This window comes from Diabrotica virgifera, chromosome 7 (assembly GCF_917563875.1).
Source record: "Diabrotica virgifera virgifera chromosome 7, PGI_DIABVI_V3a".
NCBI classification, from domain to species: Eukaryota; Metazoa; Arthropoda; class Insecta; order Coleoptera; family Chrysomelidae; genus Diabrotica; species Diabrotica virgifera.
This window is the reverse complement of record NC_065449.1, coordinates 63,179,840-63,251,928: the sequence shown is the minus strand read 5'-3', so window position 1 is coordinate 63,251,928 and position 72,089 is coordinate 63,179,840. Positions and strand designations below refer to the sequence as shown.

Sequence of the window (72,089 nt, the reverse complement as noted above, 5' to 3'; positions counted from 1 at the left end):
CTATTACCGAACCCTTATAGAACAAAATAGTTTCAAACGCAGCTTTATTCGAACTTTTTGCAATATAGCGTTGTGTTTAGCAATATAAACATAACCTTGAACTTTGTTGTCCATAACGGTTTTTGAGATTTCGTGTAGAAAGCAGGCTTTTTTTGTAGAAACATTAAAATATATACGTATTTTAATTGTGACATAACAGTACCTAATATAAAAATATGTATAAAATCGTGGAAACGGTAGAAAGAGGTTCTAAACAATTGACGGTGGTTCCCCAGGCATTTGTCACAGGGGTTCTTTTATCTAATAAAATGCTATCGCGTAAAAGGTTTTCGTAAATTTTTTTACTTTTCCTTCGAAACGCTCCACTTTTTTTAACCTTTTTCCATTTATTTAAAAATGAATAAGACATTTTAAAGCAAGATAAAGTAAGTCACAACCACAACCTACGACATAAACGTTTAATAATCTAAAACATTATGGCGTGGCGTCGTTGTTATGGTAGTTCTATAGTGTGTTCTTAAAGGACAAAATAGTTGTATTGACGCCTATTTATTCTATAAAGGCTTTATAATACCTGAATTAATATAGTTTGTGACTGCGTTAAAGAGGCGCAAGTTTACCTTATCCGATAACGGCTTTCATATTAGTAATTTACTCTCCGCAGCAGAATTGTATCAGTAGGGACCCTTTGTACAATAATTCTATAAGAAAACTACATGAGACATTACAGGACAGTTGTATAAGAGTTTTACTAGACATAATATAGTTCCAATAAGATATTCTTGTGCACCGATTTTAGAGCAATTTAATTGTATAAGCACATTGGTTGTAAAATTGTGTTATCCTGCAACACATATAGAACTATATTGGAACATATTCTGTAAATGCTCTATAATTATGCTGCAAAAACGTTCTTACAATAGGTTTATACAACAAATTAGTTGCTGAGAGCAAAATAGTGTAATATGCGTCTACTATACAACCGTTTACTCTACTACAAACAACTATAGAACATTTACAGAACATAAATATCCTATAACTCTAAATTTAAAGAACTATTTTGCTAGCTGGGTCATGCACTGACGCTATATTTATAATGAGGCAAGTTCAAGAGAAATCGTTGGAATACAACAAACCGGCATATTTATGTTTCGTGGACCCATTAACACGTTCGGTGCCCATGACGCATGAGTAGCGTCACGAAGGTTGTACCAAAGGTACCGATGACGCATAAGTTGCGTCAGTAGTACTGTGTAACTAAATGAACGATTTAAGTATGTTGGTACTAGCCAAGTGGCGCTTGTTCAAGATGGGCACCGAACGTGTTATGGTAGCACACCTTAGGTGGATAGGGCATGTAATCAGACGAGAGGAAGATGTCATAGTCAGAAAAGTTTTTGACTAAAGAGGGCCGATAGGACAACGAGAAAATGAAATAAATCAGCTATTAACCAATACATTAGCAAAGGCGGGAAAAGAGGTAGCACAAACAAGAATAAAAAAGGAAAACTATATATCCCAGGAAACAAAAAACCTCATGAGCAAAAGAAAAACATTAATAGAACAAGATAAGAGAAATACAGTAGATTACAAAGAGGTAAACAAAGCTATCAGAAGGAACATCAAGGAAAGTCAAAGGAGAGTACAGGAAGAAAAAATAGAAAAAACCATTGAACAAAATAAAAATATGAAGTGCTTAAAACCACAGCTTGGAAGCATACAGATTAATAGTATAAAGAACAAAGAAGGCATAGAGACCAATAATATAGAAGAAATTATACAAATAACACAAGAATATTATAAAAACCTCTACAATACAAAACAGAAACCAACACAAGAAATCCTTAAGCAACTACAAATAAAAATAAAAATGTCAATTCCGACTTACAACCAGAAATGAGTTGAAAAAGAGCACTCAAGGAGATGAAGAATAATAAATCGCCAGGAAAAGACGGGATAGCTGTAGAAATGCTAAAAAATGGTGGGAAAACAAGTAGAGAAGTTTTGTACACACTTATGAATAAAATATTAATGACAAAACAAATACCCAACACTTGGAACGAAGCAGTAACATTGTTACTATTTAAGAAAGGAGATAAAAAGGATCTAAAGAATTACAGACCCATAACTTTAACTAAATGTGATGTACAAACTATTAACCAAGATATTAACAAACAGATAACTAAATTAGATGGATACCAGGCAAGAGGGCTGCAAGAGGGCTTCCAATACCATATAAGGGCTGCAAAACTTAATGAATAAAATAACTGAAACCAGTAGAACATATGGACTAGAAATAAACACCAGCAAAACCAAGCTAATGATCATCAGCAAGCAAAACATAACTGGAGTAAATCTGTATGTGAACCAAATGAGAATTGAACGTGTCTCACAATACAACTATTTGGGCACTGTAATCAATGAGTCGAGGGACAATACTCAAGAGATTAAATGTCGCATCGGAAAGGCAAAGAGTGCATTCTTGACTATGAGTTCTGTGTTCAAGAGCCATGACATCACTCTAAAAACAAAAATAAGGCTCCTTAAATGTTACGTGTACTCAGTGCTTTTATACGGAGTAGAAACGTGGACCTTGAAGGCGGAAACTTGATCGAAACTTCAAGCTTTTGAGCTATGGTTGTACAGAAGGATCCTGAAGATACCATGGACAGACAAAGTCACCAATGAAGAAGTACTACGGAGGATGAACACATCCGCAGATTTAGTCAACATCGTGAAGGGCCGTAAGCTGCAGTACTTAGGGCATATAATGAGAAATCAAGGCAGATACGAGCATAGGCGTAACCAGGATGATCCTAAGGGGGGGTTACATCTACCTGAAAGGGGGGGGGGTTACAACTACTGGAAATATCTAAGGGATATGATGTTAAGCGTATAGAGCTGAAAGTACATCCCAATGGGGGGGGGTTACAACCCCCAAAACCCCCCCATGGTTACGCCTATGGATACGAGCTACTCCAATGCATTTTACAAGGTAAAATTGAAGGAAAAAGGGCCCCAGGACGAAGAAGAATATCCTGGCTTGCTAACCTGAGAACATGGTATAGAAAGACCTCAACACAACTATTCCGTATAGCAACTAACAAAGTCATCATAGCCAGAATGATCGCCAACGTTTGGAACGGACAGGCACCCTAAGAAGAAGAAGGCAAGAGAACAAGCCTGATTTAGAAAGAGCTTCAGTACAAGTGACCACCTTTTAACGATGAAGATATTAATCGAAAAATCTAACGAATATCATATCCCGCTATACATGGCATTTATTGACTTCGAAAAAGCATTTGATAGTGTGGAACACTGGCAGTAAAGAATTCCCTACAAAACAGCAGAATAGACTATAGATATACCGACTTAATTACAAATATATATAATAAGGCAACAACAACTATTAAACTAATGAAACAAACGGAGCCTATTAAAATAAACCGAGGAGTAAGACAAGGAGATACCATCTCGCCCAAGCTATTCAACCAAGCGCTAGAAGATGTGTTCAAACAACTGCACTGGAATGGCTTGGGTATAAACATAAACGGGCAATATCTGAATCACTTACGATATGCTGATGATATTGTATTAGTATTAATAGCAGAAAGAAGTGAAGAATTACAATGAATGATGGAAGAACTAGATAGAGAATCGACAAAGATAGGACTGAAGATGAATTACAGTAAAACAAAAACCATGACCAATCAACAAGAAGAACTAGTAATTACAGTGGCACAAACAAGAATAGAACAAGTAAAACAGTATACAGGGTGTAACAAAAATACAGGTCATAAATTTAATTACATATTCTGGGACCAAAAATAGTTCGATTGAACCTAACTTACCTTAGTACAAATGTGCACATAAAAAAAAGGTACGGCCCTTTGAAGTTACAAAATGAAAATCAATTTTTTCCAATATATCGAAAACTATTAGAGATCTTTTATTAAAAATAGACTTGTGGCATTCTTATGGTAGTAGTATCTAAAGACAAAATTATAGTGAAATTTGGACACCCCATACAAATTTTATGGGGGTTTTGTTCCTTTAAACCCCCCCCAAACTTTTGTGTACGTTCCAATTTAATTATTATTGTACTACCGTTAGTTAAACATAATATTTTAAAAACTTTTTTGCCTCTCAGTACTTTTTCGAAAAGTCAGTTTTTATCGAGATATTTTGAATATTGTCAAATCCACCACATATTTGTATATGGCTAAGTACGATTATCGGACTTAGTAATAATATGAAAATTTATTTATGATTTTCATTTTTAGGTATATTTTGAACCATATTAAAAAAGAAGTAATATCTCGATAAAAAGTGCTTTCTCGAAAAAATACAAAGAGGCAAAAAGTTTTAAAAATACTGTGTTTAACTAATGGTACCGCAGTAAAAGTTGGAAATTGGAACATACACAAACATTTGGGGGGTTTAAAGGAACAAAACCCCCATAAAATTTTTATGTAAACATATTAAAAAAGAAGCCGCTACTCGATAAAAACTGCCTTATCGAAAAAATACTAAGAGGCAAAAAAGTTTTAGAAATATTTAATTTAACTAATGGTACCGCAATAAAAATTTAATTGGAACGTACACAAAAGTTTGGTGGGGTTTAAGGGAACAAAACCCCCATAAAATTTTTATGGGGTGCACAAATTTTACTATAATTCTTTTTTTAAGATATTCCGGCCATAAGAATGCCACATGTCCATTTTCAATAAAAAATCTCTAATAGTTTTCGATATATATATTCGAAAAAATCGATTTTCATTTTGTAACTTCAAAGGGCTGTAACTTTTTTTATGTGCATATTTGTACTAAGGTAAATTAAGTCCATTCGAACTATTTTTGGTCTCAAAATATGTGATTTAATTTATGACCTGTATTTTCGTTACACCCTGTATATATCTAGGACAAATCACTAGATTAAATAAAGAAAATCAGACCGAAGAAATAAAGAGAAGAATAAGATTGGCCTGGGCATCATTCGGAAAACTGTCTTATATTCTAAAGAACAGAAAATACCCGCAATACCTAAAAACAAGAGTCTTCAATCAATGTATACTCCCTGTTTTAATATATGGCTCTCAGACATGGACGTTTACAAAAGAGAATATGGAAAAAATAGCAAAGACAGAAAGAGCCATGGAAAGACAAATGCTGAACATTAAACTATCAGATAGGAAAAGAAACGAATCGATCCGTAACAATACAAAAGTGAAAGATGTCTCTACCCAAGTAGCAAAGCTTAAATGGAAGTTCGCCGGACACACCCTAGGGCAGAAGGATGAAAGATGGACTAAGATGATTATATATTGGAGACCGTGGAGCCACAAACGAAAAAGGGGAAGGCCACAGATGCGATGGTCAGATGTCCTGAAGAAACACACTGCGTCAAAATGGATGCAAATTGCCCAAGATAGAGAGGCATGGAAGAAGGAAGAGGATGACTATATCCAAGGATGGATGTTTAGGGCTGATTAGATAGATAGATAGGACAACGGACAAGAGGAAGACCGAGATTTATGCCTGGCTGCACCAATAGATCTTAAGCTTAACAGGTGCCTTAAGTTTAAACATAAATGTAAATCCTTAAAGTATAAGCTGAGCTGGGCTAAGGTGGAGCTTAGGGTCTGTTGGTGCAACCAGGCATTAGGTACCAAGACAACTTAGAGAATGATTTAAAATCTATTGGAGTTAGGCGGCAGAGCATGGAGAAGAGTTGCCAGAGACAGGGACAAATGGAGGATTGTTCTGAAGAAGGCTTTGGCTCATAATGCGCTGTGACGCCACTGATGATGATGATGATGATTATGATAATGATGATGATGATGATGATGATGATGACTTCAAATATTGCATCAAAATTTGTAAGTAAATATTCAGTTCTACTCAAAAGTTGGTACTTCTAGGGCATATTTGCTATAGAGAGAGACATACTTTATTGATACAATGTACCAAAAGGCCATCGACCGAAGTTTTTCAGCCAGGCTATTTGCTATATTTTCTTATTTATTTAAGAATTTTTTAAATTTCTGATCTTTGAAGAATTTTCTAAGAATATTCTAAGAATTTGTATTCTTAAAATATTCTTTATTTGGTAGTTTTAGCTCTTCATTCTTCATATTTAACCTATATTTTTGTAGGTGTTTATTTATGTTATTAACTTACTTTATTATTAATTTACAAATTATGATATTTACTTCTTATATGAGCTAAGTCTGTAAGACTTAGTTCTTACTCCATGGCTAAGTCTGTAAAAGAATTATTTTAAGCTATTTTTTATTTTTTTTTTAATTTTCTTTTCAAGCTATTTTCTTATTTTGTTTAAATCTACTTTAGTTTGTTAGTTCGAATTTTAAAGTGAATATCATTTTACGTGTGATAATGAAAAATCTAATCAATAAACACCTTTTCTCTGAGTGTACTATCCAAGCTTATTAAAAATTGACTATAACAAATGTCTATTTACCCGTACAACACAAATTCTTTATACTTACTATAGGACGCAAATACTGGCAAATATATAAGGCAAAGGGTGTAGAAAATGGACTCGTATTGGAAGTAAAAGCTCCCTTGCCCCTATCACAAATAACTACTTTTATCTGAAGTGAGTCATACCGAAGGGGAATGATTCACCCTACTTTAATAAATAAATTCATCTTCAAACTGCGGCACCCACAGGCACAGATAAAAATTGGTGTTCGAATTTTATACTCCTTTGCATTTATATTTTGATCGAAAGTAATAAGTAAAAGAAAGTTAGATTGATCCTGCCCTGCTGTATTGCTATTGAAAGTTGCTGTACATTTATTATTTTATACAGCATGGTACAACAATCTATAACTAAAAAAGACTAGCTTGGAAAATATGATAAAATTGAAATGTTTGGGTTACATTTTATTACATAAATATATTATATTATATTCAAACAAATAATTTTTTCTCAAAAACATTTTGAAATAAAAGGGCATCCTCAAATGGGGACTTTAGGTATCTGTATGGTATTTTTCAAAAAATACGTTCAAAATAAGCCCGGAAGTGAATAAACTGACTAATTCTAAGCTACAGCCTGTTCTATAGAGTTTTTTTTCACTAGGTCAATACTTTTCGAGTTATTGCGATGTTATAATCCAGCAGAAGCAGAGTCGCTAATGAAAAGTAGGTTCTTATTCGTATCAAATTCCAAATCGAATATTTCAACGTGGAAGTGAAGCTCTTTTCGGAGAAAACTCCTTATAACTTTTTTGAAGTGTTTAAAAGGATCTTTATTTTTGTTTTTTAAAATAGTTTCTAGCATCAAAAGTAAGCAAGTTACGCTCAAAATAAAGGTGGTCCCTTTTTTTGGTAAAAAAATCGTGAAAACTATCCCCTGATTAGCATCCCAAATGAAATTAATCGTTACCGCTTTACAATGTTCTTACTTATGTATTAATGTAGGTATTGTTTATAATGATCTGTAATTTTATCGGTAGAAAATGCTTATTTTTGAAAAAATGGTTTTAATTAAAAAAATTTGAAATTAAAAAAATGTTTTTTTTAAATGACTTAAAAATTATTCCAAAAAAAAATCTCCAGAGTAAAAAATGTGGTTTTGCTTTTATGAATATTTTGCATTTTTTGTTTTTCCGTAGGTAAGACTAAATTTTTGAAGATATGGCTGTTCAAAATTTGCATACACTCGTGATTAGTGACTCGTTTAAGCCTACAAACTGCAGTCCTTTCAAAAATAAGCACTTTAAACCGATGAAACTTACAGATCATATCAACAATACATAGGTAAAGTAACTTGTAAAGCGCCAAAGCGGTAATGATTAATTCCATTTGGAATGCTAATTAGTGGGTGATTTTCACGATTTTTTTTCCAACAAAAAGGGCCAACATTGTTTTGAGCGTAAAGCTTAACTTGCTTAATTTTGATGCTAGAAAATTATACAAAAACCGAAATAAAGTTTTTTTAAACACTTCTAAAAAATTGTGATGAGTTCTCCCAAAAATTGCTTTATTTTTTTGATATTTGACGTTGAAAAATTCGATTTGAAATTTGACGAATGCGAACCTACTTTTCATTACCTTTCCTACAATTCCGCCTAAAGTCCACAGAATTCATTCATACACCACTTTTTCACTTTGTTATAAGCTATATTTTTGCCAAGAATATATTTTTTTAGATAAAATACTCACTTTTTAAGTTATTTGCCAAAAGCTGTCTAAAAACGTGGTGTTTTTGTTGAAAAATGAACATAATCACTCTCAAATAACTCAAAAAGTATTGACTTGTGAAAACACTATATAAAACAAAAGTTGTTTAGAATTAGTTAGTTTGTCCACTTCCGGACTTATTTTGAACGTATACTTTTTCATCCCCTCTAGAAGGTGTGATACTCACCCCCTGGCCAAAAACACACATCTGCACAATATAACTTTTTTTTTGACGTGTTAGCTATGTGTGTGCCAAATTTCATGTCAATCTAAGAGGTTCTTTAAATTTCGGAGCAAAAACCGTGAGTAAATGGACTAATAGTGTTGTAATATATAGGTACCTATGTTTGGCAGGTGCCAAAGGAAATGTTTTCTTTAGTCGTTGTCCTAATCTGGGAAGATTAGGACAATAACTTGTTGAATTAAGGGACGTATTTAAGCAGTAGGTATGTTAAAAAAAATATTACAAAAATCTATTGGTTACCTAATATTGAAAAAACAAAAAATAATTCTATACAATTAACGAGAAACAGTAGGTAGTACATATTAGGTAGATCTTATATCTACCTACTTAAAACTTCAAAAAAATTAAATATCTTGCCTTTTATAAAGGGTGTCCGAAAACTCTCCTGACAAACGAAGACAGGAGATTCCTCAAATAATTTTAAGATAATTTAGCCCAATTAACCTACGAATATGCTTCCTAAGGGAGCTAGAGCTCTTTAAATATGGCACCCTTTAGGTAATTAGTTTTTTTTATCCCTCCAGAACGCTTCTATTTAGAAAAACGAAAACATGTACGCCTATTTACCTTCCAGAGATGGATCGATTCCATCAATTGCGAATTTTAGTACCGGTTATGGACATCCGTTTTGGGCAGGTCAACGGGTATTTTACCACATAACTTTTGTCTCTTTAACTTTTAAGTATTTTCGCACTAGATCATTAAATTGTAAGGTATTCTAGTACTAAAAGGTACTTTTGCTTTTAGTCGGTAGGATACTTTTTTTTCTGTGAATTTGATGGCCTTGGACGAGCCAATTAGCCAGACATTTTGTTATTTAAAAAAAAACAATTTTTTTTCAATTAGAGGAATTTTTTCTGTATTTCTAACTCTAAATACATAACAAACATATTACAATTATTATCTAAATAATACACTGTTTTTGTTGTAAATATTTTTTTTGTAAACTTTTATTATTTCTTTGTATTTTTTTTATAATTTTTTATTTGTTTTTTTTTATATTTTACTATTATTTTTTTATTATTATTTTTTATATTCTTTTTATTATTATGGTTTTTTACTATGCTAAGACATAAACCCGATTCAACATCGCGGAGGTTTACATCTTCTTAGTTTTCTTTTCTTTTCTCTTTTTTTTTCTTGTTCTTTTCTTTTTTCAATTATAATATATACAATAATTACTTAAACCTACAGAGTTTAAAAAAAAATAACAACAAAACAAACATGTTTGTTTTGTTTTAACAAAATTTCTTAAATAGAGGATAAATTTTATTGCTACAATTTATATTTACAGTTTTTGATATGGTCGTAAATTGTTTCTATCGTATTAATATCTTCAGAAAATATCAAATTGTTCAGGTAGACGGGAAGTGGAATTTTTAATATATTAACCCGGCATCTGCCACGTGGGGTGCTACTAGCACCCCATAACATATTTTCATCAAATATTTGGTATTTCAAGTTTGTTAACCGTGCTGTGCGTCATAGTAGCTTTCTATAATATTATATAGCATAGATCTGTCTGAGTTTGAAGTGGTTATTTAGTGTCATTCTGAACTTGTGTAGCTCTAAAGTCGAATCGGGGTGTCATCATTGGGCAGTTTAAGTTTTAAATTTTTTTGTGTTTTTGATAAACAGGTCAGATTTACATTTTTTATTGTAATAACTGATTTAAAATATTAATATAGTCTCCATACTCATTAAATTTTAATTTTTTAGATATGTTACTTCACTACTAACATATTATGTTATAATACCTTTTTAATTTTATTTTTCAAATTTTATAATATATTAGTAGCTAATAAGTTAATAAAACATGTTTTTCTTTATATTCTTATGTAACTCAACACATTATTTTGTTTATAAACAAGTAGATCACAGAAAATTTTAAAGGGGTGCTGTGAGCACCCCACGTGGCAGTTGGCGTCTTGCAAAGCCACGTGGCAGGTGCCGGGTTAAGATTATGATAAAATTTGTTTATATTTACTGATTGATGTGAACATTCGAGGAGAATATGTAGTAGATCACCTTCTTTTCCACACTCACAGTTATATCATAGGATACTTCGTTTTCTAGAAAACTCATTTTGATTATTTCATTCATAGGAAATTCTGACCAATAGAAAGCTACAGAAATAAAGATTACATTATTTCACTAGACTATTTTTAACTGACTATTTCACTAGACTATTTTTAACTGATAAAACGTCATAGCAACGCATCGTTTCCTACTGACAAAACTCCTTAGCGACGTGATTTCTCAGCGACAAAATTATGACAGATCCGTCACGAAAGTGTCTGATAATAACAAATAAATAAAGATTATATTTCGTTGATATGGTGCATTAATTGTCTCGTGAAATAGTCTTGTCGAATATCATTCGAGAGAAAATTATTTACCGGCAAAATTTTCTCCTGGTTTCATTCAAGTTCGTTGCCTTTTGGTAATTTTCGCTTATGAAATTTTGACAAAATCACTCGACTGACCTCTCGTGATTTAAGTCAAAATTTAATTCGCGAAAATTGCCAGGCAACAAACTTTCATACCAGTCGAAAATATTGCCGGCAAAATTTTCTCTCTTGTGATATTATACAGGGTGTCCAGAAACTCTACCGACAAACGAAGACAGGAGATTCCTCAGATAATTTTAAGACAATTTAACCCAATTCACCTAGTCCGAAAATGCTTCCTAAGGGAGCTAGAGCTCTTTGAAGATGGCGTTATGTAATTAGTTTTTCTTAAATACCTCCAGAACGCTTCTATTTAGAAAAACGAAAATTGGTATGCGTATTTACTTTCCAGAAATGAATTGATTCCATCGATTGCGAATTTCTAGTACTGGTCATAGGCGTCCGTTTTGGGTAGGGCATTGGTTATTTTATCGCCTAACTTTTTTATATTTAATTTTTAAGCATTTTTGAGTCTGGATTATTAAATTGTGAGGAAGTCTAGTACTAAAAGGTACTCTTACTTTAAGTCGATAGGATATACCGTTTTCTAGAAAAATCGATTTGAAAATGTTTCGTTCTTTGAATTAAAAAAAAAAGATTAAAAAAAACTATTTAGAAAGATGAAAACTGGTACAATTATTTATATTCCAGAGATTAATCGATTTCATTAATGGCGAATTTCTAGAAACGGTCATAGGCGTCCGTTTTGGGTAGGTCAACAGTTATTTTATAGCATAACTTTATTGTATTTAATTTTTAAGTATTTTTGACACTAGATTATTCAATTATGAGATATTCGAGTACTAAAAGTTACTCTTGCTTTAAGTTGGCAAAATACATCGTTTTTTTTAAGTTTTTTCAATTTTTTTTTCAAATTTCCAAAACTAAAAACTTTCAAATCGATTTTTCTAGAAAACGGTGTGCCCTACCGACTTAAAGTAAGAGTACCTTTTAGTACTAGAATACCTCACAATTTAATAATACAGTATCAAAATTGCTTAAAAGTAGAAGACAAAGAAGTTATGCGATAAAATAACCGTTGCCCTACCCAAAACGGACGCCTATGACCAGTACTAGAAATTCGCAATAGATGGAATCGATTCATTTCTAGAAAGTAAATACGTATACAAATTTTCGTTTTTCTAGATAGAAGCGTTCTGGAGGTATTTAAGAAAAACTAATTACATGGCGCCATCTTCAAAGAGCTCTAGCTCCCTTAGGAAGCATTTTCGGACTAGGTGAATTGGGTTAAATTGTCTTAAAATTATCTGAGGAATCTCCTGTCTTCCTTTGTCGGTAGAGTTTCTGGACACCCTGTATACGACAACACACAACGCCACGTTTCCTACTGACAAAACTCCTTCCTGCTGTCCCACTTCCTGCCCGTGATTTCTCAGTGACAAAATTATGACAGATCCGTCACGAAAGTGTCTGGTAATTCTATTGTTGTCAGTTTGACAAACGTCATTGAGGCATCGCGTAATCAATTTTGGACAGATTATAATGAATCCAGACGAAAAATCAAGATTTGGATGCCAGTGAGGTGAAGAAATAAAAAAATTGGTTTCGGAAAATGTCCTTTTGAACACGTAGAGGTCCAGAAGTTCTATTTGGACCCGATTTTCGGAGTTCCTACGTGTGGGAAATTTTATGCTTGAAAGATTTACTACCATAACGGAACTAGCAAAAATTCTCGAGGATTATGCCTTTAACATGAAAAAAGGCAATGGCGAAGACTATAAAGAGTGGTGTGTAAAGTCAATGTGTAGATAATACTACAGCAAAAATGGTACAAGAAAAATATTTTACGGAGTACGGTATAAAAATCGACCTTTTCACAGATATATCTTTCGTGCAAGATTGGCCAGAGATACCAAGCGGAGGCAGCTTCAAAGTGTTCAGGAAAAAAGAAAACTCAAAAAGGATTATCCACCGAAGAACTATTAAACATCATCCAAAGCTACGACGAGGAAACCCCCGATGGAGCACAAAAAAAGTTTTTTCATCTTTGCTCATTTGAACTTGCTTGGGGAGACAATGAGGCCGTAAACTGCAAGATTCACTTGTTCCGGAAGGCATTTGATGTTATGGGGAGAATTTACGGGCCGAATAATTGAATACAACAGCATTTTTTCCAAAACAAATCAAGGCGGTTCGAAAAGTTTGGCAAGCAGCAAATGGCTGGTAAGAAATTCATCAAACGAAAATGTATGCCCAGTTAGATTATTTTTGAAATTAAGGAAAAAAGGGGACCAAAGATTTTATCAGATAGACTCTTTCTTACCGTTCACCCCAACTGGAAGGATGGATCTTGGTTCAAAAACTGTCCATTTGGAATCAACCCCGTATCTAAGTGGACAAAAATGTCAGCTGAAAAAATTGGAATACACACAAAAAAACATAAAATAACAAACCATTCTCATCGATCTTTAGCAGAGGTCAGCCTTGTTCAAGCAAGGTGTTTCTGAATAGTTAATTAAATAGTTAATTAAATTAACGGGTCACTCAAATCTAAAACCATATCTGCAGCTGGATTTCAGTCACCACCAGAACTTGATCGAAAATCTCAGACCAACAAACTACTAAGTATACATTTTTTGAAATTATGGGAAAAAGACCAAAGATTTTATCAGACAGACTCTTTCTTACCGTTCACCCCAACTGGAAGGATGGATCTTGGTTCAAAAACTGTCCACTTGGAATCAACCCCGTATTTAAGTGGACAAAAATGTCAGCTGAAAAAATTGGAATACACACAAAAAAACATAAAATAACAAACCATTCTCATCGATCTTCAGCTGAGGTCAGCCTTGTTCAAGCAAGGTGTTTCTGAATAGGAGTTAATTAAATTAACGAGTCACTCAAATCTAAAACCATATCTGCAGCTGGATTTCAGTCACCACCAGAACTTGATCGAAAATCTCAGACCAACAAACTACTAGGTATACATAGCTTATAATTGTACATTTAATATTGTTAAAAAATAGTCTTGTCGAATATCACGCGAGAGAAAATTATTTACCGGCAAAATTTTCTTCTGGTTTTATTCAAGTTTGTTGCCTTTTGACAATTTTCGATTATGAAATTTTGACAAAATCACTCGACTAACGTCTCGTTATTTAACTGTCAAAATTTAATTCGCGAAAATTGCCAGGCAACAAACTTTCATACCAGTCGAAAATCACAGTTTTTCGATTTTCGAATTCACAAAATCGCGTCACAGTTTTTCGATTTCTTTCTAACGCATTAAATTCTATGTGAGAGAAAAAAGGCACGTCCGTGCTTACAGACATTTATAACATTTATTCTAGTTGTCGATAGATGGCGCTATAATCGAAAAAAAATTATTTACGAATTATATAATATATCTACGAATTTACGAATATAATCTGTACAATTTATAAGACTATACAAATCAAAGAAAATACCATTTTATAAATGCAATAAACACAATTGATTTGTTTTTATGCCAAACTGCAAATAAAATGTGATAACTGTCAGATTTAACTAAAATGTCATGTTAGAATAAATGTTATAAATGTGTATTATCACGGGCTTACCTTTTTTTCTATCATTTGTGACGCACTGAAAAATGTCCATGAAAAGGACCATATACGATAATTTTTGATTATTTCATTCATAGGAGATTCTGACCAATAGAAAGCTACAGAAATAAAAATTAAACTGATAATTTTTGATAATTTCCCGTCGTCGAGTATATTACGTCAGATGCCCTTCGTTGCTATGAAAAAATACATTCAGTGACATTAATGACAATTAATGTTTTAAAAATTATAAAAGTGATGACTTTCGACCGTCAAATATTTATAACAACTGTGTGTTTAATTGTACTAATTTGTACTTACATAAATAAATTATAATAAAATTTTGGTTTTGAACTGTTTTATTCATGAAATAATCGCAACAAATTGCACTCGATCTCTAAAATTAATATAGAATTTTTGCCCTCGTGACACTTTGACACAATTTCACTCCCCTTCGGGTGGTGAAATTAAAAGTGTCAAAGTGTCACTCGGGAAAAATTCAATAATTTTAAAGCTCTTGTGCAATTACTACTGATAATATCTCGTCGTCAAGCATTACGTCAGATGCCCTTAGTTACTACGCAAAAACGAACATTCAGTGACATTAATGACAATTATTAATGTTTTACAACTTGTCACAGAGAACACCAAGAAACAGGTTTAGCAAATATTCAGCTGAAAATATCAATAAAATATTAGTTAAAATGGTTTAAAAAGAGATTGTTATTCACGAAATAAGCTCAGCGAATTACACTCGATCTCTAAAATTATTATCGACTTGTTGCTCTTGTGACACTTTGACATAATTTCACTCCCTTTTGGGTCGACATAATTTTACACTCCTTTAAAGTGTCACTTGGGAAACAACTCGATAATTTTAGAGCTCTCGTGCAATTACTACTGACAATTTTTGACAATTTTTTCAAATCCAAAAAACAAAAAATTTTCAGTTTGATTTTTCTTGAAAATGGTGTATCTTATCGAGTTAAAGCAAGACGCAAGGGTGCATTTAGTACGAGAATACCTAACAAAATTTAATAATATAGTGTCACACATGCTTAAAATTTAAGGACAAAAAAGTTATGCGATAAAATAACCGTCGACCTACCCAAAACGTTGACTTACCCAAAACGGACGTCCATGACCAGTACTAGAAACTCGCTATTGATGGAACCAATTCATCTCTGGAAGATAAATGAGCGTACCTACAAGTTTTCGTTTTTCTAAATATGTATAAGCCTTCTGGAGGTACCTACCTAGGATTTAAAAAAACTAATTACAAGGCGCCATTTTCAAAGTGCTTTAGCTCCCTTAGGAAGCATTTTCGTACTACCTAGGTGAATTGGTTTAAATTGTCTTAACATTATATGAGGAAACTGCTGTCTTCGTTTGTCAGGAGTTTCTGGACACCTTGTACCTACTTTATACCTATAAGCACATTCCACCTTCGCGCGTGCTTAATCATTCAAACATTTCTAGTGGATAGAGGTTACCTGACAATCTTGCGCATTAAAGACCTTTTTAATGATATACGGTGATATTTGACGTCTTATTATTTAATCGATACTGAACTACCAAAAAGATATGATTACAGATTACAGGATACCGTAGAACGAAAGCCTATTTATTTCTTAGGCTTCATTAGTAGATATTAATAGATATTATTACTTAGGTATTAATGATTAATCGTATTAAGACTCTCTGCGTTATTATTTATTTAATCAAGTACTTAGGTAGGTACTTATACTTCGGTATGTTTATACCAAACTATGGCAATTCATAATTAAGTACGTAGGTTTATAAAATTCAGTAAAAAGAGCTCATTTTTATTTATTGATTCTCTAGTTTTTTTAATATCTACTTATAAAGTAATAATATAGGTATATAAATAATGTAAGTATATAATATAAAATACAAAGTATACTAACGCTTTCTATATAAACAATAATTATTAATATAGTTTTTTTTATGGATTTTCGTATTTTATGTATTTTTTATTATTAATTTTGACCTACAAAAAATTAAATATTTTAAAATTTGCGCCATCTCTTATTCGATGGTTTAAATTCACGAGAGGGGTATTTTGAATTCACATTTTAACGCGAGATGTAAGCACCATATTATATCATGATCAGTGTTGTAAGTAAAAATTATTTTTATACCTGGTTACCCCAAAAATTAATTTTCAGTGTTAGAAAATCTGAATAATATTTGGTTTAAATCACCGAATTCTATTAAAAATAACCTAGAGGTCGAAATTATTACGATTGCATTAAGAGCTTAGGTAAGCGCATGATACTAGTTATAAATACAGTCGGAAAAATGAAAGAATAAGAATACCCATGAACGATCACATCAATCACTTATTTTGTATTTGCTGTCTTTTTCTATAAATAACAAACGATTGTTATAGAAAAATGACAGCGAATACAAAATAAGTGATTGATATGATCGTTCATGGGTATTCTTTCATTTTTCCGACTGTAACAAGATAGGATATTCCCGTAGCGCAAATACGTCCGAGTTCGCGCATCGCATGACGTAACTGGAGACCGGAATTTGAATTCTTGTTGTTAGCTTATAGTCCAGGCCCAGGCTATATCGTCGCCCCCGTTAGGTAACATTCCGATTCGATTTTGTTGCACAAACTCACTTAAAAAGAGTTCCTTATAACAAATACACAGAGTGCAGGGAGGTGCCGCGGTCGAAAAATTGTTTAATTAATTTTTTTAAACAAATTCAAATTATCAATTTTTTCACTTCAAAAAATCAATTTTTTCACTTTTTTTTTAATTCTTTGGGTCATCATGAGCCAAAAAGGTCTCTTGTAATTTTTCTCTAAAATAGACTGTTTGTTGAGTTATATTCGATTTAAAATTTGAAAAACGCGAAAATGGCCATTTTCAAGGCTTAATAACTCGGTGAAAAATTATTATTATGAAAGTCAAAAAGTGACTGAATCAAAGTTAAAAGCCCCCCCTACAGGATTCTGAAGAAATTTTGTCATTACTTTATTACTGAGCTGTTATTTTTAATTGCTAACCAAGAGCGCTAAGTGAGGCGGCCGTCAATGTGAGTGCAAGTGAGATGCACCATTAGACGGCCGGAATGGTGCATCTCTCTCGCACTCACTATTGACGGCCGCGTATATGCAGTTAGCGCTCATTGTTAATAATGAAAAATAACAGCTTAGTAATAAAATAATGACAAAAATTTCTTCAGGATCTTGTAGGGTGGCCTTTAAACTTTGATTTGGTCACTTTCTAACTTTCACAGTAATAATTTTTAACTGAGTTATTAAGCCAATTATGGCGAATTTCGCGTTTTTCAAATATTAAATCGCGTATAACTCGACAAAAATAAATTTTAGAGAAAAATCTAAGAAAATTGAACAAATCGAAAAAATTCATGTTTTGAATTTGTTTAAAAAAATTGTTTAAACAATTTTCTGACCGCGGCCACCCGCGGCACCTCCCGGCACCCTGCGGATTTGTTATAAGGAACTCTCTTTTAGTAAATTTGTGCAAAAAAATCGAATCGGAATAATTTACCTAACGGAGGCGACCATACAGGCTGGACTATACAACCGCGAGCAATTCAAACTAGTCGGAAATCATTCGGTCATTACGAACCATTACGAACTTGGGTCTCCAGTTACGTCACGACTCCCTTCTCTTCGAGATGCGCAATATACAGGGTGTAACAAAAATACAGGTCATAAATTAAATAACATATTCTGAGACCAAAAATAGTTCGAATGAACCTAACTTACCTTTGTACAAATATGCACGTAAAAAAAGTTACAGCCGTTTAAAGTTAAAGTTACAAAATGAAAATCGATTTTTTCGAATATATCGAAAACTATTAGAGATATTTTATTGAAAATGAACATGTGGGATTCTTTTGGGTTTTGTTCTCATAACTCTTTTGTGTACGTTCCAATTAAATTATCATTGTGATACCATCAGTTAAATTGAATATTTTTAAAAAAAATTTGCGTCTTAATATTTTTTCGATAAGGCAGTTTTTATCGAGTTGCGGCTTTTTTTTTTAATATATTTACATACAAATTTTATGGGGGTTTGTTCCTTTAAACCCCCAAATGTTTGTGTACGTTCCAATTAAACTATTACTACGGTACCATTAGTTAAACACAGTGTTTTTAAAACTTTTTTGCCTCTTTGTATTTTTTCGATAATGCACCTTTTATCGAGATATGGCTTCTTTTTTAATATGGTTTAAAATATACCTAAATATGTAAATCATAAAGAAATTTTCATATTATTACCAAGTCTCCATAATCGTACTCAACCATATTACATAAATATGTGGTGGATTTGGCAAATATTCAAAATATCTCGATAAAAACTGACTTTTCGAAAAAGTACTAAGAGGCAAAAAAGTTTTTAAAATATTGTGTTTAACTAATGGTACTACAAGAATAATTAAATTGGAACGTATACAAAAGTTTGGGGAGGATTAAAGGAACAAAAACCCCATAAAATTTTTCTGGGGTTTATAAATTTCACTATAATTTTTTCTTAAGATACTACTGCCATAAGAATGCCACATATCTATTTTCAATAAAAAATCTCTAATAGTTTTCGATATATTGGAAAAAATCGATTTTCATTTTGTAAATTCAAAGGGCTGTAACTTTTTTTAGGTGCACATTTGTACTAAGGTAAGTTAGGTTCAATCGAACTCTTTTTGGTCCCAGAATACGTAACTAAATTTATGACATGTATTTTTGTTACACCCTGTATTATCTTGTTATTTATAGTATCATGGGTAAGCGCAAAATTGCGGTACAATGCTTTTTAAATGCATTCATTTTTTTTTAAATTTTCAACAGGCTGTCGGTCTAGACGGCCCAGTTGGCTGAGGCGCAGTCGATCGACAAGTTTAGTGGATTTGCGATCGAGGTTCGAGCTTCAGCCAGGTCATTTGAAATTAATAAAAACGCCAACGTCGTAGTATAAAATTCAATAGAATCTACGACTTGGTTTGGAATAAACTGCATGGCGTCTGATTGGCCTATGGAGGAGCGGTATGGCAAGGGATAAGGGCTTGCGTCTTGGTGATACTGCTTCATAGACAGGGCCGGACTGGCTCATCTAAAAGGCGCCAACCCAAATTCTAAAAAGGGCGCCAACCTAATCTCTGAAGAAAGGCGTTAGACCTCCCCCCCCCTCCTAAAGTTTTTACATAAAATTTTTTTGAAATCCTAATGCGTTGTACAGTAAATCAATATTGTTTGTGAATATTTTTGTTATATTAAATTTACTTCGGAATAAACTTATTAAGATGCCACAAAAATATAGCTTCAGATTCCCAGTAGGTACCTATACCTTTTAATCCGTTACGCTCTAACTACTGCTACAGAATAATATATTACTACTACTACTATCGGTTTACAGAATTCTTCGACGCCTTCCGACTACTAACAACCCTTCTTCTCTGTTTTATACTTTAGTTATATCATTATATGGGTTAGATTTAGTTATATCACCTTTATACCATCCTTGGGTTATAAACTTTCATTCGACACCTCATTCGTCGTTCTACCTGGTATAATGACGGATGAGTTGTGTTTACGGATGGACAAACGGACGTGGATAATAGGGCTTTTCATTCATAGTCATTTATTGTTTCGAGCTTTTGTCATATGTCGAATAATCCGTGTATATTAATATTATACACAGATTATACAACATATGACAGAAGCCCGAAACAAATGACAATCGATGAAAAGCCCTATTCACTGTGTGCAAGTACTTGGAGGGGATACGAGAAACGATCGTGCGCGAATAGCGGAGAAATCTTGCAACTTTCTTAATATATATATTTCTTAAAAATAATTCATATTGTTAATTCAAATTGTCAAATTGACGTATATTTCATACCTACTGTCATTGAAGAAAATGGGATTTCGCAAATGATGTGTTATGAATTATTGTAAAAATTATACATATGTTGCTCCACAATATTGATATGATATGCAATTATTAAAGTGAATTTAATTAATGGTATTTTGCTTGTAGTAGAATGTTAACCTTTTAATAACCTAACCTCAATCTTACTTTTCTTCTTATTCTTTTTTGGGCTATGGCCTTGACAATTATCCAGTAACCAGGACTAATATAATTGGCCAATATAATTAAAAGTGCTAAAAATGTTGCCGAGCTATGAAATCAGGTGTCGCTTTTCCGAACTTGCACGGTCCCAATTCAACGTTTTCACATTTTTTTCGAAATGGGTGAAAACCATAGACATAATAAGGATAGACAAGGCATACTGAGTAAAATAGCGTAACACGCGGGCAGTCGATCGGTGGTCTCTCTAAAGGCCGCGTCCCACCATCAAATAATTTGATCAAACTGGTTTGAGCAAAATGAAAGTGACAGTTAGTGACGTCACATCCTGAGTGTTCATTGTGGATAATAATGAAACATTTTAATTTTAAATAAATTACAAACAAGTTAGACAACTCAATACAAAAAATTTGATTAAAACTAGACTGATAGTGAGAGCACAGATTTTTAGAATTTCAAAAAAACTGCAATTGTGACGTCACTTTGACATACTTCCGGAGTTTGCTCAAACTGTTTGATCAAATTATTTGATGGTGAGACCCGGCCTTTACTCTTTTTACAAAGCGATCCCGCACATGTTACAGACGAAGATGGCTAGACCACTCAAAGTGAATATTGACCAATGATGTCCTTGATGCCCATACCTTACCTAGTCTATTTTTATTATGTCTATGGTGAAAACAATATTTTACATAATATGTTATATTATAATAATTATAGATATATAGTCCGTTCTTTAACGGTAAAATATTGCAAAATCTCTAAATTTTAAAGAACCGCTTGGATTGACATGAAATTTGGCATACACATAGCTAACAAGTCAAAGAAAATAAGTGATATTGTGCCGATATGTGCTTTTACCCTGGGGGCGGTTTTCACCCCCTTTTGGGGGTGAAAAAATATTCGTCCAAAGAAAGTCAGGAAATGGATAAACTGGCTAATTTTAAGTAACTTTTGTTCTATAGAGTTTTTTCACTAAGTCAATACTTTTCGAGTTAGTTGGCAGTGAATATGTTCATTTTTTCAACAAAATAACCACGCTTTTAGACGGTTTTTCGCAAATAACTCAAATAGTAGATAAGTATTTTGTCGAAAAAACATTTGTAGCAAAAATATAGCCTGTAAAATTTTTTAAAAAACGGTGTATATATCACGTCTCTACACCTAGTAGAAGCAGAGTTATAGCTAATAAAAAATAGGTTCATATTCGTCAAATTCCAAATGGAATACTTTAACGTGAAATAACCAAAAATGAAGCACATTTCGGGTAAAACTCATTACAACTTATTTAAAGTGTTTAAAAAAAGCTTTATTTTTGTTTTATAAAAAAAATTTCTAGCATCAAAATTAAACAAGTTACGCTCAAAATAAAGTTAGTCCCTTTTGGTTTTGGTAAAAAAATCGAGAAAATCACCCCCTAATTAGTATCTTAAATGAACTTAATCGTTACGACTTCACAAGTTTCTTGACTCGTGTATATATTGTTTATATGATCTGTAAGTTTCATCGGTTAAAAGTCCTTATTATTGAAAGGGCTGTAGTCAAAAGGGGTTGAACGAGTCACTGATCACGAATGTATGCAAATTTAGAAACACCAAATCTTAATCAATTTTTGTCTAACAGAAAAACAAAAAAGTACATGATTTCAGAAAAGCAAATCTGACTTTTTTTTTGTTTTTCGAGATTTTTGGTATCTCTAACAATTTTTAAGTTATTTTGAAAAAAAGCATATTTTTCAAAATATAAATTTTTAAAAATTTTACTTTGAAACCAAATTTTTTCAAAAATAAGCACTTTGAATCGATGAAACTTACAGATCATATAAACACAACATAAGTAAAATAATTTGTGGAGCGGTAACGATTAATTTCATTTAAGTTGCTAATTAGAGGGTGGTCTTCCCGATTTTTTTTTTTTTTGAAAAAACAAAAGGGACCAACTTTATTTTGAGCGTAACTTGCTTAACTTTAATGCTAGAAACTTTTTGTAAAAACAAAAATAAAGCTTTTTTAAACACTATAAAAAAGTTATAATGGGTTTTCCCCAAAAAGTGCTTAATGTTTTGGATATTTCACGTCAAAATATTCTATTTGAAATTTGGCGAATATGAATCTATTTTTCATTGGCTATAGGTAACTCCGGTTCTACGAGATCCAGAGACCTAACGCGTACACCATTTTTTTACTTTTTTATAAGCTATATTTTTGCTAAGAACGTTTTTTTCGACAAAATACTTACTTTTTGAGTTATTTGCGAAAAAGCCTCTAAAAATGTGGTTATTTTGTTGAAAATTCACTCGCTGTTATTCACTCGCAACTAACTCGAAAAGTGTTGACTTGGAGAAAAAGCTCTATAGAACAAAAGTTACTTAGAATTAGTCAGTTTACCCATTTCCGGATTTATTTTGAATATATATTTTTTCACTCCCAACAGGGGGTAAAAGCCACCCCCAGGGCAAAAGCACACATCGGCACAATATCATTTTTTTTCTTTGACATGTAAGCTATACGTATGCCAAATTTCATATCAATCCAAGCGGTTCTTTAAAATTTAGAGCAAAAACCGTGAAAGAATGGACTAATATTCGTTCGAGCTATCGAGTTAGAATCCCAAACTCGATGGTTCTAATAGCCCGAGCTAAGTAAAGCCTTCTGCTTTCTAGTCAGTCACTCTCAGAGACATGTTAACCGTAGACAAGGCATACTGAGCTTGAGCAAAAAAGCGTAACGCGCGGCAGTCGATCGGTGGTCTATCCATCTCTTTTTACTAAGCGATACCGCTCATCATATGACGGACAAAGATAGATAGACCACTCAAAATGAATATTGACCAATGGCTTCCTTGATATCGGCGTTACACCTCGATGCACAGGGCGGCCCATAACGAGCCTAATCTACAGGTTCTTATATCTATGGTCACTCTACCGTTTGAGCATGTTTGAGCTTTCCAGAATGGACCGTGATAGTCGTGACATAGCCACCTTTACTTAACAAGCCATGAAGTTGAAATTTGGCAACATCTATTGGTAGACCGATTAATTCTGACAGTTCTCATTTGTTTTTAAATAATTTTCACTGTATTTACAGAGAAACTGAAATATTTTACAATATTTCGTGCTCTAAATTATAAAGAACATTTAAAGGTATGTTATTAAGATGATTTTAGTTCAATATAATATATTTTTATATAAACTTGCGTGCATATAGAAATCCGTCCACTTAAAAATTTTTAATGTCTTATATTTCCTAAATCTGTTGGCAGATTTAAGTGATTTTTTAATATGTTATAGCCTAATTCTTTTACAATACCGCTGTAATAATATTGTTGCTAACCAGTTAAATTTTTATGGTGTACCGGGCATTTATAAAATACTGAAATTAAAACCCAACTATAGACTCCGGTTTTTTAAACATTCTGTTTTTTTGATTAATTCGCTTATGTTTAACAACTAGATTTGTTCTTTATCAATTTAGGGTGTTTCTAAATAAATGCGACAACCTTTAAGTGAAAAAGAACAAAATGTAAAATTTTGACGCCTGTATTTTAAATGTAATCATTTTTTTCGAATCCTGAGAAAACTAACAAGTATTTTTGAAATATTTTGTTGAATACCCAGTAAAAATAAGCAACGGCAAATCTAGGGGATTTTTGTTATTGTATGATGTAGTTGGAAACAATGTTATATAAGTGTCAGATGTCAACTAGAAGTAAAACATGTGTCAAAAAGAAAAATAAATGTTGATTTTGATGTTTAAGTTATTTGTAGAATTATTGAGTTTTCTTTTAAAATAAAACTGACTAGAAGTACTTCGGTGTTTAATTAACATCCACGCAATTCTGCAAAACATCAGGTTATGGCCCAGATCACTTGTTTTCGTGAGTATTTCGCCAGTAAAAAAAGTCAGTGTTGAAGAGCCTGTGTCGGTAGTTTGCCGCGGCCAACGAAAATAAAAAAGAAAAGCTGAAAAAAAGGTGAAAAAGAAGCTCGAGTATATATACATAAAAAAAGAAAAACATAAATCCGAAAAATGGAAAATTCATCGGCTGCGTTGAAACTTAGTGGTGGTGACAACTGGGTAGCCTGGAAATTTCAAACAAGGGTAGTGCTAAAAAGCCGTGGTTATTATGACATAGTAATAGGAAAGTCTGTGAGACCGAGCACTACTGGAGATGACCAAAAGAAATGGGATGCTGGTGATTCAAAAGCACAAGAATTTATAGTAACCAGAATAGAGCAAGGCCCTATGACACACATTTTATCCTGTGAGACCTCGAAAGATATGTGGACAAAGTTGAAGTCTGTCTACGACAAAGAGTCAGAGGTGAGCATTCATTTAATGCAACAAAAGTTTTTTCTCTTGGAGTTTTCATCAGGTAAAAATGTTGCCTCATTCATATCACAGCTTGAGGAGATAAAAAATAAGCTAAAGCAAGCTGGTGAAGAGCTGTCCGATAAAATGATCATGACAAAAATACTTATGGCATTGCCAGAGGAATATAAGCATTTTCGGTCCGCATGGGAATCCGTACCATCTGATAAACAAACCCTAGATGAACTTACATCAAGACTACTTATCGAAGAAGAAAGAAGTAAGTCAGCACAGGGCAGCACAGCATTGGCGATGAAAAGTGATACAAGCAGAGAATTTAAAGGGCAAAAGAAAACCAGGTTAAAGTGCCATTTTTGTGGCAGAGGTGGCCATATTGCGAAAAATTGCTTTTTCAAGAAGAAAGAGAGAGATAATAATAGCCAGAAAGACATAAAAGTATGCAGTCAATGTAAAAGACGAGGACACAACTTACAAGAGTGTTGGTTTAATAAAAATAAAAATGAAAAACAACAGACAAGCAGAGAAGAAAATAAAATTGACAGTAATGCATTCATGGTATATACTGGGAGTAAGAAAAATAAAAATGAATGGTGCTTGGACACAGGAGCTAGCGAACATATGTGCTGGAATCAAGATCTGTTTGAAGAATTGATAGAGATAAGCTATAAAAAACAAGTAAAAGTCGGAAATGGAGAAAAATTACCAGTTAAAGGTATTGGAAAAATAACTCTATGGGCATTTAATGGTAAGAAATTTATAAAGTCAACCCTGTCAGATGTATTATTTGTGCCAGATTTAAAATTTAATTTATTCTCAGCTGGATGTGCCTTAGATAAAGGTTATAAGATGTTTTCAAACAATGAAAAATGTGAATTTTATAATGACAAAGGAGAAATAAGAGCATTGGCAACACGGGATAACAAATTATACAAAATGTTATTCTCACAAGAACAAAACACTGAAACCTTTGCAAATATTTTAATTTCGGAACGCACCCCTAACGAAAACTTGTCTGACGGTCAAGTTCAAGAAAACAGCTGTTTAGTAGATGTATTTTTATCAGAGTGTAATTCTGCAAAAACAACAGAAAGTTTGAGAGTTTGGCACTGCAGACTAGCACATCAAAATACTACATATGTGAGAAACTTTTTAAGGCAAAATAACATTGATTTTATAGACGAAAAATTCGTGTGTGAACAGTGTTTAACAGGTAAACAACACAGAATACCATTCAAGTTAAGTGAATCAAGAGCAAGTGAGCCATTACAATTAGTGCATACAGACGTATGTGGCCCTATGGAAGAAGAGTCTTTAGGGGGAAATAGGTATTTCCTGTTGTTAAAGGATGACTATACAAATTATAGGTACGCGTATTTCATGAAAAATAAATCAGAAGTTAAGAAACACCTTAAAAATTTTATATCATTAGCCGAGAGAGAGACAGGCTACAAGATGAAAACTTTACGATCAGATAACGGTTTAGAGTTTATGAACCAAGAAATAAAGGAGATGCTTGACTATCAAGGCATAAAACATCAGAGATCAGTAGTGTATACGCCTCAGCAGAACGGTAGGGCTGAGAGGGAAAATAGAACCCTAGTTGAATCAGCCCGAACTATGATACAAGGGCAAAAGTTGAATAAAAACTTGTGGGCAGAGGCCATACATACAGCAGTGTATGTTTTAAACCGAACAGGCCCTAGTAGCAGAAAAAATGTGACACCTTATGAATTATGGTACAAAAAGAAAGTCAATAATATTTCTACACTCAAGAGTTTTGGTTCTAGAGTATCAGTGCATGTCCCAAAAGAGAAGAGATTAAAATGGGATGCAAAAAATATGTTTGGTTTCTTTATTGGCTACAGTGAGGATGTAAAAGGTTACAAAATATTTGTCCCAGACAAAAATAAAGTTGAAATTCATCGAGATGTCATATTTTTGCCCGAGAAAACCATAGAAATAAAAAATGGGGAGACAGACATGAATAAAAACATACAGATGATATGTGAGGAGATAAAGTCAGAAGAAGATGACAGTGAAGCAGAAGAACCTCAAAATAATAGAGAAGAAAGCAGTGAGAGCGACCTCGAAACTGATAGCAGTATTGAAAATGTGAATGAAATAGAGCAGGAGCATGGATATGACCTGAGAAGACATATAAAAAGACCCTCAAGATATGATGATTATGTTCTGGATGATGACGAAATGAGTTTGTTGACTTTTAGTGATGATGAAGAACCCCAGACGTATGATGATGCAGTGGCCAGTAGTGAGTGTAAAAATTGGAAGAAAGCTATGCAATCAGAAATAAATGCGTTGCTAGAAAATGAAACATGGGAGTTTGTGCAAAGTAGTGATGGTCAAAAAGTCATTGAGTGCAAGTGGGTGTTCAAGAAAAAGAAAAATGAAAATGGTAAAGTAGTGAAATATAAAGCTCGTTTGGTAGCTAGAGGTTTTCAACAAATTGGTATGTGTTTTAATGATATTTATAGTCCAGTAGCAAAATTACCATCAATAAGGATTTTCTTAGCCATGTGTAATACTTTTGATATGAAAATTCATCAAGTAGATGTTTGTAGTGCATTTCTAAATGGGGATATTAAAGAAAATGTTTTTATTTCACTCCCAAAGGGATTTAAAGAAAAAGAGGGCACTATTTGCAAATTAAGAAAATCCTTATATGGTTTGAAAAGTTCACCTAAAAATTGGAATGACAAATTTCATAATTTGATGCAAAATTTGAGTTTTTCAAGATCTGAATATGAATATTGTCTTTATATTAAAGTAAATGAAAAAGGTAGGATATACATTTTGCTGTATGTTGATGATTTGCTGTTGGCAGGTACAAATGATCAAGAAGTTGAGAAAATAAAATACATTTTAAACAAAAACTTCAAAATGAACGACTTAGGTCAAATAAAACATTTTTTGGGTATGTGCATAACTCAAAATTTGTCTGAAGGCAAAATAAAAATTAATCAAACTGTTTACTTAAAAAATGTTTTGAAGAAATTTGACATGTCAAGCTGCAAGCCATCAACAACACCAATGGATAATAATTTTCACCACGATTTTCTCAAACGAGAAAAATCTGAGAGCATAGAGATAGAAAAGAAATGTAGAGTTGCTATAGGATGTTTGATGTATGCAATGTTATGCTCAAGACCAGATTTGTGTATAGCTATAGGTATATTAAGCAGGTATCAAACATGTGCAAGTAACGATTTGTGGGTAGCAATAAAAAGAGTATTGAGATATATTCAAAGCACAGTTACTATGAGTTTGATATACTATAAACATAAATATAAACAGGAAAATTTGATAGTAGGGTACTCAGATTCAGATTGGGCAGGTGACCGTACTGATAGAAAATCTACATCAGGATATGTATTCAAAGTTTTTAATTGCACGGTGTCATGGGCATCACGGAAACAGTCTACAGTCAGTTTGTCCTCTACTGAAGCTGAATATGTTGCACTAAGTGTATGTGTGAGTGAAGCATGTTGGCTAAGATACTTAATGTATGATTTAAAAATAAAACCTGATTATGTAGCGGTTCTAATTCATGCAGACAATCAAAGCGCTATAAGGGTTAGTAGAAATCCGGAATTTCATAAAAGACTAAAACATGTTGATATTAGATTTCATTTTGTACGAGATAAAATTAAGGAAAATATTGTTGTATTAAAATATCTTAATACAAGTGACCAACAGGCTGACATATGTACAAAACCATTAGGTTTAACTCTGTTTAAAAAATTTAGAGAGTTGCTAGGTTTAGAATAAAAAAATTAATTTAGATCTAGGAGATTTACCGTTGAGGGGGGGTGTTGAATACCCAGTAAAAATAAGCAACGGCAAATCTAGGGGATTTTTGTTATTGTATGATGTAGTTGGAAACAATGTTATATAAGTGTCAGATGTCAACTAGAAGTAAAACATGTGTCAAAAAGAAAAATAAATGTTGATTTTGATGTTTAAGTTATTTGTAGAATTATTGAGTTTTCTTTTAAAATAAAACTGACTAGAAGTACTTCGGTGTTTAATTAACATCCACGCAATTCTGCAAAACATCATATTTAAACGCAGAATGAAAGATTACTTTATTGCCGAGGGCAGAAAGTCCCTTAAAATGAATAAAATGTTTTTTAATGACATATTTGAAACTAAAAATCACATTAAATTTTCTTAATTTTTCACCCCTGTAACTTATTAAAATAAACATAGAAGTTTTCAGGGACTTTCGGCCCTCGGTCCTAACGTAATCTTTCATTCTGCGTTTAAATTTTTCAAAAATACTTATTAGTTTTCTTAGGATTCGAAAAAAATGAATCCCGCTTATATTCTTGTTATTGCTTTTTTTGTATAATAAACTTTACTTACAAGGAATTACTTTTAATATTATTTTGTACAAACTTCTAATTAATAATATTTTCTTATTCGACTCAAAAAATACTATAAATTTTACCAGAATTTGTACTTTAAAATCGTAGTTTCGAAAGCGGTAGTCCGAAAGTCGGACTACGGACGTCATCAATTGCGACGTTGCCTTTTTCTCTTGATGGCTTGTAAAGTAAAGGTGGCTATGGTCGTGACGTCAAAACGTCAAAAAAAGGTTTCCAAACACGTTGTGTCTACGTACACGCTAAAATATACGCAAATAAAAAAGTTCATCAAGCTAGTGACTATTTAGCGTGGGCAGTGACTGTATATTTTGATACACGCTATTTTGATATGTTTAGTGTTTGTTTGATAGAAAAATATTTGTTATGACGTTTAATTCTACCTAACTTTTTTATTTGCGTACACGTTAGCGTATACCTAGACACAACGTGTTTGGAAAAATTTTGACGTTTTGACGTCACACTATCAGGGTCTATTCCTGAATATAATAAAGGTTAAAGACAGTTACAAATAAGAAGAAGAATTGTTAGAAACGAAACGTCAAGTTTGATTTCAAATATTTGGTTATGTAGGATTTGGTAGAATTTCAAAATAAATTTTATAAATAAGTAGTTGTTAAGTGATTAATGATTAAAATAGATAAAATCAAGTAAAATGAAGCGAACACCATTGATAATTTCACATATCCGACGACTCTTTTACAATACATCAACTCATTCAATTATAAGGAAAAATCAAAATGTAAATGTTTCCTTTTTAGGAACCTCTAGCTCACAAATATCTGTAAATTATTGCTGGAAATGTCGTGCAGAGCGGAAGGGGTCTAACATATTTTGTGAGAAATGTAACGTTATACAAGTACCAAATGAGAAGAATAATTATTTTAAGGTAATGGGAGTTCAAGAGACCTTTAATGTTGATCAGAAACTTTTAAAGGAGAAATTTAGGAGTTTTCAAAGCTATATACATCCGGACAAGTTTAGTAATAGGTAATTATAATTTTTTGTTTATATATACTAAGTATTTCCAAAGTTTTTATTGTATTCCTTCATTCAACTGTTTTCTCCACTTCTTTCTGTTTTGCCAGCCCCCTTCCTGCAGATTTCTTCTTTCCATTACTTCGTCCAATTCATTTCTGAAAGACCTTCGGGGTCTTCCTCTCTTCCTGTCGAGCTTCACTCTATTATGGGAGCATTCAAGTATTACGTAATGCGGTTTTTGAAGATTTTTGACCCCTCTTATGTAACACACCTTAATGGGGCATTCACGTACTATGTAACGCATGTTCCCTTCCCCCCACCCTGCATTACGTAATACTTGAACGGCCCCTATTCTGTTTATCCAAAGTTTTTTGGCTGCTCTTCTGACTTTAGTAATAATAGTAACACTGCTACTGATACTTTAGTTGATACTTTTGCATTTTATAACCTATTTCAGCTTAATCACATCATAAATTGTAACAGAGTTTTACTTGACCTAGTTTTTGCTAATGATAATGAAAATGTAACAGTTGAAATTGCTAATGATTATTTGAATGGTGGGCTACAACAATGTTGTAAGCGACAGAATTAAGATTATGCAAGAGATGGAAAAAACTTATTGACAAGTCATTTATGACAATACGGATACCAATATTGCGGTACGAAAAACTCGGGGAAGGTAAAATGTTTTTAGCCTGATTGAAAGATGCTCGCATTGGTCATTGGATATACAATAATATTGCATTAAAACCTCACTTTGATCCAATCTGTCACTTACAACGTTGTTGTAGCCCACCATTCATTTATTGCCTTGTGATCGTTATGATCCTGCGTTATTTATTTCTTTAGCTATTAAAGATAATATGCCTGAGCTTCAATATGATAGTTTTGCCTTCAATTTTAGGAGAGGAGACTATGTTGCTCTTAATATGTATCTTGCTAGTATCTCCTGGGAGAATGTTTTAGGTATTTGCAGAGATATTAACGAAGCCACGTTCTACTCCATATTGCAGTTTGGTATCCATTGTTCAATACCACGTGTAAGATTAAAAAATCCCAAACTTCCTCGTTGGATGACTAATGACCTAAAATCATTATTATTTAGGAAAAAAATTGCTCATAAGATATATAAACATACAAATTCTTGGGATGATTATCTACTTTTCTCGTCCTTGAGAACCAAATGCAAAGAATTAAGCAGGTCATGTCATGATATTTATATAAGTCAAACTGAATCTAGAATTAGTACAAACGTAAAGCACTTTTGGAATTTTGTTAACAGCAAACGCAAAAATAATGGTCTACCAAACACTATGTTTCTTGGAAACACAGTGCTTAATAATGGTGCGGATATCGTTAATAATTTTGCGCAATGCTTTCAAAATATTTACAGAGCAAATGATGATGATTTAATACAGCCCACCTTAGAGTATAAAAAAACTGAGTCTAAATTCTTGTAATGTATCTATTGAAATCATATTTGAAAAATTAGCCAATTTAGACATTTTTAAAGTCTCTGGACCAGATGGAATTCCACCCATACTATTAAAAAAATGTAGATGTACTTTAACCCGTCCCTTATATTTTCTGTTTTCTCATTCACTTGATTCAGGTATTTGTCCAAGTTTGTGGAAATCTAGTTTTATTGTTCCTATTCATAAATCAGGTGACAGGAGTAATATAGCTAACTACAGACCAATAAGCATTCTTTCTTCTATTCCTAAAATTCTAGAGAGTATAATATGCGACTCTATTAAAACACCTTTATGCCATGTACTAATTGAAGAGCAACATGGTTTTCTTTCAGGTAGATCAACTTCTACAAATCTTTTACTTTTCACGCAATACATATCTGATGCTTTGGAAAGGAGACTACAGGTGGATGCTATTTATACAGATTTCTCCAAAGCATTTGACACTGTGAATCATAAATTGTTGTGTAACAAGCTTAAAGCTATTGGATTTACGGGCAATCTGTATAACTGGTTATGTAGTTACCTAACTAGCAGAATACAAGTTGTTAAAATTAAACACTTTCAATCTAGTGAAATTTCCGTAACATCTGGTGTTCCACAAGGAAGCCACTTAGGGCCTTTCCTTTTTAATATATTTGTTAATGACATTAAATCTCAAATTAACTCTAAATTTCTGCTATTTGCTGATGATTTAAAAATCTATAGAATTATCGAATCCATCTCAGATTGTGAAAAACTTCAAAATGATATTAACAAAATTATGGCATGGTGCAATTGGAACCAAATGAGCATTAATGTTGGAAAATGTCACTTTATTAGTTTCTGTAGAAGAATTAACAACCTCTTTTATAATTACAAATTAGCTGAAGAACCACTGAAGGCTGTATCAACTGTAAGAGATCTAGGTGTTCAATTAGATTCCAAACTAAATTTTTGCGCTCATTTTGATTATGTGAATAACCAGGCATTTAAAATGTTAGGTTTCGTTAGTTGAACTTCTAGATGTTTGCATAACATTAATTCCATCAGACTGATTTACATTTCCCTAGTTCTATCTGTTCTTGAGTATTGCTCAGTTCAGTGTTGCCAATCGCATTTCTCTAGATTATCCGATGATCGCTCGAAAAATATCCGATTTGTCACGAAAAGGTACGCTAGGTCCAAAATTATTCTGTTATTAAAATCAATGTTGCCAATGTTATTCTTTTAGTCCCCTTAACAACCATGAAATAACAAAATCCGTTGTTCGTACGCCAATCAGTTGATTGTAATCAATTATCATTATGATAATTAACATAATTAATTGATTAATTAATTATTAATTATCAATTAACGTAACAATTATTAACATAATTGATTAATTAATCAATTAATCTCATAATTGTAATCAATTATGTTTTCAGCAACCCAATCAAAGTTGACATTGACAGTAATTAAATATTTGATAATGATCAGTTGATTCCATTTCTGATTAGCGTTCGAACAACCGGCCCTTTAATCAGCTGGATTCTATGTTTCACAGTTTAAAAAATTTCTTTTATAGATGAAAATCTCGTATCCTAGCTGATTACCTAATTCATGTATGTAAATACTATTTACTTACTATTACTATATTATTCGTATTTTGTATTATCGTAAGTGTTCAATTCTAAATAAATAAATAAATCTAAATATTTCATTATTTGGATCGTTATATTTATTATAATTATTTAAGTAAAAAAAAACACTTTTAAATATTATTTTATTAAAACGTAATAACTACCTAAAACTAGGTACTAGAAAAATAAATAATAAATAAATCAATACAAAAAAAACTACAGCTACATTAATAGCATAGGCGCAAAATTCTGGTCAATGCTTTTAAAATGAATTATTTTTTTCGAGTTCTGAGAAAGCTAATATGTAGTATTTAAAAATTTAAACGCAGAATGAAATATTACATTATTACCGAGGGCCGAAAATCCCTGAAGATAATTTTTATTATAATGAGTTACAGGGGTGAAAGAACAGGGGAAGTGTGATTTTTAATTTCAAATATCTCATTCAAAAGAAACATTTTGTTTATTCTAAGAGACTTTCGGCCCTCGGTAATAATGTAATCTTTCATTCTGCGTTCAGCGTTTAAATTTTTCAAAAATATATATTAGTTTTCTCAGGATTCGAAAAAAATGAATACTTTTAAAGATTATTTCAAACAGACGTTTACTTAAGCACTGCACTACATAAAATGAAAATAAAACTAAATCGTGCGTGAATTAGCTTTCATAAGTTTAAAGACTAAAAACTAAAAACTCATTAATAACATCGGAGGGCAGACGGTTTCTGAAATTTGAACTGGATTAGTATAGTATGCCGTAAGAGGAGGCACTTGTGCATTTAAATTCTAAACAAAAGAATTTGCACATGTCCCTTTTGTCAAAAGATGAAAAGTATCGGATGTCGGATGTTACTAACATTAACATTCATCCAGTATTAAAATTTGGGTGGAACCAACGAAAATTAATGTGTTGTTGGTGTTGGCAATATATGGATAAGAAAGATTTAGTAGATGGTAGATACACTGAAAAATATACGCAAATATCCGATTTATTTAAAGGTACGAAGAAGATACAACAGCTCTCAAAAAGGTACGCAAATCGGATAATTATCCGCCGATTGGCAACACTGGCTCAGTTGTTTGGTCACCCACTTATGAAGTCCATATAGCCAAGCTTGAAAAAATCAAAAAAAAAATTCATTAGGTACTTAAGTTTTAAATTACACAAACCTTTAAGTGACCATTCCTACTCAGAAATTAGAAATAAATTAAACCTTACTAGGATATCTTCCAGACGGATGTATGCTGATGCTTTGTTTCTTCATAAACTACTGAATTCAAAAATTAATTGCAATGATCTACTGTCTCTAATTGACTTTAATGTTCCCTCTAGAGTTACTAGAACATCCCAAAATTTTGCAATTCATCGCTGCAACTTTGGTAGGTATTCTCCTCTGAGTAGAATCATTCTAAATGGAAATAGAATAGACCTTGATTTGTTGCTGTGCGCTTCGGAAAATGTTTGTAGACAGTGTTTAAAAAAAATTTGTAATCTTATGTGATTTATATTTGTTATTTACTTTGTATTATTTTAATATTTGTTTTTTCTATATAGCTGCATCGCCAATTTTTGTCATACATATTTACTATATCTTTATATTTATTGTATCACTAGATAATTATAATATTTTGTGTATATATTAAATTGGGTGGTATCCCATTAATAAATAAATAAAATAAAATATAATGTCTGTACCAGGTTAATATCTTCTGTTCTATATAGTCTATTATATCTGAGCTCATTCTTATTCTTTTCTTACTCTCTGTTATTTATTCTACTTCTTGTTACTCTGCAGCTTCTCCTTAGGAATTCCATCTCTGTTGCTCTCATTTTGTTTTTGGATTTCTTATTTATTCTCCAATTTTCACACCCATAAGCGAGGATACATCTTGTTACGATATTATATATTCTTCTTTTTGTTTTTATACTGACGTTCTTATCCCACAGTACCTGGTTAAATTTTTGTATGCAGTCCCTTGTTTGTTGTACCTAGTCTATTTTTTATATTTTCTTCGGCTATTCCTTTGTTTGATATTATCAAACCTAGAGACTTGTACTTGTCTGTTCCTTTGATTTGTTTACCTTCGTCTATTTCCAGCTGTTTTATTTCTGTATTCTCTATGTATTAAGTTTTCTTTGGTTTCATTTCCATCCCATTTTGTGTATATTCCTGTCCCAGTTTTCTCATCATAAAACTGTGGTTATCTTCGTCTTGTGCGATCACTATTTGGTCGTCAGCAAAACTTAGGGTATATAGACATTTGTTTTTTACTGGTATACACATTCCTTCGCTCTTTCTATTCCATAGTTTTGGGGTTTTTCCTGGAATATTCTGAACAGGGTAGGGAATGTGGCACAGCCCTGTAGCAGTCCCTTTGTCATATCGAATGGACTGCATATTCTATTGCCCGATTTGATAGCTACTTTGATATTTTTGTAGAGTGCTTTTACTGCTTTTATTAATATTTGTAGAACTTCAATGTCTTCCATTGCAACTTTTTTTATGTTGTTAAAAACTAGTAGTATGTACTATCTTATGACTTGGACAGTAACATTCTTAAATAACATGTTATTAGTTTTTTTACCCGCAGTAAGTAAAACCTCCCATAGGTAAAAAAATAAAAAATGGTTGGTTTCTGATCATGGTTTGCATTATCTTTTCCTTTATCTCTATATGTGATGGTCTTCTCTAATTTCACAAGTTTACATCTTGGCTCATGTCAATATTATTTACCTTCATACACACACGTCTTGTATAAGTATCTTCTACCAGGTTTTCCTGGGTTGTTACCTCCTATTCCTTGCAGTAACTTACAACTTAGATACAGTAAAACCTCCGTTAACTGAAACCTTTTTAAAAGAAACATCGTTTAACTGAAACAGCTGATTTCGTCAATAGAAAGTAAATTTTTATCGCAAAACAGAAACAATTCGATGTTAATTTGTCAACATCATCAACATTGCTTTCATACAACTAAAGAACTCAATTAAATATACAACACATTACGAAATCACCTCATAGTATTTTTTAATACCAACTTTGACCAAGAATACTAGGTAATTTGGTACTAGAAAAATACAAAAAACAATGCTATGTTTATCTGAAATTCTTGTTATCCGAAACAGCCTACCCCCCAATCATTTCGGTTAGCGGAGGTTTTACTGTATTCTTTTTATTATCTGATTGTCATCTTGAATGAATACATTCATTCTTAACTGTTCCTTTTCTGTCATTCCACTCAACTGTCTTAGGATCATCATTTCCTGTAGATGAATTTGATGTTCCTTGTTAATTTTAAAAGTTCTTCAGTGTCATTTGCACTATCAGTCTTATTAATTTTGCTAATATGCTAAGTTCTTGCAATATATTTGGTAGCTTTGTTCTATCTATTGAAATATTAGGCTTGACACTAATTGACACATTCATCATCATCATCACACATCCAAATTTGTCCACTGTCGGACATAGGCCTCCTCAAGATGTCTCCACCCTTCTCTGTCCTACGCAGCTGCAATCCAGTTTGTTGCTATTATTTTAATGTCGTCAGTCCGTCTGGTAGATGGTCTTCCACGACTTCGCTTGTCTGCCCTTGGCCGCCACTCCAAAATCTTCTTTGTCCATCTGTTGTCTCTCTGTCTTGCGACGTGTCCTGACCATTTCCACTTCAACTTCGTAATGCGCTATATGATGTCTTCCACTCCAGTTCTTCGCTGTAACTCATCATTTCGTATTCTGTCTCTCAAAGTTAGGCCAAGTATGGATCTCTCCATTTTTCGTTGTGCCACTTGTAATTTTCGTATAGATGCTTTAGTCAATGTCAGTGTTTCAGCTCCATAAGCAAGCACCGAAAGTACGCACTGGTTAAATGCTTTTCTTTTTAGCTTTATTGGGATATTTCCCTGGAACACGTCTCTTAGTTTGCCATACGCTGCTCATCCTAAAGCTATTCTTCTAGATAATTCGCATGTTTGGTTGTCTCTACTTATTTGTATTTCATGGCCCAGATAGATGTATTTGTCAACTGTTTCGATATGGAAGTTATCTAGTTTCAATGATCTGCTAGGTACTAAATTGGTCATCATTTTAGTTTTGCCAAAGTTTATTTCCAACTACACTTTTTGAGAAACTCGTTGTAGTTCTTGCAGCATTTCGTGGGCTTCCTTTAAGTCGTGGTTATTAAAACTATGTCATCTGCAAATCTTAGGTGGTGCACCTACGTAGTGGTTTCACCATCGACATTCAAACCTCAATTTTCCCATTCTAACATCTGGAACGCATGCTGCATTACAGCATTGAACAGTTTTGGTGATATGTTGTCTCCTTGTCTAACTCCCATTTTTAGTTTTATCTTTTGAGTTTGGGTATGGAGTGAGGTTTATTATTGCTGTTGCGGCATTTGCATATACATATACACACACCGGCAAAATTAAAGGAACACCTTAAAAATGGGACATGTTTGATGTCTCGGATTTCCTAAACCGGTTGTCTGATTTGAGTAATTCTTTTAGTATGTTATAGCCTTATTATTTAAGAATATCGGTGTAATAATATTGTTGCTAGACAGGTAAATGTTATTTTATAACGGGTGTAACAATCATACTGTGTTTTTTCCTTAAAGTTTGGAACACCCTGTGGAATATTCTAGCATATATATAATATTGAAATTAAAACTAAATTGTGGCTTTAGGCTTTCTTAACATTTCCTTTTTTGATTCATTCGCTTATGTTGGATAATAAAAAATTTAGGTACTTTAACAACTAGTCATGTTCTTCATCAATACAGGGTGTTTCTAAATAAGTGCGACAAACTTTAAGGGGTAATTCTGCATGAAAAATTAATGACCGTTTGCTTTATAAACATATGTCCGCAAATGCTTCGTTTCCGAGATACTTCTTCTTTAAGTACCGTGTCCAAATTTTAGGCGTGGGTAGCTTCCATGACAATTTGCCGATATCGTTCTCGATCTTGTACGGCATGTAATAGTTGATCTGCTGATAAGCCAGTCCTTTGACGAAGGTTTCGGAGCCCTGAATATTTCTTCCTACCAATTCCTCTTCCCTTCCGAGATACGGGATGTTGAATTTTTTCTTACAAACTGACGATTTATTTATTGCTCTAAAACCGATTAAGTTATGCAAATGAAATTTGGTAGATTTTAAGAGGTAGTTATTGCGCATTTTTTGACATACAATTGAGAATCTTAGATTCACCATTGGCGTGGATACGGGCTATATCTAAAATGTTTATACCCGTATGCACGCCAATGGTGAATACGAGATTATTAATTGTATGTTAAAAAATGCGCAAAAACTAACTCTTAAAATCTACCAAATTTCATTTGCATATCTCAACCTATTTTAGAGCAATAAATAAATCGTCAACTTGTAAGAAAAAATTCAACATCCCGTATCTCGGAAACGAAGCATTTGCGGACATACCCAAACAGCACAAGTACATCCCTGGGACTTACTCGGGACGTACCGCTAGGACATTCGTACGTCCAGAGGACATACGTTTCAGGTCCTGGGACATCCTCGGGACGTACCGAGGACGTCTGATGTTACAAAATCATCCGTACTCAGGACATCTGACCAAACCCTCCTTAGGACGTCCGAGCAAGCCTTCCTAGGGACGTCCGACCAAAACCTCCTTGGGACGTCCGACCAAACCCTCCTTGGAACGGCCGACCAAACCCTCCTTGGGACTGCCTTTTAAATACAACATGTAAGCAACTACTATAACAGCGTAAGCACAAAATTTTGCACCAATGTTTTTTAAATGCATTCATTTTTTTCGAATCCTGATAAAACTAATAAATATTTTTGAAACATTTAAACACAGAATGAAAGATTACATTATTACCGAGGGCCGAAAGTCCCTTAAAATAAACAAAGTTTCTTTTGAATGAGATATTTGATATTAAAAATCACACTAAATTTTTTTCTGTTTTTTACCCCTGTAACTTGTTAAAATAAACATTATAGAAGTTTTCAGGAACTTTCTGCCCTCGGTAATAATGTAATGTTTCATTCAGTTTTTAAATTTTACAAAAATCCTTTTTCAGGATTAAAACAAATGAATGTATTTAAAAAGCATTGGCACAAAATTTTGCGCCTAAGCTCTTAAAGAATGTCGAAAAGGAAATATTAAATTGTTTTATACTGAATATACTTGAAACTTTTAAAGATGAAATCTGCATTTAAAATGAAAAAAAAAACAAATATATTTCAAACAAATTTTTATTAAAATTTCATAAATAATAATCATGTTAAGTCATATTTTTATTTTCTTTCGCAGTCAGCCTCTCCTTTCCCCTTTTCATATAACTTCTAATCGCTTCCTCCGTTTTTTTTTGTTCGGCGAAATACCACTTTTGCAGCTAAAATTGAAAAATAAACACTATAAGAAATATATTTAAAATAATTAATTTTTATACAAAATAACTACTGGCTATCCATTGTCTTGTTACACTACAGTTTTATTACATTTTTAGTTCAGTGTTTACTATATTATATTGCTGAAAATATATGATGTATATATCCTTCCGGTAGGGATCTATGAGGGAGTATCACTGAGCCACATGCCCTTATCACTTGTCGTACTGCTCCATCACATAGGCTGATCAGCCTTATGAATTTTAAACTGACGTGTTAGCCTTTTTGTTTTCCTTTCAACAGGCTGGGGATTTAACTCACATTCATCACGGCGAAGTGATATGCGGCCAACCGTTCGTCCTGCTACACTATCCAATCTACATATTGCTGAAAATACTAGTATTATATTGCTGAAAATAAGAGGTTTCCTATTTGTAAATAAATTTTATAAATTAGAATTAACAGTTATTGAAAAACAAAAGTACAATCAAATATTGTTGCGTTGTTTTTGATTATAAAATGAATTAAATATGTGAGTTCATCTAGGCACATATTTTTAAAATATCTTTTTAAATGGTAATTATTGTGATATAATACTCACATACAAACAGCTTTCCCACCATCGTACTCTCAAGGCTACGTTTTCCTTTCCGACCCAGCCAACTATACCCAATAATAAGACTGTCTGCCAATATAGTTGACATTACTCTTTTGATAAAATTATAAGTGCTTGATCCGCCAAATTTTGATAACTCTTTTACTTATAATAGATACCAATTGAAAATTAATAATTTACATACACAATTTACGTACACAATAATTATACATTTGCTACATGAAGCATCACCAGAATGACCCTTTGTGTATGTAATAAAAGCTTTTGCTGGTACATCACAAACAACAGAATTAATTTTTATAGAAAATGTTCAACCATCTATTTCAATACCGTTATTAAATAATTTATAAGGTAAATAAGGCTTGATACAAAGATGTCTAAAAAAATATTAGCCTCTGCAGGCTTCTCATAGCCATGATAAATACCAATAATTTCTACAAATGTTGTTCCTTTCAACTTACACAGAATAGGGTACACCTGACTACCACTATTTTTGCTAAAGGTAAACCATCAATATTAATAACAAGTTTAAAAATATTTTTGTCTTTCAATAAATTAATATTCTGAATGTATAACGTTTCTAATCAAGACTTTACACTAAAGTGATGATATTCTCCAGGTGGGACAGTTTTTCTTCGTATTTCTCTACACGTTTTGAATAATGTTCTTGCATCAGTAGGAAGTTCTGGAAAGTAATTTGTGAAGTATTTCAATAAATTATTAATGGCTGTATGAGTTATTTTGTGATGCAAAGCCCAATCCACTAAAAATCTTTAGGTTTTACAGAATCTTCAGTTCTCTGCTGGTCAGTTGAATGAACATTCTGAAGCTCATTGTTGGACAGTTTCTCAGAAACATTGGATATTTCATGGCTCTCAACAATGATGTCTTCGTTCTCCATACAATTAACGACTGGAACAAGTCTACTTCTTTTATTCAGACGTAAAGAAGTAGCATTGTTCTTTCTTTTTGCCTGCATGTAATACTTTTGCATTGTACTTGTACTTACATTGCTATATGTACAAAACTATAAAAAATTAAATATCTTGTGAATAAAAAGGTAGTATAAAAATAACTTTTGAAAGTTACCAAGAATTCACACTAATGATTCCAAGGATATGAATATCTAATTACGGCCAAAACATACAAAAAGGAACAAAACTTAAAAATAAAATTTTGCTCAACCAAAACTAACAAGACCTATAGAAATAAAAATATGCTCAGATAGCAGATAAAATGCAGTAAGTATCTTGCAAAGAAAACCAAGTATAAAAATAACTTAAAAACTTACCAAGAATTCACGCAAATAATAATAATATCCAATTTAATTATTGCCAAGTTGATACCATCAAGTGATCAAAGCAAATGATGAAATTATGAAATCAAACAGAAGAAACAAGAAACACAATAAAACAACACAAACAAATGAAATGAAACAAACACCCACGCCCCACCCCCTAATCTATGCACCCACGCCTCCGCCAGCCAACACCTCGTTGATCGTTTGACATTGGTATTGACAGGCATTCACTGCAACCATCCAACCGAAACAAATTAAAATAACTAAAATATTGATGAGAGGTATGTAATTAATTAATTTCTGGATTATTAAAAAATTAAATGAAGTCCTAAAAACGTTATGACATTTTAAATAAAACCAGAAAAAAAGGTTGGTAAATCAGCGGCGGCCGGCCAGGTGAAGTAGGTGAAGGTGATCTTCACCAAAAAATATAATCAAATTGAGACAAAAAAAAAAATAAAAAAATATAAGTAGCATTATTATATCTAAATACTGAAATTAATTATAAACCTATTTTTTTTAATTAATCCAAAAATTAAAAAAGAATTTTAATATGTAATCCAAAAATTAAAAAAGAATTTCAATATGTAATACAAAAATTAAAACTGTAGGTCCTTGACGGTCAGATACTGACCTGTGTCATTTGACTTCTATGACTCGAGCAGAGTTAGATGAAGACGTAGATGAAATTTCGGCTCTCGGCTGCACAAGCGTCAACGGTTGTCATGGCAACGTGACGTCATCATATCGGCACTGGTAGTACCCAAATTAGCAAGTGCAGATGAATTTAAAAATAAGTCCGCCGTATTCACCTAATATAGTAAAATTTTAGTTGGATGCGTGCTATGATGGGCAGTATTCGTTTTTTTTTTCGGAAGATGGAAGACCGCAAATCAGTTCAGTTGGCTAAAGGCTTTTTATGAGATTTAAATGATTTTGAGTTTACATTTTTAGCAGTTTTTATCGACATGTTTCATATTATAACAGATATTATTTTATATGCCCTTTTTAAAAAAAAACGTCCCTAGATATTCATTTTTGTTTAAACTAGATAAAAAGGACTCGTCAATTAATACGTGATAAAAGAAGTGAATAATTTTTTAATTCTGTTTTTGACAAAGCAAGCACAATGACCGTTATTAATACTTTGAAAAGATCTATAGGTGTGATGATGGTATGAGCACGAATGCAAATTCTACCCAATTTTTTTATTTAATATATATATATATATATATATATATATATATATATATATATATATATATATATATATATATATATATATTTTAACGGACATGGATTACATTTTCAGGATTGTGATGAATTAAAATTTTTTGTAAATTGTGATTGTGATGAATAAGCTTAGCAGATACAACAAAGTTTGGGTCATACAGTTTGATCATTCCTTCCGACGCTTTTCAAAATTTATTTTGAGTTTTTGGCAAATATTTACTAAAACTCAAAGACTTAAAAGAGAGCTCTGCCTTTTTTATGCTGACGGAAATTTAAAAAATGTTTTTTTTTTTTTTTATTTAGCGTATGGCTTAAGTATATCACAGAATATAGTTAGATTTATGCATTATACAATGCATCACAAACAGATGTCCAATTTTTTTATATATTCGATTGACCCTTCGGTTGCCATTACAAAGTCTATAGGGTCGCCTGTGTATGCTCTGCGTGGGCATGGTAAAAAATGGTAATTTGCAAGAAATGGTTATAAAATTACAACCAATTAAAGACATTGTTACAGAAGCCTATAATTTGTTTTGTTTAATTCTGACAATTCCATCGAATACCGTATCTGTAGAAAGAGAAGTTTTTCGTGCTTAAAAAAGCTAAAAACTTTTAGTTTATCCTTTCTATGAATATATAATTGATAGATTTGCTTCCATAAACGATCAAAGACTCGACGTGATTTATAAAAATTGATTACGTCAGTTTTATTAATCTATCTAATACATACTGCTTTTTTGTTTAAGTATCTCTTCATCCTCGTCTCTAATATAAGTGCCATAAAAAAGTTTTCAAGTTTTTAGGGCCCTAAACTCTAAACATTTTTTAAAGAATTTTTAATGAGATTTGGGCGCGTCATAGGTATAAGTATATCGAAATTTCTTTTGGTCCGGCAGACTTTCCTCATCTTCACCACTTTTTTAGGCCACGAGCCGCCGCTGTGGTAAATTTTTCTATACACGATACGGAGCCATTCAGCTCGGAAACTGACATTTTTCCTGGATTGGTCTGGATTCGTAATTCCTATGGACCTCTGTAATCGTACTTCCTGGGAACGTCTGTATTTGTAATTCCTGGGGACTGCCGATTAAGGTTCCAGTACATTCTGACTAAGTGGGACCTGAAACAGACGTCCTGGCGATGTCCGTAAACGTACTTCCTGGGAACGTCCGGATTTCTAATTCCTGGGGACGTCCGATTGAGGTCCCCGGACATTCGGACTTAAGTGGGACCTGAAACAGACGTCCTCGGGACGTGCCGTGCTATCTGGGTATGTTTATAAAGCAAACGGTCATTAATTTTTCATGCAGAATTAGCCCTTAAAGTTTGTCGTTGTTAAAATACCTAACTTTTTTATTATCCAACATAAGGGAATGAGTCAAAAAAGAAAATGTTAATAAAGCCTAAGGCTATAATTGAGTTTTAATTTCAATATTTTATATATGCTAGAATATTCCACAGGGTGTTCCAAACTTTGATGGAAAAACACAGTATGATTGTTACACCCGGTATAAAATGACATTTACCTGTCCAGCAACAATATTATCACACCGATATTTTTAAATAATAATGCTATAACATACTAAAAAAATCACTCAAATCGGATAACTGGTTTAGAAAATCCGGGACATCAAACATGTTACATTTTTAAGGTGTTCCTTTAATTTGGCCTGTGTGTGTATGTTGAATAATGTTGGAATATCGGTAGTCGATTCTACAATCTCTCAAAGCTCTTAAGATGGCTACCATCTCGATAGTGTTAAAGGCTTTTTTGTAGTCAACAAATACTAGAACTAGCGGCCGGTTGTACTCCATAGTTTTTTCGATTAGGACCTTTAGACAAGTAAGATGGTCATTTGTACCATACCCAGGGCGGAAACCTGCCTGTTCTCTTGGTTGGCATGTTTCTAGGTTAGAAACATTAGTATTAATCAATTAACTCTGATGGAACTTTCGTTTTAACCTTTGAACTGTATGTGGTTTATTTACTAAACCTTCTGCAAACACATTAAGATGCACTTTAAATTTCTCTATATATTTTTTCGCACACTTTTTGATATCATCTTTAACTTATGCTAGTCCAGCAACTCGAAGGATGGCTTCATCATTTATGAACCATGCAACTCCCAGTATTGTTCTTAATATTTTGGATTGAAATCTTTCTATTATATCAATATTAGGATATGTGGTGCTTCCCCATAATTCTAGTCCATAAATCCAAACTAATTTCAACATGAATCTGTATATTTTATTTTCAGTTGATACTTTTGATTTTCTGTCTAACAAACAACCAATACACGTTCATCAACTTATAACCCAGTTGTTTTCGCTTAGTAAATATATGGCTTCCTCCAGTTTAATCTTCTGTCCAAGTACATACCTAGATATTTGAGTTCATCCCTTTGTAGGATTCCTTCACCTTTTAACCTGTTCGCTACCGAACGGATATTGAAGTTGTGTATTCACAGACCAGAGCTATTTAAATTGCCATTATGTGCATTGCGATCCCCAGCTCACACGTGAGACGCTGCTCTATGGAAAAAATCATGTGGCTCATATATGAGTCGCTTGCTAGCGAACGTATTAAGTATACAGTTGGACATGTTTCCCTATGCACTTTTGCACTAATTTTATGATTCCTATTAAATTTTTCACTTATCCTGCAACGTAATGTAAAATTTTTATATTTTGTAGTACCAGTGAAGAGCAACATATCTCAGAAGAATATTCTTCTTTGATCAACAAGGCCTTTAGTAATCTCCTATCACCTTTAAAAAGAGCTGAACACTTATTACATTTAAGAGGAGAAAGCATTGCAGAGGGTCAAACTATAGACGAACCTGAATTCTTAATGAAAATAATGGAATTAAATGAGGAGGTAACATCGTCATAATTTATAAATACTATACCCTGTTTGTAAACTAGGAGGAGTAAACTCAAGAGACAGATTCACACCCAGAAACTTACACTAGAAAAATCTCCAGATTCATCTTCTTTTTTGGTTAACCATGTTGGCCTTCGATGGTAATCCAGTAATCAATATTGGACAACTCGAAGACTAACAATAATAGGTCACTAAAGAATTCTAAAAACAACAGTCAGTTTTTTATATAAATGCAGACTAACAGTCTAAAAATTCAAGGAATACTTCACGCAGAAAACACATACAATCGCCAATATAACTTAATTAACCTATGAATTTTAAATGTCAATAGCCTCAAAATTTCCTAATTTAGTGGAGTAAACTTGCCTACGGTTGGACCGATTACAAACAATCATTATAGCCCGGTACATTTGAATTACTCCTTCTATGTTAAAAACTAGGTATAGTATATACACTTGAGAGCAAAAAAATCGACTCACTCGGTGAATTGTAGTTTATGCCTAGTAATTTCATTTTGTGTGTTGTGTTCTTCGTTTTAAAACAACTAATGCAAAAAATATTGTCTATTATGGATCTACGAAAAAAGGTCGCCAACAATTGGTCGAGCGAAAAAATGTCGCGCACATTTGAGCGCGTATCAAAAGGTCGCCGGCGAAAAAACAGCGCCGACGAAATAAGGTCGCGTGGAATTGATCGCGCGAAAAAAGATCGCGTCAGAAAATATGTTTTCATTTGCATACTTTAACTTTCCTTCACACTTAATCCAGGCTTAGGTCAGATTTAGATGATGCAATAGAACTAAAGGATTGCTGTTAAATAATGACCCAAACAGTTAAATATTTTCTTATTAGTCATTTTAACCTATTGGTAAAAAATATTTCGTCAACCCAATATTGACTTCTAAATGACTTTAGTTTTATTTTCCACTTTAAATAATAGGAAAATAATTGGAAGTAAATAATCCTATTTGAAATTGATCATGTAAAATGTTCGACCAATTTAATGGTCGAATTAAGGTAATTTTAACTGTAAATGTTGTAGGGAAAGTACCTAGAGGTATTATTTCACGACTTGGCAGTGTCGCAAAATTTACCCTTGGTTATTTAAGAGTAAGTTTTAATATAAGCTTAATATATTTTACAGGGTATATACTACATATAGATAGGGTAGGTTAAGGGCTACCATCTTTATTAAAATAAAATTTCCCAAATAAAATAATGATATTGTGGTTAAAAATTATATAACAGGCACAATTTCATTAATACATTGTCACTGGTGAGTACTTATTGAAGATATCATAGTTAAAGAATACATTTATATTAATAACAGATTTGCATACTTTAACTTTCCTTCACACTTTATCCAGGCTTAGGACTGGCAGTTAGTAACTGGCGTGTTTAAAAGTTTTTTTAATTATAATTTTTTTATTTTTTTCTAATTTTTATTTATTTTTTTTTTTATTTTTATTTTTTTGTGTTTTTTTAATTTTTATTTTTTTTTTGTTTTTTTTTAAATTTTTTTTTTAATTGTTTTTTAGTTTTTTATACTTGCAGTTGAAAATTTTGGGCAATTCCTCTTAAATATTCTAGATTTGGCCGGTTCCCGTATTGCAAACAAATCGTTTTTATTCGCCGCGCTGTATCTTTATAAATTTTTTTTTGAGGTTGTTGGTTTCCAGCTATGTATTGCTCCACTTTTAATCGATTTAAACTCTCTTCTTTCTTTAGCCCCGTAATAAACTTCCATAGATTTGGGTGTGCTGCATTTAATATCGAGGAGAAGCTGTTGTGCCAACCTTCGACAGCATTATTAGTACGCGGTAGATCTTCCTCTATAAATTCGAAGCAATTCCAAAGATTCCTTGGAAACATTGGCGGTCTTCTTTGTTGTCGTCGATCCAATCTGCCTATCCATACATCCTCAAAGTAGTTTATTAAAGGTGTTAGTAAATTTTCATTTTGAGTGTAAAACTCGCTGTCCAGTAGCTCTCCGAATGTTGCAACAACATCTACTTCAGGTACGAAGGCTAGGGCTGCCAATTGTCGCAGATGTAGAGCAAAATTCGCGTCTTCTGTATAAACTTGTTGCAGTCCTGTACCTTGCATGTTTCTCCACAAACATTGTGTGAAATGAAAGAAACATCCACGGATTCTGACTTCAGGAAACTCTTGTTGTAAAGCATTAATTGCTGCTTTTTCATAATCCACCATTATTGTTGTAGGACGTAAACCTGGTCGTAACGTTTTTAATTCATGGAAGAGTCGAGTGTATGTTGCCTGAGTTTTATTAGGAAGTAGAGCAAAAACAGTTGGAATAACGTTGCTATACTGTACGCCATGTATTGTATACAGCTGACCAAACAATAGAGGAGTACATGTGAATGTTCCATCGGCATACCAGTGTTCACAGCTCGCCATCAAAGTTAAATTTCTTTCAGTGGAAAATATTAAAATTCTCTGTTCGTTTGGACCACTGTCAAATAAAAGAAACGGTTCGCCGTTATTGTTTCTGGTGTATTCTTCCGGAATAATAAGCTCTGTTAAGCTTCTTGGATTTGCCGGAATAGCTTCCACTCTTTGGCGTGTGTTCTGAATAGTTCGCTTTAGGGATGAAATAGAAGGTAGCTGCCCAGTTGCACCCACAGACACTTCTTGTGAAACGGTAGCTATGATTCCTTGTGTTGTTAGTTCAACTTGATGAGCCAGTTCTTTCATTCTGTTACAAGCCTTTTTTGCTTCTAATATTGACGCATCGGCAACGTGGTTGTGACTTGTACTTTTCACTACTTCATCTCCCACTGTGTGAACTCTCCCGGTACATTTATGCTTATTGTACTGAGCGCACTTCCAAATTGTCTTTTGATCAATCGTTTTTTCCTTTCTATGGATATATCCATTATACACCAACATATTGGCACCTTTTTGACTCTTTACGTAAGTTAAGACCATCTTGACAAATCGACAAGCTAATGAATAATGAGATATACGATATTTTTCCCATCTTCTTATACATCCAAAATACATTAAAAAGTAATAAAAGTACGTTTCACGAATATGGAATAATAATTACCACATTAGTGAATAACGCACAATTAGACAAAGAACTTTTGTACAATATTTATTTTAGCATTTCCAATAATGTCTTATCGTAATGACTTCATGGAATTCCTAATAAATACCTACACAATAAGGTGCCCTTATCTAAACTACTTATTCTTCACTAATCTGCATAACGACTTTCTACTAAGAACCAATTATGCTAATTACCGGTCTCTGAAAATACCAAAAATAGGTAAACTGGTACCTGGTATTCGTTTGTATGTAATATATACTGTAAATAGAACTATTATTACTGTACATTTTTAACGATATCCGATTAGGAAGAGCAAACACTTTTAAACACGCCAGTTTTTTGCTGACAGTCCTAAGCCTGTAAAAAGTGTGAAGGAAAGTACCTTTCTGAATTTAGATCCATATATTAAAATTATTCACGTAGAACAAAAAAAATACTTTCTTCATGTTAAAAATTGTTCAATTTTCAAGTATATTCACTTGAATAACCTGAAAATACCATATGAAATAATTTCCCATTCTCCTATATTTCCCATCTTCCTACACATCCAAAATACATTAAAAAGTATTTAGATATACGTTATTTTTCCCATCTTCTTATACATCCAAAATACATTAAAAAGTAATTAGATGGAATTCCAAGACTAATCGGCTCATAATGCATAAAGTTAAAGTATGCAAATAGAATTTCTTTAGAACCTTTTTGAAAACCAATTGAATGGTTTTAATAATGTAAAACATGACGCGATCTTTTTTCGCGCGATCAATTGCACGCGACCTTATTTCGTCGGCGCTGTTTTTTCGCCGGCGACCTTTTGATACGCGCTCAAATGTGCGCGACATTTTTTCGCTCGACCAATTGTTGGCGACCTTTTTTCGCGACACCGTCTATTATAGAGCTTCCAAAAAATATTTGTTTTGTGCAAATTAGCAACGTGTTGTAAAATTTGTCTTCTTCTGTATGTCATAGGTAGGGTTACCATACGCCCGGATTTCGTCCGGACAGTCCGGATTTGAAAGACATGTCCGGATTGCTGTCCGGATATGAGAAATGTCCGGATTTTTTTCTTTGCTAAAAAAAATGGAAAACACTTGGCCCAACGGTGGCCATTTTTTTATTTCGTTCTGTAATATTATTCTTTAGGTCTAAAGTATGTTAAAACATAGGTGTATATGTATTTTAAACTGCCAGAGATTTTCGATGTTAGTTTCCTATTGTAGCCAAACAGCTGTACTTTTAATTGTGCCATATGCATTTTGCATATACATGTACAATGTAGAGATAGCAACACAGTCAAATTCACATTTTACATTTTCTACAACCCATTGGACTACCCCTGTCCGGATTTGGCCTTAATAAATTATGGTAACCCTAGGCATAGGGAATGCAGCAAACAAAGTAACGGGTATGTTCTACGCAATTTAGACCTCTATGAATTTGCCGGTGGTCGTCTAGTCGCTTTTCAAACGTTGATCTGTGTGTACACTTCGAAGTGCAGTATGGATACTTCACCAGTGAAGGCGGTCCAGGTAATTGCATAATTACTAGACGGATATAGTCAGAGGACTGTCGCCCGTCGCCTCCTTATGACGCAGTCTGCAGTTTCAAGGACTTACCGTCGATATTAGAAGACCGGTAACTACAGTCGACGATCAGATTCGGGTTGGCGACGTGTAATGACAGAGAGGGATGATCGATTCATTGTCCTGAATGCCCTGCGGAATCGGCACGTGACAGGAGTTTAGCTTCAATTATCCTTGAGGAATGTTCGAGGTGTCACTGTCACTCAGTGGATAGTTAGAAGAGGACTTAAGGCTATCACTTTGACTCGCAGACGAGCTAACACACGGCCCAATTTGAACGTACGTAAGAAACAAGCTTGACTACAGTTTGCCCGAGAACAAGTCAATTGGCACCATGGCCAATGATGCAGAGTTTTATTATCTGATGAGAGTCGAGTGTGCTTGTAAAGCAATGACAGGAGACGACACGTCTATTGAAAGCCCGGAGAACGATTTTCCCAGTGCTGCAGTGTCGAAACAGTCAGCTATCGTGGTGGCAGGCACGTAGCCAGGAAATGGTCTTGAGGGGGGTCCAAATACAACTTAAATTTTTTGTTAGGTTAGACGGTAAGGTATTGAAAAAAATATTCAGAATAAATTTTAGATCCATATGCAAAATTTGAAAAAACTCTTTTAATATTGCAATAACAAGTGTTTACTACTTTACTAAGATATAACATCTATATGACGCCAATCTCACCCTAGTAAAGTAAGTTGTTTTTAATAGCTAATTTCACCATTGTATCTTTAATATCATTTTAGCTTTCCTGATGATGTTAGTGACTACTAACGAAATATAGAATTCCGTAGAAAAGGGTACACCTGGTTTTCTATTCAGCTGTCTACTCAATAATTTTGGGTTATTTGATACATCATCATCTACCAGCCTTCTGCATTCAAAGTTGAACATAGGCCTCCCCTAATTTCTTCCAGTTCTGTCGATCTTGGGCTTCCAGCAACCAATTCCCAGCAGCCCTTTTGACGTTGTCTGTCCATAGTGTAGGTGGTCTCCTCTACTTCTTCTGTCCTTTCGTGGTCTCCACACTGTAAATTTTTGGGTCCACCACCGTTCTCCATTCTGGCTACATGACCCGCCCAATTCCACCTCAGCTATGCTATTCGCTCTATGACATCTGTGATGATATCTATATATCTGGCTTTCGACGTTCCAATGAACGGAACAAAGAGCCAGTCAACTGAGTCTTTCGTTTCCCATCTTGATTCTGGGTAAAGTTTTTACTCGCTTCATTGTTGAGAAAGAAGGTTCTACACTGGCCGTTGTGACAGGTATAGTTGCCAAAATTGTAAGGAATTTGTAAATGTTTAGAGAACAAAACTTTATTACAATGTTTCATTACGTGGAAAACTTCGGTATTTGGTTCAAAATATGATATTGTATTACAGTTACACCATAACATACAAAATTCAGCTTTTATTACTGCAAGGGAAGTGTCGCGGGAGTAATAGGCAGCCAAATTTTCTAGCAATTTTGCTTTTTCTGTAGAGGCAAATGCAGGTAAAAGAATTTGAAATGCTGATAGATTATTTTCGTTTTTGCTAAATCTGATTTTTAAATTGGATGTAAGTTGATCCGTACACTGAATAAAAACAGAAATAATTCTATTAAAAATTAATAGTAATTACGTTCACTTTTTCAAAAATGTTAATAATAACTTATGGATAAACTTGCTGCCTTGGTACAAAGGCCGAGGTAGTCTTGGGAGGGGTCCGGACCCCATGGACCCCTCCCTTCGCTACGTGCCTGCGTGGTGGTTCTTGTATATTTTGGGGTACTTTATTTTTAGAAGAAAAACAGAGCTTGTGTTCGTGCCCGGTGGTGGTCGCGGAGGGGATTTGACAGCGGATCGTTACATTACAGATATTCTCCAAGACAATGTTGTTCCCTACACCGGCTACATGAACGACGGCTTCATACTAAAGCATGATAACGCTGGATGGCACACAGTGCGGATTATGAAAGATTACTGGCCAACACCAATATAACAACAATGGACTGACCTTCATTAAATCCGGATATGAATCCCATCGAGCACATATGGGATAAGGTCAAATGCAGAGTTCGGGTCAATAATCCAACACTAGTGACAGTGGCGGAGCTAAAAACTGCGTTAGATGTAGATGAAGAGTGGGAAGCGATTCTTCAGGACTCAGTAAGAAACTTAATAAGGTCGCATGGAAAGTGTAATACAACGCAGAAGAGGAAATACTCAGTATTAATATTGATTTACTCAGATTTTTTATGTTAATTTACATTTATATTCATTACATAATGACTTTCATTCATAACATGTTTTCTCACATACAATATTAAGTTATCTTTCTTATGTTCTTAACTTAATAATTTTGTAAATATTTTTGTCATTGCAATAAAAATTTCTTCTGCTCACAATATTTTACTTGTAAATTTACATTGTGTGTGGATAAACACTTGCCAAACAGCATAATCCTATAACTTATTTTACTTTTGAGTCGATTTTTTTGATCTCAACTGTATATTATTTTAACACTTGTCAGTTCATATAATAGAGAGATATTGCTGAGTCTTTTTTGCACTTGCTGTATTACAGCACGCGTTATTTTGACAGTAGAGCATGCGCAGATGTGATATCTAGCTTACGCTGCGTTATTGGAAATACGGCCTGCCTTTATTAGGGGAGTCGTTACGCTGTGCGGTATTCGTTGCGCTATTTTGTTTTCAGGTTATGTTTGTTGTTTACCTTTCATTTAAACCAAATTTATTCGTAATAATTTGCTAAAATGGGTACCTCAGACAGTAGCAAAGTAGATTTACGTCTGATGACGATTTTTGTTTATTAAAACAAGTTTTATGTCAAAATCCATTGACTTCTCCAGAAAATTTTACGTTAGATCAGGAAAACATGAAGAGGATCAAGGATTCAAGGATCATTTGTTTCTCTTGCTCGATATTTGGAAGAAAATACAAACCTTTCTTCCATCTAAATTAAATTCTGAATTTTGAGTACAAATTAGATAAACAACAACTAATCTTAATCGAGCCATAGGCGTAACCAGGGGGGGGTTTTGGGGGTTATAACCCCCCCCATTGGGATGTACTTTGAGCTCTATACGCTTAACACCATAGCCCTCAGAGACCTTCCAGTAGTTGTAACCCCCCCCTTTCAGGTAGTTGAAACCCCCCCCCCTTAGGATCATCCTGGTTACGCCTATGAATCGAGCCGTAAAATACCGCAACCAAAATGTTAAGCAATATCTGCATTTATGAAACGTCTGAGAAATGTCAATTCTGTCAACATAGCGCGGTGTAAATAGCGCAACGTAGGCTGTGTTAAATTTGCAATATCTCTCTATTAGAGAGATATTGCTGAGTCTTTTTTGCACTTGCTGTATTACAGCACGCGTTATTTTGACAGTAGAGCATGCGCAGATGTGATATCTAGCTTACGCCGCGTTATTGGAAATACGGCCTGCCGTTATTAGGGGAGTCGTTACGCTGTGCGGTATTCGTTGCGCTATTTTGTTTTCAGGTTATGTTTGTTGTTTACCTTTCATTTAAACCAAATTTATTCGTAATAATTTGCTAAAATGGGTACCTCAGACAGTAGCTAAGTAGATTTACGTCTGATGACGATTTGTGTTTATTAAAACAAGTTTTATGTCAAAATCCATTGACTTCTCCAGAAAATTTTACGTTAGATCAGGAAAACATGAAGAGGATCAAGGATTCAAGGATCATTTGTTTCTCTTGCTCGATATTTGGAAGAAAATACAAACCTTTCTTCCATCTAAATTAAATTCTGGATTTTGAGTACAAATTAGATAAACAACAACTAATCTTAATCGAGCCGTAAAATACCGCAACCAAAATGTTAAGCAATATCTGCATTTATGAAACGTCTGAGAAATGTCAATTCTGTCAACATAGCGCGGTGTAAATAGCGCAACGTAGGCTGTGTTAAATTTGCAATATCTCTCTTTTTGCATATACAGTAGACTCCCGTAAGTTCGGCCACCTCGGGACCGGACCCTAGGCCGAACTTAAAAGTGGCCGAACTAACCGATGCTTATCTAAAAAATGCCCATTTATTGTTTGTATGGATCTAGCAAAAACAAAACACTTGTACATTAAGTAGAAGACAACACAGAGGAATACTCTGACATATTTTTAACATATATAAAAAGATAGACCGTTACAAAAATACTATAAAACAATACTTACAGAACCCTGGGCCTAATAAAATTTAAAAATATTATTGCACATTGGTGGTTTGGCTTCTTAAACACTTAAAAAAAGTCAGTAATTTTTTTCTGAATTTTCTTTTCTAATGATTTTTGATGTGCAAAGTGTGTGACTAATGCTCAGAGAGCCGGCCGGACTAAGCGGAGACCGAACTAACCGAGGCCGAACTTACGGGAGTCTACTGTAGTACGTTCTTTAACGGTAAAATATTGCAAAACCTCTAAATTTTAAAGAACCGCTTGGATTGACATGAAATTTGTCATACACATAGCTAACAAGTCAAAGAAAAAAAGTGATATTGTGCCGATATGTGCTTTTGCCCCGGGGGTGGTTTTCATTTCACCCCCTCTTGGGGGTGAAAAAATATTCGTCCAAAGTAAGCCCGGAAATGCATAAACTGACTAATTTTAAGTAACTTTCGTTCTATAGAGTTTTTTCACTAAGTTAATACTTTTCGAGTTATTTGCCAGTGAATATGTTCATTTTTTCAACAAAATAACCACGCGTTTAGACGGTTTTTTGCAAAATAACTCAAATAGTAAGTATTCTGTCAAAAAAACATTCTTAGCAAAAATATAGCCCGTAAAAAATTAAAAAAAATGGTGTATATATCACGTCTCTATACCTAGTAGAAGCAGAGTTATAGCTAATTAGAAATAGGTTCATATTCGTCAAATTCCAAATGGAATACTTTAACGTGAAATAACCAAAAATGAAGCACATTTCGTGGAAAACTCATTACAACTTATTTAAAGTGTTTAAAATAAGCTTCATTTTTGTTTTATAAAAAAAATTTCTAGCATCAAAATTAAACCAGTTATGCTCAAAATAAAGTTAGTCCATTTTTTTTGGTAAAAAAATCGGCAAAATCACCCCCTAATTAGTATCTCAAATGAACTTAATCGTTACGACTTCACAGGTTTCTTGACTCGTGTATGTATTGTTTATATGATCTGTACGTTTTATCGGTTCAAAGTCCTTATTTTGGAAAGGGCTGTAGTTAAAAGGGGTTGAACGAGTCACTGATCACGAATGTATGCAAATTTAGAAACACCAAATCTTAATCAATTTTTGTCTATCAGAAAAACAAAAAAATACATGATATTCAGAAAAGCAATGCTGACTTTTTTGTTTTTCGAGATTTTTGGTATCACTAACATTTTTAAGTTATTTTGAAAAAAAGCATGTTTTTCAAAATTAAAATTTTTAGAAATTTTACTTTAAAACCAAATTTTTTCAAAAATAAGCACTTTGAACCGATGAAACTTACAGATCATATAAACACAACATAAGTAAAATAATTTGTAGAGCGGTAACGATTATTTTAATTTAAGTTGATAATTAGGGGGTGGTCTTCCCGATTTTTTTTTGTCAAAACAAAAGGGACCAATTTTATTTTGAGGGTAACTTGCTTAAATTTAATGCTACAAACTTTTTATAAAAACAGAAATAAGGCTTTTTTTAAACACTTTAAAAAAGTTATAATGGGTTTTCCCCAAAAAGTGCTTAATTTTTTGGATATTTTACTTCGAAGTATTCTATTTGAAATTTGGTGAATATGAGTCTATTTTTCATTGGCTATAACTCTGACTTTACGAGGTCCAGAGACCTAACGCGTACACAATTTTTTTTTTACTTTTTTACAGGCTATATTTTTGCTAAGAAGGTATTTTCGACAAAATACTTTCTTTCTGAGTTATTTGCGAAAAACCGTCTAAAAATGTAGTTATTTTGTTGAAAAATGAACATATTCACTCGCAAATAACTCGAAAAGTGTTGACTTAGCGAAAAAGCTCTATAGAACAAAAGTTACTTAAAATTAGTCAGTTTATCCATTTCCGGACTTATTTTGGACTTATATTTTTTCACCCCCAAAAGGGGGTGAAAGTCACCCCCAGGGCAAAAGCACACATCGGCACGATATCACTTTTTTTCTTTGACATGTAAGCTATGCGTATGCCAAATTTCATGTCAATCCAAGGGGTTCTTTAAAATTTGGAGCAAAAACCGTGAAAGAATGTACTAATAGATTTTATATTTTTACAAAGCTAAACCGCTAAGCCTCATTCTGTTCTAATAATAGGAAATTTAGGTGAACCGGAATACGAATAGACGTGAACATACTGTTAAATTGCTTTAAAATCGATTTATTCAATCCAACTCGTTTACAATACTTGACTATAATGCAACACAATGGACAACTATATACTTCAAAAATTCAAACACAGCTATTTTTCTTTAAGTGTCCACTTTCTACATTTATATACATTTTCTGACGTTCCTGACTTCACTCTACATTTCGGGATTTTTCGATGACATCTCGACTATTCTAGAATTCTAATCAGGCACGTAGCCAGGAAATGTTCTTGAGGGGGTCCAAACACAACTTAAATTTTTTGTTAGATTAGACTGTAAGGTATTGAAAAAATACTCAGAATAAATTTTAGATCCATATGCAAAATTTGAAAAAAAAAAAAACCATCTTAATATTTTAAAAATTGCAGTAACAAGTGTTTACATATTACTTTACTAAGATGTAACATCTATATGACGACAATCTCACCCTAGTAAAGTAAGTTGTTTTTAATAGCTGATTTCACCATTGTATCTTTAATATCATTTTAGCGTCCCTGATAATGTTAATGACTACTAACGAAATATAGGATTCTGTAGAAAAGAGTACACCTGGTCTTCTATTCAGCTATCGACCCAATAATTTTTGGTTATTTGATATATCATCATCATCTAGCCTTATGCATCCAAAGTTGAACATAGGCCTCCCCTCATTTCTTCGAGTTCTGCCGATCTTGGGCTGTCAGCAACCAATTCCCAGCAACCCGGTTAAGTTTGTCTGTCCATCGTGTAGGTGGTCTACCTTTACTTCTTCTGTAATTACCACTTCTGTAATTACCTTCTTCTGTAATACCACACAGTAATTCTTTGGATCCACCACCAATAATGAGCATAATTTGTTCTATGCATTGGTACAGAAAATGAAGCCAATTGTCTTGTCTGGCGGTTGGGAACTGCGAAATTAATTTTGGCTAACATATCTGGGCAGTCGATTTGTGAGTTAACCAGCTTAAATAATAGAATTAAGTCGTGATGTAATCGACGGCTTTTTAATGTAGTAATATTCAGCATCTGTAAAATATCGTCATAATACATATACTGGCCAAGTTTAAACGCAACATGTCTAAGGAATTTATGTTGCACATTCTCAATTTTATCACTTACAACTGATAATAGGGAGACCACACCGAAGAGCAATATTCCAGATGAGATCTAACCAACGAACAATATGGAATCTTTAATGGTTGGATGGACGTAAAATCAGAAGTAACTCGTTTGATATATCCAAGAAGCCTCAAAGATTTGTTAATGATGGTTTTAAAGTGCTCATGAAAAGTTAGTGAGGTATCTAGCCATATTCCAAGATCTTTGATTACAGTTTGTGATGAAAGAACAGATGTATTAATACTGTAATCATATAGTAGAGGGTTATTAGTTCGATAAAAACGCATGACATGACACTTACTTGTATTCAGTTCCATACCATTATTGATGCACCAACTTTGAAGTTTAGTCAAGTCGTCTTGCAATTTTTCAGCATCTTCACTTGACCTTATTACAGAAAATACCTTTAAATCATCAGCAAATAGGAGTACCACACCATGGTGAAAACTTTTAACTATATCATTAATAAACAGATTAAACAATAATGGTCCCAAGTGGGATCCTTGTGGTACGCCAGAAGTTACAGAAATTTCATTGGATTTAATACTGTTAAAACGTACAATTTGTTTTCTATTGGAAATATAATCTATATTACTCTACATCTCGCCAGATTGAAAATGGTTATTCATTTTTGAATTAAAATATTATTTTTGTTTTAAAACAAAATTGTATTTTTTGAAGTTATACTTCTTTAGGCGCGATTTCATTGAGGGTGAAATTTTATTAATCTGCGCGCATGCGCACACAGGCAGTATGGAGTTCGTTACTACATGTTTTAATTTATGTATTTATCAGTCCAGAAAAGGTGTGGAAAGAATATATTAGTGTTTTTAAATATATTTTTCTACAAACGTGTTAAAAATACAATTTATAGCACTCCATAGGAGCGTTAAAAATGCTACTTTAAAGCGTGCTTTAAAATTTTTAAGGCACTGCAGTTAAAAGTGAATTGTCAAATTGTGAAACGTTAAAATATTTATATTTCATTTATTAACATTAATAGATATTAATAATACAACTTGCGCAATTTGAAAAAGGTGGTTTAAAAGGTTTTTAAAATTTAATTTAAACTGTATTGCATTTTTAACACGTTTGTAGAAAAAAACTATTAAAATTTGTTAGAATATACAAAAATAAAACTACCTAGATGTTATTCTGATTTACGTATTGACAGTATACGCTCTGAGCTTCGCTGGTGTCGCTCCTAGCGGACTACTATTCAACTTTCACCGGTAATTTTTAAATTTATTATTTAATTGTTATCGCTTAATATTTACAGCGCAAAAAAGTAATTAAATTTTAATCGATTTTTTTTAGATTTTGCTAATCATTTTGACGTTCTAGATATTGATAAAATATGAATTTCTTACTTCGGATACTTTCACAATTATCGTGTAGATGGCGCTAAGATTAATAGATTAATTTATAATTACATATTACGGAACATTAAAAAAACTTAAATTCAGTATTTAAAACGTAAGTATATTTAAGGTAAAAATATATACCACAGCTTTGACCAACTAATATTTTTTATAATTAATGTTTTTAATTTTAATTTTAAATTAATCACTTTGACATATATGTCAAATTTCCGGTAAAGGTTTACAGACTTGTCACTACTGGCGCTAGCGAATTTGTAAATATCCCCTCTACGTACGAGCTCACAGCGTATAGGCAGTTTTGATGTACCTAATGTCAAGAAAAATATAAGAATGGAATGTCAGTCAAGTTCAAGTAAAAGTTTTTGTAGGTATTGTCCTGTAATTGAGAATGAATAAATTATAATTGTTGATATATAAGACGTTTGTAGAAAAAATATTGTATGATATAGGTACGTGTTAAAAAGTACATTTTTAAGGCACTCATGTGAATTGCAGAATGAGCGAAGCGAATCTTTCACACGAAACTTTCACATACGTGCCTTAAAATTGTACTTTTAACATTTATATCATAAATAACTATTATTATAATTTTTGTGTATTTGGACTTGTCTACCTCGGGAATAAGATTATAAGTAATATTTAAAGTATTTTATAATTCACTTCGTCTGTTTGTCACTATGTCTGAGAAATCTTGTAACCCGGATAATCAAAAGGGTATAGCTCAGTGGTAGAGCGTTGGACTGGAGATCAAGAGAACTCCGGTTCGAATCCTGGTGTTTTCTAATCTTTTTTTAATTTTTGGTATTGTTTTAATAAAAATGTTTGGAAAGTAGTAAGTAAAAATTAATTTAATCTTTAAATAAAATACAAATAAACTGTCCGAAAGTATATTTATTTCATTGAAATCATATTTAGAAGTATAACTTCTTACGTGCGTACAAAGTACACACACATTCTTTTTTTTTTATAATATATTGTACCTATCAAATAGTAGGCTACTTATGTAATTTCTATGTTTTTTGCATAATAGGGACTTATCCCTCTGCCCTTGCTTATGTATAATAATAATTTTATGCTTGAAAACGACAACTACAAGCTATACTGGGACCACACACACAATAGACCGGATCTCGTACTGGTTAATAAACTTACTAGATAAACAACACTAATAGATATGGCGACACCTAAGAGCAATAATCTGCGTGTTAAATACAACGAAAAGATCGCCAAGTATAGAGATCTCGAAATACAAATAAGGAGCCAAGGACGAATGGAATTCGAAAGAACCCAGATGATACCTATTATTCTGTCTACTACTGGAGTCGTTCCAAAGAGCCTCTTAGAAAACATAAAACGGCTGGGTCTTAATGAACACCTTTATAAGACCGTGCAGAAAGCTGTACTACTTTCGACATCCAGATGTGTACGTCAATTTTTGGCAAATAATCCAACATACGAAGTCACCTAGGGCTCGATAACACGGAAAGAGTCCCACCAGAGCTCAATCCTTTTGATACCATAGGTATCTGGGCAAAAACTACATACCGGAATATCAGTTTGGGTTTAAACAAGAACATTGAACCATAGAGCAAGTCCATAGATTAGTAAAACCTATCAGCAACGACTTTGAAAATAAGTTATATCGCTCAGCAGCGTTCAACTAAGGTCTCTAAAAACTAAACTTAACTCTATAAACTAAAAAACCTATTCATCATCATCACTGGCTCGACAACCCTTTCTGGGTCTTGGCCTGTTCCAGGATTCTTCTCCATTCTGATCTGTTTCGTGCTTTTTTCTCCAGTTTTTTATTTTTAAGGTTATTATATCTTTTTCTATTTGTTCTAAATATCTCAGCTTCGGTCTTCCTCTTGTTCTTTTTCCTACTGGCACCTGTTTGAATTGCCTATTGCCTCATCCGTATTATGGACTTCTAAAATCTTACCTATCTGACAGATTCTTTTCAGAAATTCAGAATATTCAGAATTACACCAAATAAAATCAGGAGTACCACAAGACAACGTGGTAGGACCAATGCTGTACCAGCTTTTTACTGCAGATCTACCAACCTCAAGAACTACAATAACAGCAACCTTCGCAGATGACACTGCAATACTCGCCTCACATCATGATCCAGTAACTGCCTCAAGAAACTTACAAGCCACTCTTAATAATATCCAAGCATGGTTAAAAAAATGGAAAATTCGAAAATAACCAGCAAAGAGATGGAAAACACATTAAATTGTGAGATAAAAAGAAATAAAACTAGTAGAGTTGTTAAATTTAGCGATAGTTATATATAAATTGACGTTATATTGATTGTTTCCCACCTTTAGACGTATCAGAAGAGTATGTCAACTAAAACTGTCACTGTTATAGTGGCATTTCTCAAACTCGTCCGATATGTCTAAAGGTGGGAAACAATCAATATAATGTCAATCTATAAGTTACTATAACACTTTCACTAGGTTCATCTCTTTTTATCTCACAACTTAATATGTTTTCCATGTTATTAGTGCGCTCATCACTGTATTTACAAAACGAAAACAATTGAGACTCAAACTAAGACAAGTTTACTGGCTTATTGGCAGGAAATCACAATTAAATCTAACAAATAAGATCTTAATATATATTATAAAGCCGTACCAATATGGACGTATGGCATCCAATTATGGGGTTCGGCTAGCAATTCAAACCTAGAAATCGTACAAAGATTCCAGAACAAAGTTCTTCGAATTATAACCAATGGTATGTTTCAACCAACATAATAGAAAAAGACCTCCAAGTTCAATCCATAAAAACTGAAGTCACAAAGTACAGTGAAAAATACAAAAACAAAACTAGTGCTCACTCTAATGACTTAGTGCGCGAACTGTTTAATGTCAAAGACGAAGTGTTTCGACTTCTTCTTCTTTTGGTGCCTATTCGTTTCGAATATTGGCGATCATTCTGGCTATAATTATTTTATTAACTGATGCTTTAAATAGATTAGTTGTTGTTGTGGAGAACCATATCCTCAGGTTCTTTAACCATGATATTCTTCTTCTCCCAATTCCTCGCTTTCCGAATACTTTTTCTTGAAGGGTTACCTTCAGTAATCTGTATTTAGTGTCTTTTCTCATTATGTGCCCGAGATATTCTAACTTTCTCCTTTTAATGGTATACATCACCTCTCTTTCGTGTCGACTAAAGCGTTTTAAGCCTGCAGACTTAATAAATAGGTTTAAATAAAATTAGTTAACATGTACCATTACATTATTAACTTTGTTTGTTAATTATAAAGTGTATCAATTTGAAAAGTTACCACCCCCTATAATTTGGTCCCTATAGATAATCTAAAAATATGCAAAAACACGTCAAATTTATCTGTGAGGGGGACATTTTGTAGACCACTTTTTAACTATTACTTCAACCCTCTAGAGGGGCCGGACATAACCCCCAAAATCTTTAATGGAAAGGGGGGTTGAGTGATACCTCATTTTGAAGGTCATTAAATTATATATATAACAGCCCTACAGGCCTTAGAGGCCCTTCGCTTCGATAGTCTTGACTAATTTCTTCCACTTTTTGCGGTCCTGTACTTGTCCTCTCCAGTGTCTTGTACCCGTTTCTTCTAGGTCAGTCCGGACGGCATCAAACCACTTCCTTCGTGGTCTCACTCTTCTTTTCTTTCCTTGTTCTCCTGCTGATAAAACTCTTAGGACGTTTCTTTCTTGTGGCATTCGTAAAACATGGCCCAACCATCTAACTCTCTGTGCCTTGATTTTCTGAGTTATTTTAGGTTTCTTATACATCTCCATTATCTCCAGGTTTGTTCTTCTGCGCCATTCCCCGTTAGTCTCCTTTATACCCCCAAAAATTGTTCTCAATATTTTTCTCTCCCAAATCTCTAGCTTCTTTTCTACTTTCTGGTTCATTGTCCAAGTTTCACATGCATACAGCACCGTTGGTCTCACTATTGTTTCATACGCTCGGATCTTGGCTGCCCTTGACACGTTTTTTGCCTTCAACAGTGCGTTTAATGAACCTACTGCTTTGCTACCTTTTAACAACCGTTTATCTATCTCTCTCTCTTCGTCTCCTCTATTTGTAACTGTGACTCCAAGGTACTCAAATTCAGTTACTTTCTCAAATTTATAATCTTTGTCATTTATCCTTAGAGTAATCCACTTATTTTCTTCAGCATTTTCTCCTCTCATTTCCATATACTTGGTTTTTTCTTGGTTTATAGTCAGGCCATATTTTTTTGCTTCTTCTTCAAATTGCTTGAACATTTTTTGAAGTTCTATTCTTGAACGCGTCAGAAACACCAAGTCGTCTGCAAAACCTATACACTGTTGTCTTCTGTTAAGAATCGTGCCGCTTGTCTGGATATTCTCTCCTCTAATTATATTTTTAGTACTAGATTAAATAAGTCTGTTGACAGGGGGTCCCCTTGTTTTAATCCTCTGTTGACGTTAAACTGATTTGAAAAACTGCCTTCTATCATGACTTTATTGACTGTGATGGTTAACGTCATTTTAACTAATCGTATCAGTTTCTCTGATATTCCTAGTGCTCTCATTGCTTCGTATAGCCCGTTTCGTGAGACAGAGTCGTAAGCCTGTTTAAAATCGATAAAGAGCATATTTAAGCCTAGATTTTGTTCATAACTATTGTTTTGTAATAACTTTAGCAAAAAAATTTGATCGGTTGTTCCTCTTCCCTGTCTGAAACCAGCCTGGTATTCTCCTATTATCTCTGATTCATAAGCTTTCAATCTAGTTCTTATAATTTTTGCTGATACCTTATACACCATTTCTAACAGTGCGATTCCTCTGTAATTTTCACATATGGTCTTATTACCTTTCTTGTGAATTGGGCAGATGAGTTCTGTGTTCCATTGCTCCGGCATTTTTTCGTTGTCCCATATTTTCTTTATAAGTCCAGCGATTTTATGCTGCAGTATATTTCCTCCTACCTTTAATATCTCTGCTGGAACTCCGCTTTCTCCGGCACTTTTATTATTTTTTAGGTCCTTTATTACCGTTATTATCTCCCTTTCCGTCGGTGCATGTGTTTGTTGTGGTTCCGCTTCTTGTATTTGTTGTTGTTCGATTTCTTGCCCTCGCTGTTGCATTTCTGTTTCTGTTTGGGCTTTATCGTTTAATAATTCTCCGAAGTATTCTGCCCATCTATTCAATTTTTCTGTCTTGTCTCCCAGCAACATACCATCTTTATTTCTGCAAAACATTGTGCATTTATTTTGAGTCAGTCCCTCGTGTTTTTTTTTACTCATTGATAAAAATTTTTAACTTCTTTTTGGACATAGTTTTCTTCATTAAATTAGAAATTTGAAAAGGTCATTAAATTACCTTTTCAAAAATACCACATGCCTTATATTTCTTTTCAGTACTTTTGGAAAAATCTTGGACTCAATACTCCAAAAAATTTTGGAGTTCTGAACTCTATACTTAATATCTTTACGGTTTTACCTGATTTTTCCAAAAAATACTTCAAAAAAATACTCTAAATACTTCAACACCCAAAAAAAAATTCAATTTGGAGTTCAATACTCCAAAAAAAATTTTGGAGTTCTGAACTCGATATTTAATTAGGTATTAAAATTAATTATAAAAAAATTAAAATTACTGAAAAGAAATGTAATGTATGTGGTATTTTTGAAAAGGTAATCGAATGACCTTTAAATTGAGGTATCACTCAACCCCCCTTTCCATTAAAGATTTTGGGGGTTGTGTCCGCCCTCGCTAGAGGGTTAGTGTAATTTAGTTGAAAACTGGTCTATAAAATGTCCCTCTCACAAATAAATTTGACGTGTTTTTGTATATTTTTAGATTTTTTATAGGGACCAAATTATAGGGGTGGCAACTTTTTAAATTGACACCCTATATATTACCTCTCACTGGAGAGAATTCCTACATGTCATTTTCTAATAATTGTCACAAAATTTACTTATTGTTATGTGATAACAGATTGTAAATTAAATGGAGCTAATTAAAAAAAGGGCTCGATAACCCTTTAAAGAGTCCCACCAGAGCTCCATCATTTTGATACCGTAGGTATCTGGGATAAATGAATTTTAAATCAAAACGGGAACTGTTGTATGTTTTCAAAGACTGATAGTGTGTAAATAAATTTATTAAAATCAGCTAAGTACTTTCAGCATTTTTTAATGCCATCATCAGAGCTATCATTTTTCTATTCTATCTATAAATGAATTTTCCCTATGGGGAAAAGTCACATGGGATGGAGATTGGGGAATAATCAAATTAGTGAGAGCCATATGGCTGAATCTGTATAATTTTATTTTATTTATGCATTTTTGAAACTTATGTAATTGTTTTAGATTGAAGAAGCTGAACACAATGTAGACAAATTGAAACAACTAGATGCACAGAATAAAAAACAACTGGATAAATTAATTGAAGCCATTGATGAACACTTCAAAAACGGAAACTTAGAAGAAGCAAAGAAAACCATTATTAAATTTAAGTATTTTTCTAGTATTAATAGCAGAATTAATTCAATATTTAGAGAGGCTGGAGTGGTTGATTGATATTAGACAAAATTATTTGTTTTATAATTGTATTAACTTGTAATGTAAGTTTTATTATGTATGTATATATTTGTCAAAAACAATGGGGAGTTATGAATGTCGTACAGAGTGTATGTACTATACACCTATGTATTGTTAAAAAAGAAAATAAAACTTGTTAGACTAAAGCTTTGTTGACTCCTTTTTGTATTTTAACAAGCATTTGTAATGATGTCAAAGATTGAAAGTTATTACCATAAGTAACGGGTGATTCATTTAGAGGTACTTTAAGATAATTTCTTTCAAATGTTGTCCGTGACTGCGATTAAGATGGTCCATTCTGAAGTTCCAGTTCTCGATGACGCGTTCGAGCATTTTGATTGGTATTTGAACAATGACTCGACTAATATTGTGCGTTCGGTAGGCCAATTATGTGGACTACAAGTTGCTCTAAGGCGAAGTAGATGAGGATACCAAAAACCTCCTAAAAACGCGTTCATGGAAACTAACAGCAGTAAATCGAAATGATTAGAGAAGATTTCTGAAGGAGACCAAGGTCCAGTTTGGGCTGTAGTGCCATTGGATGGTCGGATAAGTTGCTCTAAGCGCACGAAACACATTCCTCATAGAACGTGTATTTTCCTAATACAGCTGAATAATTTCTAGACGCTGTGCCGGGCTAAGTCTTTCCAAGATGAAATGTCAAACAATAATGAATAAAAACGCAACGTCAGGTGATACGATTCATGCGCGATCTTTTATCAAATTCCCACCAAAAAAGTTCCTCTAAATGAATCTCCCATTAGTAGATATATCCAGAAACAGAGCCTATTTTACTTCAAATCGGGCCCGAGGCACTACACAGTTTTCATGCCCCTAAATATAATTTAATACTATTAATAATAATAACTTTTTAAATGTATTATTTAATAGTAATATAGTTGCACCAGAAATTTAAATTTTTATTAACAATAAATAAAATTTATATTTAAACAATTGAACATTGTTTAAATATAAATTTTTAAACATGAGTAAAAATTGAACATGTGCCTATAGACTACATTAAAGATAACAATAAAACTTGACTAACGTGCCAATTGATGAAATATATTCAGGAGGTCGCTCATGTTGAATAAACTGCCCCATTGATATTTTTCAACAGTTTATAAACGCAATAAGCACGGCTACATTTAGAACTGTACCTACACTAACCACTCACGAAGAATTTTTCCCCATTAGCTTTCGTTTTATAAAAAATCGCACTTTACAAATCAGTAATCACCACAGATTGATCAGAAACAGGATAAGAAGACGAACTTTCTTTTTTCGCACTGTTGTGAGGTGTAAAAAATGATATGTATTGCAGTTTTTGTGCCTGCCGTTCCTGTTCTCTTACTTTTTGCTTTTTTCGTTTTTCACTACCACTTAAATGTTTGTATACTCGTACCAGGTATCTAAAAAACTCATTAATATTCAGTTCAGCGGGATGCTATTGTTGGAGGTGTGAAATTACATAAACAAGAGATCAGTTCATCAAACAGGTAGATCCTTAAGTGACAGCTTCAATAATAATAATTGACTTATGCTCCTTCTCAAATATGCCCGGAACATTAATAAAAAAATTAAAATATTTAAAAATTTCGAAAAACATCGATTTTTTTCAACTTTCATTGCTTATAGTTTTAAAACGATTCATTTTGGAACAAAGTCGTAGAGAAATAAATTAAAGATAATTAAATTTTGTATGATATACGATTGGTTTAAAATTTCTTAAATTATTACCCTTTCTGCAAAATAGCAATAAATACAAAATAAGCCTGTTTTTATTCAATGTTTTTCAATCACTTTAGTTGCACTTAGAACCTTCGTAAATTTCATTAAAATCGACTTAATAGATTTTGCATAATAATTTTGCAATCTAAATTTTTTTAAAAAAGTTAAAATTTTTTAAAAACTTTCTGAACAAAAAGTAGAATATTTAGAAGTTTGCTAATTTTTTTACATATAAAGAGACGCTCTACCTATCTAATACACTTTACAGAATTAAAATCGGATTATTTAAGCGGCCTCAGCACTGTTTTAAAGTTAATAACAATTTTTTGGCTTATAAACAAATACAGTGAGGACGTTTGAGTTGGATTAAATTCATTTTTCAGTTATTTATCAAATAAACATTTTTTTGTTTTAGGGCAACAGTAAAATGTATTTCGAATTAAATAAATTGTATACTTTCTTCTTTTTGTCTCAATTAATTAAAACAATTTTTTTGAGCACCCTGTATAAATAATTATGTTAATGTCTATATTAATGAATAGAGGATTGAATAACCTTTCGAATAAGCTAACACACTACCCCTATTCTCATTTAAAAAAATCATCGATTACGTCATCACATCCAGATGGATGACGTCACTAGTATGATATATATGCCAAAAAAAAAAAATTTAAATATAAAAATCGACCTGTTTCGGGATTTATCTCCAGAGCCGCTCATTCTCGAGAAAATGAATCTCGAACGTCCTCACTATATTTGTTTATAAGCCAAAGAATTGTTTATAAATTTAAAACAGTGCTGAGGCCGCTTAAATACTCCGATTTTAATTCTGTAAAGTGTATTAGATAGGTAGAGCGTCTCTTTATATGTAAAAAAATTAGCAAACTTCTAAATAATCTACTTTTTGTTCAGAAAGTTTTTAAAACATTTTAACTTTTTTAAAAAGATTTAGATTGCAAAATTATTATGCAAAATCTATTAAGACGATTTTAATGAAATTTGGTGGACGGATTAAGTATGTTTTAAGAATTTTCTAAGCGAATTACGAAGGTTCTAATTGCAACCAAAGTGATTGAAAAACAGGCTTATTTTGCCCCCTTATTTTGTATTTATTGCTATTTTGCAGAAAGGGTAATAATTTAAGAAATTTTAAACCAATCGTATATCATACAAAATTTAATTATCTTTTATTTTATTTCTGTACGACTTTGTTCCAAAATGAATCGTTTTAAAGTTATAAGCAATGAAAATTGAAAAAAATCGATGTTTTTCGAAATTTTTAAATATTTTAATTTTTTTATTAATGTTAGAATAGAATAGAATAGAAATATGCTTTATTGTCACTGAAAATTTTTACAATTTTATGGACAAAGCTTACATACAGTCAAAAGAAAAACATAATATAAATAACAAATAACAACTACAATTTACTAAAATTAGATAAATCGTCAATAATGTACAGTATAAGATATAAAACTCAAGACAAAAACAATTTATTGCAAAATATATATAAATTGCAAATTGAACATACAACAAATAAAATAAAATAGGTACAACATAAGGAACTGACAAGTTTATGCTACTGCGCATGGAACCCAATTTTCTTAGTTATTCATTAAGAAATTCTTCTATTGAATAATATGATCTTTTGGATAGATAGGCTTTTGTCATTTTTCGGAACTTAGGGAAAGATGTTGCAGATTTAAGTTGTAACGGAAGATGATTGTACAGTTTCCTTGCGGAATATAATATAGATTTCTTTACTAACTAAGTGGAGTAAAGATGATTGGGCCTTGATGGAAAGACATGAAGGTGTTTACGAATTAAACAAACCGTTTCTAGAATATATAAAGATGGAAGTGTTAAAATTTCGTGATCTCTGAAGTAACTTCTGCAATGTGTAGATCTTCTGAGGCCAAACAAATATCTTATTGCTCTTTTTTGCAATCTAAAAATGACATCAAATTGAGCAGCTGTACTGGAACCCCAAAAAGGAAGACCATATCGAAGATGAGACTCGAACAACGAAAAATATGTTATTTTAGAAGATGCTAAATTGAGTTCCCTTGAGACAGATCGTATTGCATAGCAAGCTGAGGCGAGTTTCTTACTTAACGAATCGATATGAAGGGACCATTTGAGGTTGCTATCTAAAAAAATACCAAGAAATTTTACAGAATCAACGGTACTGATCTGGCTGTTATGAAGTGGCAAAGGTTGAAGAGCTTTATAGGATAATGCTACTGTTTTATTTACGTTAAAAGAGAGTAAATTAGAGTCAGACCAGGTTCCGGGCATATTTGAGAAGGAGCAAAGTCAATTATAATTACTGAAGTTGTCACCTAATTTTATCTGCAAAAATCCTAATGCCACCTCTCACATCCACCCCAAAACAGATCCTTCCTGGTCTAGTAAGGCAAATTTCTGTGGAAGTTCACGTGGTAGATTATTTTGTAATATTTGAGGTTTTCCCCGACGATTCGGTTTCATGCTCAAATTTTCGAAGAGAGATTCAGTTCCTACACTGTTCTTGAACAACAATGTATCAGGATGGTATATATTATATTATATTATTAATGGTTGATATTAATGGATGATATATATTATATTATTAATCAACGTAAGATTTTTGTTATTTATGTTTGTTTACTCTTAATATTGGTTATGAACAAAGTGTGCTTGGTTGTACAGTAATTTCCAGCCACGTCTAAAATGTAACTAACTTCTCAAAAATATAATTACTAAAATTACTAGATAGGTATAGACAATACATTTAGTTTAGAATTACTAGACAATTATTAACAAGTATTAACGAGTTGGTTGCCAAATGATAAACAAACTATTTTCAGGATATAAGTGAAATATCCATAGATGTCACTACTATGGTTTTTAAATTCACTTGTATCCTTTGTCCACAACATTAAAATGGGTATTGACTATCTATTACTGTAATTATCTCCAACTTGACCAAAATTGCACTTATACCCCTTGGCTTTTAGACGCCTCATATGTTTATAAAGCAAACGGTCATTATTTTTTTATGCAGAATTACTCCAATGCAGTACCTTAAGTACTATACTTTTACATGCTCCAATTATAAATAAAAATAATTTTTGGTTTTCGAGATATAATTTTTTATTATAATTAAGAAGTCACTTTCTTTTTACCCGCAAGACCTATGTAACCCCTCACCCCATCTCCGTGGGGGGTCGTGTTTGGTACGATTCGATAGATTTTTCAAAAACATTTTGAAAGTGTATTTTGCAGTTTTTCGATCTGATGTTAATTTTGCGAAATATCGGGTTTGTATTTAAAATTTTAAATTTACCCCCACCCCTCTCCGTGGGGCTCATGTTTAGTACCATTCGATAGATTTTTGAAAAATATTGAACACGTATTTTTTAGTTTTTCGATCTGACGTTCATTTCGCGAAATATTCGCTTTTTTTGTGAAACTTTTTGACTCCCCCATCCCCGCCCAGCTCAAATCGTCAGATTTTACACTCTTTTGCATGTACATACTGCATATTTCTATGGTTTGTTTTTAAACCAGGAGTAAACTAAAAAGACAGATTCACACCCAAGAAAGTCGCTAGAAAAATCAGCAAATACATCTTTTTTGGTTGATCATATCGGCTTTCAACAGTAGGGGAACATGGGTAACAATGAGACACCTGTATTTCTGGCTACCTGTACGACTTTTTCGTCAATATTTTGGCATGCGCGCTTTAGCTTTTATGTAAGGACCAAGAGGTTCCTGTTTGCACGCAAGCCACGTGTTTAGTTTGATCTCGATCGGCAGTGAGTGTTGATATTCGACCAATTCTTTTTTTTTAAGGTACGTATTTTTTCATTTTTAACGAAAACCACGTTTTTTTTTTCATTTTTTGGCGAATGGATAATATGCAGGGCCTTATTATTTGATGAATAGAGATTTTTCCATTGATTCGATTTAGGGTTAGGTAAAAATTAATTTTTGTTGTTGTAAAGGTCGTTTGGGTAACAATGAGACATTGCGTGTTGGGTAACAATGAGACATGTCTCATTGTACCCCATATTGTAAATTATTTTTTATCTTCATTTTTAACTTATTTTTTAGGTTTTTTTGTGAAAAAAAATGCCGCGAAATCCTCATAGGAAATCAGACAAAGGAAGCTTTTCAGAGTAACAGAGGTCTTGAATCTGGCTAAAGAAAATGGAGTTACGATTGTAACTTTTCCTCCGCATTCAACGAACAAGTTGCAACCTCTGGAAGTAGGAGTCTTCAAGCCATTTAGTTTGGCTTACAACGCCGCCGTAGATAACTGGTTAATGCAGCATCCTGGAAAACCGGTATCCATATATGAGGTTGCAGCTTTTGTAGGAATAGCTTTTGAAAAAACTTTAACTCCGCAGAATATTATATCGGCATTTAACAAAGGTGGTATCTTTCCATACGATAGATATTTTTACAGAACTAGACTATTAGACATCATGTGCCGTTACAGACCGGCCACGTCCTGAATCTGAACCGTCAACCTCAAAAGAACATCAAGTAAATGATGATG

General features: G+C 33.0%; 1 protein-coding gene across 1 annotated transcript; it reads left to right on the top strand.

Annotated features, from left to right (window-relative positions):
- Positions 1-29,807: 29,807 nt before the first annotated feature.
- Positions 29,808-65,958, top strand: LOC114329839 (iron-sulfur cluster co-chaperone protein HscB). Its single transcript, XM_050655828.1, has 3 exons — positions 29,808-30,269; positions 45,556-45,739; positions 65,582-65,958. The coding sequence occupies exons 1-3, from the start codon at positions 29,935-29,937 to the stop codon at positions 65,789-65,791; spliced, it is 729 nt and encodes a 242-aa protein (XP_050511785.1). The 5' UTR covers positions 29,808-29,934; the 3' UTR covers positions 65,792-65,958.
- The last annotated feature ends 6,131 nt before the right edge of the window (positions 65,959-72,089 follow it).

Excerpts from the sequence above, each read along its gene's own strand:
- LOC114329839 (XM_050655828.1), top strand. The coding sequence starts at position 29,935 with ATGAAGCGAACACCATTGATAATTTCACATATCCGACGACTCTTTTAC. Across the intron at positions 30,270-45,555 it reads CCGGACAAGTTTAGTAATAG|TACCAGTGAAGAGCAACATA; the intron begins GTAATTATAATT and ends TATATTTTGTAG. Across the intron at positions 45,740-65,581 it reads TAATGGAATTAAATGAGGAG|ATTGAAGAAGCTGAACACAA; the intron begins GTAACATCGTCA and ends TAATTGTTTTAG.